Source organism: Seriola aureovittata, chromosome 23 (assembly GCF_021018895.1).
Source record: "Seriola aureovittata isolate HTS-2021-v1 ecotype China chromosome 23, ASM2101889v1, whole genome shotgun sequence".
Classification (NCBI taxonomy): Eukaryota; Metazoa; Chordata; class Actinopteri; order Carangiformes; family Carangidae; genus Seriola; species Seriola aureovittata.
Genome location: NC_079386.1, coordinates 12478652 through 12550474, shown reverse-complemented (window position 1 = coordinate 12550474; position 71823 = coordinate 12478652). Strand labels below are relative to the sequence as shown.

The 71823-nt window shown below is 42.2% G+C and overlaps 3 protein-coding genes across 4 annotated transcripts in view; 2 read left to right on the top strand and 1 right to left on the bottom strand.

Annotated features, from left to right (window-relative positions):
- The first annotated feature begins 17213 nt into the window (after positions 1-17213).
- Positions 17214-61109, top strand: rbpjb (recombination signal binding protein for immunoglobulin kappa J region b). The gene is made up of 11 exons (XM_056368769.1): positions 17214-17448; positions 41958-41996; positions 49055-49150; positions 52089-52254; positions 52557-52731; positions 53379-53516; positions 53842-53954; positions 54289-54429; positions 54872-55027; positions 55169-55272; positions 56550-61109. The coding sequence occupies exons 1-11, from the start codon at positions 17429-17431 to the stop codon at positions 56872-56874; spliced, it is 1473 nt and encodes a 490-aa protein (XP_056224744.1). The 5' UTR covers positions 17214-17428; the 3' UTR covers positions 56875-61109.
- On the bottom strand, positions 61110-69147 carry cckar (cholecystokinin A receptor). The gene is made up of 5 exons (XM_056368770.1): positions 68755-69147; positions 67836-68087; positions 64549-64810; positions 64127-64254; positions 61110-63568 (listed from the first exon to the last, which is right to left on the bottom strand). Exons 1-5 carry the CDS (start codon positions 68879-68881, stop codon positions 62961-62963), a joined length of 1377 nt encoding a protein of 458 aa, XP_056224745.1. The 5' UTR covers positions 68882-69147; the 3' UTR covers positions 61110-62960.
- A 1465-nt stretch (positions 69148-70612) lies between these two features.
- Positions 70613-71823, top strand: part of tbc1d19 (TBC1 domain family, member 19) — a 17554-nt gene continuing 16343 nt past the window's right edge. For both annotated transcript variants that reach the window (XM_056369403.1, XM_056369402.1), the window contains exons 1-3: positions 70613-70836; positions 71001-71073; positions 71207-71252. In XM_056369403.1, coding sequence (XP_056225378.1) covers positions 70741-70836; positions 71001-71073; positions 71207-71252 — 215 coding nt within the window. In that variant the 5' untranslated portion in view covers positions 70613-70740. The remainder of the gene's footprint in view (positions 70837-71000; positions 71074-71206; positions 71253-71823) is intronic.

The following is a 71823-nucleotide window of genomic DNA, read 5'->3' as shown; positions in this document are numbered from 1 at the left end:
GTGTGTGTGTGCGTGTGTGTGTGTGTGTGTGTGTGTGTGTGTGTGTGTGTGTGTGTGTGTGTGTGTGTGTGTGTGTGTGTGTGTGTGTGTGTGTGTGTGCGTGCGTGAGTGTAACAGGGGAAGTAGATGGAGGGCTTACAGAACGGCTAAGTCAGGAAAACAAGTCTCAGGAAACCCTATACCTCACTCTGGCACCGACACAGACGTTCTTTCTTTCTCTTCCTCTGTCTCACTCTTTCTTTCTGTCTCTCTCTCTCTCTCTGTCTCTCTCTCTCTCTCAGCCTGCCTGTCTTGCTGTACCTCTCACGCCCGTCTCTCTCTCTCTCTCTCTCTCTCTGTACTGGAGAAAAGAGGAGTGAAAGCAACAGCAAGAAGAGCAACAACAAAACTGAAGCAACACTTGACACTCGGTGCTGTTGATATAACAGGAATGACCTTGTGGTGATTTCGAACCTTCTCTCTCACCCTCTCTCACTTTCTCTTTCACAATTCTTCCTGTCTTTGCTGGTTTTCTTTTGGATCTTTTACTGAAGCATGTTTATATTGTTATTTTGAAAAAGAGAAAAATGATAATAATAAACAATAAAAAATAAACTATACAGTATTGGATAAGTGGAAGTGTTTCACCGTTATTGTTGTGCATTGTCAAGCATGTGAAATTTAAATTGAATTTATGGCCCCCTTTCTTGCTTTTTTCTGGAGCTTTCATCTGTTTCGCACTGTCTTCATCAACAGACTGAGTTTGATCCTGAGCAACTACACAACTTAGCATCCATGCTGATTTAAAAGCTGACCTTGACAGTTCTGTCTAAACAGCAGTTTACAACAGAGTCCCAACTCAAGGTCAACTTACACGCTTTCTCTGGAGCTTTCAACCATATCGCACAGTCTTCATTTCCACGACCCGGCAATGCAATGTTGCGCTTCTAATATCAGCTTCTAAGCGAACATGGTGAACTTGTTAGCAAACAGTTTATTTAGTATATTTATTTGTTTATTTCACTCATTGTTACATAGAAACATTGATTGATTGGAAGTCGTGTTTCTGATCACCTGGTGAATTTAAGTCCAATGTCCACTCTCTTTTAGCTCTGTCACTAATTCTTGAGGGAACTATCTGGCGCTTTAGCTGCTAATTGCTATCTCCACCAGCTAGTAGCTAACTATGGCGAGAGTCAACCAAAACAGTAAATTTGTGGGCTGTTAAACCAAAACAATGGGCTGAAAGACACTTATAGTCCTTATAGTTGAGGAGAAGTAGTTGTAACTCTGTGTGTGTTCATCAGCGACCTCTTTCATGTTACACATAATCAATTTCATCCATTGATAGTAAGAAATTTGAATTTTGAAATTTTGATAATAGCAGCTTTAAGTATTGCATGTTATTTTGCATGTGCAACCAAGATGGAGAAATATACGTCTGCTTACTTACTATTTTCAGATGGGCATTCACTTCCTCTGAGTTTTAGCCATCTTCATCTAACAGGTCTTCTTTCTCATTTCATAAAACATGGATCGAGACAAACTCAATACTTGTAACCCAAGCATGAGGATGTGAGGAGACCTGCAGGACTTGCAAATTTATCTGCAATTTGCAAGCGGTGATCATCCATAAAACATGACACTGCCAAAATTTGCAATGCATGTGCACAAAGCGTTCGCTTTTGTGAAACCATATACAGTTCTCTAAAAAGCCTGTAGGGTATTACCTGACGACTCCTTGCACGTTGGATTTTTACTGAATGTTTATGTAATACAGACACATGTCCCTTGTATTCAGGGATTTGATGCTTTTTATGTCTCATTTCTGTGATTCTCATATTCTTTATCTTTTACTCTTTTCCCCTCTGTCGGGCTCTTAGCATCCCATCCTCTTTCTCTTTCTTTTTCCTTCTCTAATTTCCTGCCTCATCTCTTTCTCCCTCCCATCAGTTCAATGAAAGGGTGCTTATATATCACTCTTTCTCTCTTTGTCTCTAACCCTAACCCTCTCTGCCTCTCAAGCACACACACACACACATACACACCCACTCACACACACACGTCTCCTGCCTGCACTCCTTTATCTTATCCCTTTTCCACTATCCCTAAAGCCCTTGTCTCTGTATGTCACCCCCTGTTCCTTTTTCAAAAACACTTTGCACTGCTTTTCCACTCCTTTTATTCCTATTCTTCCCCTCAACTCTGCGTCTCCCCCCTCTTTCCACATCTCTGGACCCCTCACTGCACCTCCCACAACAAACACACCTACTTACAACCCAACCCCAATCATCCCATTTCCCCTTTCCCCATTTGTTTTAGCCATCTCTTTTTCCTTCCCCACTCGTTGTTTCTCTCCTGACACCTCATTCTCTCTGTCTGTCTCTCTCACTGTTCTCCTCCATCTATCATTATCAGCCTCTGTTTCCGTGTCCCTCTCAGTCTCCACCTTATCAGCTTGTCCTCTCTCTGCTCTCCCCCGCAGTCCTTCCCTCTGTTTCCCTCTCCTCTCGTCTCGCTCTATCCTCCCCTTCCCAGCTCTCTCTGTGTCCTCGGTGTGTCTGTGGGGGCAGCGAGTGGTCAGGCCTGCCTGCAGGCATCAACAGCACAGGGCCACTGCCTCGGGCTTGTGTGTGTGTGTGTGTGTGTTTGTGTGTGTGTGTGTGTGTGCGTGTGTGTGTGTGCTTGCGTGTGTGTATGTGTGTGTGTTTGTGTGTGTACTAGGCTGATTGGCACAGTGCCCAGACCCACCTCCTGTGATGAAACTCACTCCTTTTCTTCTTAGCAGTCTGGACTGCTGCCCAGACTGACCCTCACACACACAGACACACACAGACACACACAGACACACACACACACACACACACACAGATACCATGACTGGCACACAGATGTGCAACACTAATACACACACAGATAAGTTTATTGAAAAGACAGAAAGCAGAGCCTCTATACACCCTGTATGCATTTAGATGTGTTGGTCCACCTATAGACATACATTGTGTCTACAGTGTGTGTGTGTGGTGTGTGTGTGTGTGTGTGTCTGTGTGTCTGAGAGTTCTCTTGGCAGCCACTATGTGTATGCATGCCACACACAATGGGCCTCACTTCCACTAACTCCCATTTGACAAATTGATGTGTATATCATTCAATTTAGGATGTTTGCATTAGATTAAATCATATACACACTAAACTGTTCTCCTTTACAATAAAGGAAAATTCCACCCTCAAAATAAATAACAACCTTCTGTGAAGCTCAGTGGTTTCCAGGTGGCGCTTTCTGATAAAGTAACCCGATTCAATTACTTTAACCTTTTTTTTCACTTATTTGTCTTAAAAGCTTGAGCTCAAAATGTGAACCTGAACCTTTACAATGGTTAACTTAAGCTTTAATATATGATCTCCTACATTTCCCAGGATGCCTTGGAAAACCTAAAGAGAATGAGCAGAGGAAAAGCAGGTACAGGAGGAGAAGTAAAAGCAGATTTTTAGCTTAAAGATTCCCGCTTTTGTGGCCACATTGGATTCTGTTATAGTGCGGGTTCTTTCTGCTAAAATAAATATATTTCTGCCTAAATTATTGTTGTTTTGATATGCTGCTGTTTGAAAATGATTATGCAGGGGAGTGAGAAAAGACCTCAGACTTAACATTCGATTTCATTCTTGCATTTCTGTTTTCTCTAACATATTTTTTCATTTAATTTTTTACATCAAGAAAATGTTTTTTGTGTGCACCAAAAAGATGTGTTTTGCAAAACTCAAACAACTCGTAGGTCATATGACCAATGTGACAGTTTTGAGGAACAGAATAGTTTATTTATAGCTAGTAAGTGTTCATCCAGAGATCAGCCTACACCTGCTGTCACTTTGCTCTGTATCAAAACATAAAGTGATATCACAGTTAGGTTAAATTTGTCATTCAAAGTTGCAGCATCAGCGTCACATTTATTTTGCTCCTCTTTATTCAACAGTTTGGCTGGATCACTCTCTATTTTGTTCTATTTTCTGCAAAATGTTACTATGAAATAATGAATCTAAATTTTAAGAAATATTTTTAATGCTGGGGAGGGCAACCGCAGTCAACCTCCCCACCTCAGTAATTTCCATACAGTCCCTTTGCATGTAGGAAAATCTTTCCATCAAACCTCATTTTAACTGAACTAGAAATATTGTGATGTGAGGTGACGTATTGTGAAGTGACGTTATCTGTTGATGTAGGAAATTTACTTCACCAGACTAATAACAAATTTTACTTTGATATAAATGTTTTTGACAACTTTAAAGTGTGTAGGGAGAGCATTTTCCCCTCATCATCCATGTAGAAGGCAACAGGAACTGGTACAGCGATGAGTTTAAACTGGAATCAGGGGAGGAGCAGTTGGTGTTTTTATCAGTCCTCTGGCACATCTTGCACAGTCGTGTCACTCTTTCCATGTCATGGTCAACTAGCGTGTGGCTGCTGGCCTCCACACTCCCATATCTGCTCCTTGAGGCCTTTGAGCCAGACTCTAAAATGTGAAAAGCGGCGTTATTTATTCTCGCTGTCTGTTGCGGTCTTGCTGTCGCTTTCTCTCTTTCTATTACTTTTTCCTTGTGTCCCCATCTTTTAATGACTCTTTTACCCTTTTAATGACTCCCCACTCATTTATAACTCCTTACAGTAATAGATAGAGGAGTAATAGATTGATAGAAAGACTACCACAACTTGTCCCAGATCCTTTCCCCAGATGTAATGCAAACGACAGCCTGCGCCAGGCCACTAGCAAACCCCGGCTGCTTGTTCCCTGACACTTGGATGCCAGCTCCTCTGTGGTTTCAGCCAATGAGCTCACCCCTCTTGAAAATAACAGCAGTGACATCATCGTTTTGGCCCATCGCAGCTCCCACCCAGTCAGGAGTCAGAGGTAACCCGCAGCGAAGGGAGGAAGAGGCTAAAAATGAATGGAAAGAATAAGAGAAAGGGGGGGAAAAGACGGGGAGATGGTTTTTATTTAAAGGTAATAAGCTTGGTTTATAGGCAGAAGAAGGGGGAGGAGAGGGTGAGGCCGGATTGAGTACAGACAACGGAGGCGCATATATAAATAGATACACATTTTTCTGTTGGCCTCAAATGATGTTTTGACTCACCCCTCGTCTGCGTCTACCAACTTTTAACTTTTGGAGAGGTTTTGTTTCTAGATCAGTGAGGTTTCTTCTTGCCTGTCTCCCCACCCACCCTTCCTTTTTCCCCTCGAGGTCATCAGCTGACAAACCAGCTGCTGTTCATAACACGTTGATCTCCTGACCTTTCAACTTTGACCTTTCACAGAAGCAACCTCCCCCTCCAAACACACAGACACACTTTCCATTTAATGGCCAGTAAACCTCATTCAGACCACCTGACGCACATTCAGGACGCGTGCACACAAGAAAAAGTCGCCTAACAAGCTTACATGCCACTTATGTACTGACTGATGTTCAGTGTTTTTCTCTCTGATTTCATTCCATCATTCATTCATTCATTCAGAGGTGGACGGGCGGGTCACCAAACACATTAGACTTTACCAGGGGAGGCTGCGGTTCGTTTCCTGTTTCCAACAGACAGTCAGCGCGACCACAATCGTTCCCTAACCTTAACCAAGTGTTTATTACTTGAAGCTCCCCCAACCTTGATGATCTTTGCCAATTTGTTTCTGTGCCTAAACCTAACCAAACCTTAACCATAATGTTGTCACATCATTAACCAGATTTATTTTTTTCATTAACTGTGATTTGTGACAGTTTCAGGAAGCCCTGCTGATGGTTGGGTCAGATCATAAAATATTTTGCCCCAGATTGCATGGACAAATTACGCATTAATTAAGTAATTAAGGGAGAAAAGGACATTTTTTTCTTTGGATTTATTACCAAGTTTAGATTAAAAGAAGGTGACTTTACACAAAATTGTATCATCTGCATAAAAATTATAGATAAGAACAGACCAGAGGAGGCCTCTTAAGAAATCAGATACCAGCAAGTACAGGGTGGCGTCTATTCAATGAGGTAGTTTTAAAAATGAGCTATTTGTAAGTTTTGCTATTGCTACATAGCCAGCGTTAGCATTAACAACTGTTTACTTACCCATTCTAGAGGAGCTATCTTCAGTGGGGAAAGCAACGCCAATGTTGACTCTTGTCTCTATCACATCTCTTCTGCTACTGAAGTTAGCATGCTAACCAGCTAGCCCAGGCCCAGCTCGGTAGCGACTCACTGTAGCCTCCAATCTGCCCTGAAGATGCAGGGCTGCTCACAGGGCATATTATAACCTCTTGTCTCGTAAACGCAACAATAAGCTCTTATCAAGCGCTTCGGAAAGAAACCACGTTTGGCGGCAGAGAATACTTTCCTTTAAACCAGTTTACATTTAGGAAACTGCAGTGTTAAGACCAAATGAGCAAAGAATGTAAAGAAGACGAGCATGATCAACTGTATCAAATGATTTCCACTGTATTGTATTTCATCATAATGTATTTCATTGTGTCATTTAGAACGTGTGGTGACAGAGATAGTGATACCCCCTTAACTTTTATCACAGAAGCTACTGGGTAAAACCTGGAAACAAATCAAATCACAGTCTCACCTAATTGGGGAAGGTACGTTAAAATATTCGATCATATTGCAGGCTTGACTAAGAAAGAAGAAGGGGACAGTATTCAGTGCTGGTGCGGCTTGTGAGGATTTTTCCAGACATCCGCTGTCGTGTTTCAAATCGCCAGCTCTGCGGTCACAACCTCACTTCATTAACCTTGAGAGGGTTAATGTCAACCTCTCCTCTCAGTGATGTCATGCTCGGTGATGGGGCTTGAGAGGGGCAGGGGGCCTCAGGGGGGATTTGTATGTATGTGTGTGCGGAGTTGGTGGTAGAAAGGAGGAGAGGGGGACGGAGGGGTGGGGTGGGGATCCTATTTGTTTGTTTTGCCCTCCAGACGTGTCCGAGAGCAGATTAAGGGATTTAGCTTGGGGGGGTTGGTGGCACAGGGGGGACTTAAACTCCTCACCCATCTACATGCCTGGTTGATGAGTGCACACACAAACAGTGAGGAGGTCAAAGGAATCAAGAAGTTTTCTTTTGTTTAAGATAAAAGCAAAGGCAGCGAGGGACGGACGGATGGGTGGATGGTTGGGTTAGGCTAGGTTAGGTTAGGTTAGAGAAAATGATGAGGGGATGGTGGAGGGGAAAAGCAGACAGGAAGTCATGTGCTTACACAGTGATACCTCTTCCAGCCGTCTGATCTTCTCTTGTTTTAGTGCTAATCCCAATGCTAAGCACCAACAGAATTAGGGACCCAAAATCTTGTAGCTTTGCCAGCTCTAGCACGCAATGGCTTTCCTAGGGAACAGGAGCTTCTCTGTTTTCAAGTGCAAACACACTTTTCTTTATCACTACACTGTTCTACAGTGCTAGGACATTTAATCATTGTATTTCTTATGACATGATTTGAACTGCTGATGTATTTAGTTTTTTTTCTTTTAAGTGTACATCAAAGTAAGACTGTTGTGGAAATTACATTATCTCATGTGATGTACCTTCCTGGAATATTTTAATTTAATGGAAATTTAGATTTATTTTCAACTACCTTTTTTTTCACCATTATATTGATCTGAGAAAACAGCTGCTCAGTTTATAAAATAGGGTGCACGGTTATAGACTATCCATTAGTAATAAAGTAGTGCTAAAAACTAAACCTCCATCACTTCCTTTAGCTTCTCTTCTGAACTAACACGACATGCACCACCTCCGCCACCCCTTTCTAACACCGGCCTGCCACGCGCACATGTGTGTGTGTGTATGCAATTTTGGTGGGGTTAAGGAGGAAGGAGGTGGGGTCGGGGTGGGTGCAAACCACAAACAAACGAATGAACGCCAAGCTCAAATTCAACCGCAGGTCGGCGAGGCTGCGCCCAGGGCCTACCGTGGTGTGGCTCTTTTGTAATGTATATGAAGTTCACCCAGGGCCTTTTCATCTGACAGGCCATTGTTAAGGGAGGCTAGCAGGCGTTCCACTCCCCTCTTAACCCCACCCACCCGACACGGGAGCAGGTTGGCTTGCAATTGTTTTATGGAAATGCACGCGGGCCTGGCCGGGTGTCTGCCAGGCGAGGACAGGGGGGGGGCGGGGGGGTATTCTGTGTCTGTGTAGATGTGTGTATGATTGTGTGCGTGTGTATGTTTGTGTGTGTGTGTGTAGGTGGGGGTGGAGGGGGTGGGAGGAGGTGGGGTGGGGTGGGGGGGTGGATATGACGCCGACCCCAGCGAATGCCCCTGACCCTGAGCAGATGGCGAGGCAGGGTCTCTCCGCTGAGCCAGAATTAATAGCGTGTGCCATGTCACATTGTCTGAGATGGGCCTGCCTAAACTCCCCCTCCCCCTCCTCACCCCCTCACTCCTCCACATCTATCCTGATTTTTGCACCCCCCCCCTCCCATCTCTCTCCTAACCCACCTTCCCTCTAATGCTTCTTCACCATCTCTCGGCTTCTTCCCCTTCTTTCTTCCCCCCCCTCATTCTCTTACCTCCCATACATCACGTCACTTGTCCCCCCCTCCTCCCGCTACATCGACAATATCCTCCAGCTTCCCCACAGAGTGCTTACTCTTCCAGGCACTCGTTTGCTCATTCATTCACTCATTCACTCATTCATTTATTCACGTGCACCTCATTCATCCCTCTTTTTAACAGACACTCATTCACAGGTTTGCCCACTCGCCGAGGCTTTATTGGAGGACAATTAAGGCACCTGCGTTTCTAAAGCTCCCCCGCTGAATGCCTGCCACCCCATTTCCTCACCCGTCTGTTCACACTACTACTGCTGTTCACTCGCTCACTTGTTCTTGTATCCGGCCGCGCTCACTCGCTCACGTACAGAGCTGCTGGCTCAGCCCAATCACTCTGTGTCACTCAGACACGTAAATGCAGATAAATCTGAAAACACATCCTTATTTTCGCAGTTTTTGTCTTCCTTTTACAACCACTGAATCTGACCTTTGAAAAAAAAAAAAAAAAACTCCCCAGAGCAGATAAATGTCAAAATCCTGGGATTTACGATTGTCATGTGATGAATAACTGAGAACCTTTTCTTTCTGGTGCACCCGCTTCCAAAGCATTTCCTTAAAATCGATGAAAAGCCGTTTGGCGGGAGTGGTGCAAAAGTGCAGGTGCAGGCTCAAGTGGCCTGCACATGGCCAAAAATGAGATTTGCAATTTCAGTGTGTACCGCACACAAATCACTACTTTTTTTTTTTTTTTTACATATAAAGACAAACCTTTATCTGCATTTGTTGAAACATTTCCTGTCATTACCCGCTACCATCCTGTTCTCAATGTGATTATATTCTAATACAAATACACACACCGTAGGAAGATTTGGACCAAAAAAATATGAACCTTAGGTCCACCTGCTAACATTTCTTTTTTTTTTTTAAGCTTTCAACATCATCACATGGCTTTCATTAGAGGAAAGAGTTTGCTTGGTTGTCATGGTGACAGTAGTGCAAACTGCTACGTCCAAGGTCAAGAATGAACTTTCATTCTCAGCATAGGAAAGATTTACAACATACTATACTATATTATTGAGGAAAAAAATTTAATTTAAAGACAGAGAGAAAATAAAATAAAATGTGGATGTAGATCAACAGAGTGTAGCTGAAACTTGTGAAAAAAATTTGAAGAGACAAATCAATAAACAAGATTAAGAGGCTACAGCCATGCTAGCAGCTGTGGGAGGCTATATCTAAGCACAGCTTTGCTTAGAGCTAAATGCTAACATCATCGTCATCGTCAGTGCTATCATGCTTCACAGCAATCCCTCCATTTGAGTGATATGTCTCCAAGTTGTGGAGACATTTCACTTAAAATGTCAATTTCATGGTGGCGCTAGAGGAAAAGCCAGAGGATAATCAAAGTCAGTGGGATTTAACCTCTGGGGACTATGAACATCTGCGCAAAATCTTGTCCAAATCTATTGAGATGTTTCAGTGTGGACCACCTGACTGAGCCAAAGCTCTTCAAGTATTCCAGCTCCGTGTGTGAGTGTGGATGTCCACTATCTAATCTGTGGGTGTGGATCCATCACAAATATTTGCAGGTCCTCCCTCTCTCTCCCTCTCTCTCCTTCTCTCTCCCTCTTTTCTCCCCTGGAGCGGCAGGGTGGCTGCCAGGAATGGGACGGAGGGTCAGGGGTATGTTCACCTCCCTTGCTGCCTCACCAACCACCCTCCTCTTCCTAATCACCAGTCCTCTTCCTGCCCCCTTACGCCCCTCGCTGACCCCCACCTCCTTTGCCTCTATCAGCCCCCAGACAGACAGCCTGGGAGATGGTGCAGGAGGAGTGGTGGGGGGCGGTGCAGAAGGTCACGGCCTCAGCGGTGCAGTCACTTGGCCAGAGAGCGTGTGTGTGTGTGTGTGTGAGACAGTGTGTGTGCATTCTCCATGTGTGGGCGTGTGTGTGTGTGTGTGTGTGTGTGTGCGTGTACGTGTGTATGTTGCACTGTAACACCTCTTCCCCTTCGTGGGTGTCAGAGTATTTTTCTTATTTTTGCGGACGATGCAGGAGCTGCAAAATGTTTCATAGTGTGTGTCTGTGTGTAAATATATGCATGTGTGTGTGTGTGCAGAGAGGGAGAGAGTGTGGGCGTTAAGGAGGCAAAGGTCAAGGTTTGAGAGGTTCACTTGGCTGAGGCTTGTTCCCTCCAAACCCCCACTAGCCAAATATGCTGTGGTTAACAAAGTGAAGCTGTCTATCTAAACACTATCTCCTAAACAATTGCAATAGAAATTCAGTCAAGTCGCATAAATATACAATATATCATGTTTTACAAGTTCACAAGAGCATGAGGTGCAGGAAAAGTGAGAGCAAACTTACATGAATATTAGTTTAATAATCAAAGAAGCAATTATTATTTTTCCTTTTGCCTGAAACAGTTCATTGGAGATATCCTCAAGCAACAAATATGCAATTCTTTGGGTTTCGGTAGAGCTGGCCAAAGTACTTTGTACCCGCTAATAACTGTCCATCAATCTTTTTGTCATGATATAATACAGCCTGTCACTCACTCTTGTTAAAAAAACATTAATATTTTGTATTGTAACTTTATCTAGGCTGCTTCTGCTATGAGCCTTCACCAAGCTTTGGCTTTAGAAGTCTTAACTGACAAGGGCGGCAAGCCAAGCTAAACGAGTTATGCTCTTAGTTTACTGGATGTGAATATCCCAGAAGGGTTTTCACAAAGTGGAGAGCTTTACTTTTGTTGGAAGGTTCCATTGTTATGACATTTTTGACCCTGTTCCTGATTAGTCTCCTAAGGGTTTGAAGTTTGGAGGAGTTTTAACTTTTTTTTTTTTTTCTGGGACAAAACCTCTCTGAATACACTGGCTCCCGGCCTAGCCAACCGCGATACCGAATCTTTAGGCTAAGAAGATGATGTTTCAACCACATCCTGACAACAAACAAAATAACTTGTGTTGAGGTTAGAGGATTCTTGTATTCTATACCCCTTCTACCTTCCATAAATCATGCTTTTGGTTCGTGCATGGACAAAAAGGGGGTCAAGATGAAACTTTGTTTTGGGGCGGCATGCGTCGACTAAAATTTTCCAAAGTGGAACGTGGATGTCACTCACAGTAACACGTATCCACTGAGGCTCTCCAGAAGTGAAAGTGACTGGATGCATCAGAGCTGAGTCACCAAAGAAAGCACTGGATGGAGTGAAGAAGAAGACAAATCAACTCAGATTTCCTCTCTGCATGTTTTATGATCAACTTGCCTCGTTTGTATCGCTCTCACTTGTCTCATGTTATTAAACTTTGCGAAATGATCATATAACACATGGATTTTGATCATTTGAGCTTTCCGGCTATTTTTCTAAACACTGATTCATCCAGGGAGGGTTCGATGAGTGTAGATGTATTACAACACCTTGTCAGAAAGAACAGTTACTATTTTTGAGTTCCTGTGCCTGTCATCTCTTTACTTAACACTTGAGAAACAGGGATTTATGCTCAATACAACACTTAAGGGACTCTCAGTGGTAGTTGCTGAGCGATTGGAGAGCATTACACATTTGATTTCCTCACTAACGTTCTCCTATCTGGACTGAGAATTGGAACCTGGAACCTTCAAGAAGCCTGTTTGGCTGTTCTTGCAGGTTCCTATTGCTCCTAATTCCTAATAGAGTAAACTGTTTGGCTTTGCTATGTTTTTTAGGACACTGTTTTAAAGTAAGAGTTTGTTTGTTTGCGGTCTTCAGAGAGTGAAACAATATCACTCTCATGTCTGTGCGTCATATGCAGAGCTGGAGATGGGATGTGATTAGCTTAACTTAGCACAAAGACTGGAAGCAGGAGGAAACAGCTAGTGTGGCTTTGTTTAAAGTTCTTTAAAAAATGCATAAGGCTTTCCCACATGAATCTTAAAAGCTCATAAATTAATACGTTGTATTCTTGTTAGGTTAATCCGAACATAAATGGTAATGTGAAAATGACAGTTTGTGGTGTTAGAGGGAGCTACATGCTTTAGGCTAACCATTTTTTTTGACCAAGCTAATACTGTCACCGTTAGCGAGCACAGGTTTTTGTAGGGGTGTTCATATGCATGATGGCATCAAACCTGGCAACCCCACTGTGACACCCAGCAGCAATAAGACCCCACATTGAATAGATTAACTAATGAGATCATATGTAAGTCATTAAGATTGAGATGTGAATTTTGGAGAGAGCCAAGGTTAGCCATTCTAAGTCTCTGCATTATGTTCTCTTAGGGCTTCTGTTGAACTGTGTAGACATTACGCTTCTTCAGTAAAATGTTATTATACAATGTGTTTCATATACAGCGAGTCACAATACATGGTTGGATGCCCTCAAATCTGGGATTTCACTTTATTTAAGCCCACTGATATATTTCAGTTCCAAAATTTCCCCCCAGACAATGTCACATGTTTTTCAGGGGACATTTTCCAAGCATAAATACAGGCGTTAGGCTGCTATTATAATTTCCATAACATAATCCATCTGACACATTTTCAGATCAACTCTGTTTTTTTAATCAAAGTAAAATACCCTGAGGCAAAAGTTGATTCAAAAAGATGGCGACAAGAAGCAGAGCCAAGTCCGCCCAGACGGGGACTCGTATAACTTTTTATGAAAAGGCTTCCCTCTAGTGAAAAGGAGAATGAAATCTGCCGTGCGCAATCCTCAGCAGAATGATTTGAAAAGTGCTATGGTTGCAGAGCTGACATCTCTCCTCGAGTAACAGAAGAAACATGCTGGATTTTGATTTTTCTATCTATCTGTGCTTGTTGTTTCTGCTGATAACCATCACAGTAATGGATTTATGGGCCCTTGTAGCCGTGTCATGCTTGTGAAAGCCCATAATCTAGCTCTATTACAACAATATGAAAGGCTGTAAAAAAAGACTTGCTGTTGATTGATTGCTCTTCATTATAAATTGGGGCTGTTATCAGTTATCAGATGTACTGAGCAGATCATAAAGGCTTTCACTAAACCATAAAGTGCCAGATTTTTTTTTCTAAAGGTAGATGCTACAAAGCCACTGGAGTATAAGTCAATCATATCATATTGCTTATTTTCCAATGTCATACGCAGGCTATGTCAGAGCTGCCAAATAGCGTGCCTGTGCAGTTCTCACCCCACATACGTTTGGCAGCTTGAACTTGCTGTGAACCTTACAGCACCAGGAAAGGGGAAACGTCTCTTCCCTCATGCCTCTGTTTCAAAAGACTCAGCTTCGAAAACAGACGTTTTAGTTCCCTTGACGGTCTGCAAACTTATCACCCTGTCATTTTTATTTATTTTTTTATTTTTTGTCAAAGCAGTGAGGCCCTGTGATGTCTCTGGGACCTAATTGTAATGGCAGTCATCTGATAAAAGTGGGAGGCTTTGAACAGAGGGTGAGAGGGGAGTAAAGGTGTGCCCCTCCTGGACTCATCGTCCTCTCCATTTGTCAAACTGTCTGCCCTCATCCACCCCTGGGTTTTCCCATGTGGCCCAACAACAAGACGGATGGATATAATGGACGGATGGACAGAAATGGACGCCCTTCCCTCTGCTGTGAACTCAGACTCACACGAGCCAGAGATGATTAATTTGTGACTTTTAGTCTTGTGATGTTTCTCTGGGGGGAATATGATATTATCAAGTGGCCGTGATTGCTGCTAAGCTTGAAATTTAGGTTTGTTTACTGCAGTAAATGTATAAGCTGCCAAATTCTCGATTTCCCGTCTCTGTCTGGCACCCAGCCAATTATTCGTGTACACATCTATCAGCTTGTCTGTCTGCTCAACAGTCTAACATTTGACCCAGTGTCTCTCGACCCACCTTGCTCTGTCTGTCACTGGTTCTCAATCTGACTGTACTTCAGTGCGCCTGCTCATTTCAGGAAGTTTCACCACACTCCGGCTGTATCGAATGACTTCGTGTCAAAGAGCTGCTAATCAGGAAGCTTGAGCTGCACTTCCTTAATTGGCTCACTTTCTCCCTTGTTCTGTTTTCACTCCTCAAATCTGAAGATAAAAATAATTTCCCCCCCACCCCTTTATTTTTATAATAAGTGCTTGAAGTGTTTCATCTTAGCGGGATAAACTGGATGTGAAAACTTGTTAATTTCACAATTTCAGCTTAGCCTTCAAAAGATAGGAATTATGGGAATCTGCAACACCAGTCACAAAGCTGCTTCGTTCAGTGACCCCGTAACGTTTTTACAAATGGACACTGTTTGTATGACAGACAATACATTCAACCCATTGACACACATGTAGTTAACAGTATGTAGGTCAAATCTACATAAAGATAACACAGATGGGGAGGATCTACTGATGAGTGGTGTTTCCACATGGGGACAAGGATCTTTCTTTCTTTCTCTCTATCTCAATCTTTCTTTCCTTCTGAGCCACGAGCTTAAGCAGTCAAGTGAGTGGATTTATAGACCTGAGGCTTATGGCTTAGTCATGATTGCTTGACTTGGCTCTGTCTCTATTAAAATAAATGGTTTTTACCCCTAATGAGAGAGTGCAACACGTGGGAAGATTGAGATTTTTTTTTCTAAAGGAGAAAAATCAAGAGCAAGTGGCAAAAAGAGACATGAAAATGACAAGAAAGGGCTGAAGGAAGCCTTGAATCATGTGTATGTGTGGCCTTTAAAACATGTTTTGTGTTACAACAGCCAAAAAAAGTCAAAGTTCAAATTATCGCTGTTGTTAAATTGGTATTACACCTCCTCTAAATTTAAAAGGTAACATATATTCGAAAAAGGATATGTTAAAAGGATCGGTTATCTTGTTCCTTTTTTAAAGAAAAGTTCTTGCACTTGTGTAGTCTCTCTCTCTCTCTCTCTCTTTTTTTCTTTTTTTTTACTGTGTTCAGCTGTAAAACATTTGAGGAAACTTTATGCTTCCCCATTCAACTCTGAGTGTAACTGGAGGTTCTCCGCTGACTATAAAAAAGAGAGGGAAAGGAAAAATGGTTGAGGGCAGGATGAGGTCCTCGTCTCTGTGTCTTCATACTGCGGGCCATGGGCCAGGCACACTCTCATGCAAAACCTCATCCCTGCAACTCTTTTCTTTCTCCCCCTTTTTTTTTCTTCTTCTTCTGTCTTTCTGGCAGAACAGTGAAGCTCCATAAAAATGAATTATGCATCTGAAAGATATGAAATGTGTAGATTTACACAGTGTACACTGAGGGAGATCGCATCTGCTACTTTCTACAAAGAAACTATTCGGTGTAGTTGTGCTCTGACATTGATAGATCATCTGTTATGGATAGAAGTGGGAAAAATATTATTTCAAGCATTTGAATTTCTTGATTAGTTCTTTGGTCATATTTCTAAAAGTGAACAGAATCGTTTGCTATGTTAGGAAATACTCATATTTGCTTTCTTGTTGAGAATTTGATGTGAAGATTGATACCACTCTCGTGTGTGTATGAATAGGAAGCTGGAGCCAGTAGCCAGCTAGCTTAGCTTAGCACAAACACTGGAAACAGGGGGAAAAACCTAGCATGTCTTAATAATTTCATTTAACTCTCAGCAAGAAAGTGAATAATACTATTTCCAAAAATGTTTAACTATTTTTTACCCATCAGGCCACATATGTCATGAAAAAAATTATACTTGTACTTGAAAATATCAAATGTATTTAAATGCGAAATGTCTGTGTTTTTATTCAGCTACTTTTTCCATACAAAACAACCACAGGCAGATCTCACACACACACACACACACACACACACACACACAAACATCTAACAAATGAGAGCATTGACTTGCCATCAGTGTGGTCTCGGAGGCCTTCACTTTCTCTTTGAAGCTGGAAAAACTCCCACTTGAAGTCAGTTGTAAGGTGAACAAAGATACCAAACACATTTAAATGAAGGCTGTAGAAGACAACAACACACAAGGGGATGGAGACCTACATGAAGGTTTACGGCTCCCTGACCCCTCCCAGACAAACAAGAATGACCTGACCTGTTTGTAGTAGGGATGATATAGCCTAACACAACTTTTGGAGATCCACTCTGGCTGGGGGAGAAACCGATGCGGACGCAAAAAGAAAGGCTAATAAATCTTATGACACTTTTCCAAGTGCAATCATTTGAAATAATAGCTTCCCTTGTACTTTGACTGAGGTTTGGACTGTGAGGAGGGTGGTCATGGGACTCCCCAATGTGATGGCAATGCACTAATCTGCCCTGTATGGCCTATTCACATGTGGACGCACCATTGTTTCCACATTCTAAACAGGAACTGCAACGTTACCCAGGGGAATTGTAAATTTGGTGTGCAGGAACCCTCCATTAATTCCTCTTTTAATTTAAAGTCTGTGTGTCCTTGCAGTCTCATCACATCTCATGCTTGTTACCTATATACTATTGGGAAGTAGTCTGAAATAATGATATTTTGGCTGTTATTACATGCATCTGTAAATGCTAAATACTGCAGAGACGCCATGCGGAGACAGGACGCATACTATTAAATATATGTGAGCCTGGGAAAACCAAGGGTTTCCTCACCACTAGCGTTTTTCCCCCGAACCTATCTGTGCTGTAATTTATTACCCGGTAAACACGTGGGAATAGTATTTCAGCGCCACATGATAAACAACCACTCCACTTCACGCATATCTCGCGATAGGGGACGCTCCCTCTGTGCTCGCCTATTGTGAGAGTTTTCCAACCCTCGCGTGATCTTCGAAGTTTCCCACGCCTGTTGTTGTGGCGTCTGCCCTTTTCGCTCACTCTCTCTCTCTCTGTTGCTGCTACCCGCCGCCTCCCCTTTTTCTCTGTCTTCCTCACCCACCCCCTTTCTCTCCGTCTCCCTCGTCCCTACACCTCCAGTCTGCTTCTGTTGTCTCGGCGGATTGTTGGGCTGTGGGAGAGAAAGGATATCGCGAGTATTGGAGTTTTGGTGAGAGTTTGTGGAAGATGGCGCCTGTTGTGACAGGGTGAGTCTGAGATTCGGGGTTGGCAGTGGGGAGCGGAGTTGAAGAGAATACAAGTTATTGCCATGAAATAGCTTAATTTTAGTCCGTGTGCTTTAGCCTGGGCACACTGCAGTGTTTTTGCCACTGGTCTAGTCGCTAGAAGTGATTTCTTTGTCTCAATGTGTTTGCGTGCGAGTGTTTTTTTCTTTGCCCAGTTAACGTTACTTGCCCGAGCTGACTGTTGCTGCAGTGTTTTGTGAGCTAGCCCCAGCTAAGCGATACTTCACCCTCGGTGGTCTTTTTTTCCCAGACAACGGCGAGCTGTTAGCTAGCAGGCTAGCCAGCGAGCTAAACACAACCACCGAGGCATGTTTTTGAAAACAATTTAATGTTGATATGCCGTCTCTTTCGCTCCGGCTGGCTTGCGCTGAAATCACTCGTATGATTCCTGGTCCTGCGTTTGTTGTCGAAACGTGCTCACCAGTTAGCCGGGCAGCACGTTTACGAATTTGATTCATGACTTAACACAGCTAGCTGTCCGATAATGGACGTCAGCTAGCGATATCTGACTGAAACACGTTGCGGCTTTGTGAGCAAGGCATCCACTCTGCTAGTGTTTTTATTATAATCTTGGCTGCATTTGCTGACGCCGTGAGACAGTTTTCGCTTTGCACGGCGTGCTTGCTGTAAATACTACCACACACAGTGAATAGCGTACACTAAAATAACTGCAGCTCCTTAAGTAACGCTAGACGACTGCGTTGGAAATAGTATTTACTACATAAACAGCGATCTGCCTCTGACCTCTGTAAACAGATGGCTATTAAAAATACCATCCTAACACTGACTATCCATAGATGTGGAGTGCATCTAAGGACAAAATTCACGATAAAGACCCACAGCCATGTGTGCCTAACCCTATCATCACTAAAAGATGATTAAGATCTTTCAGTTTGCCCGAGCCATTGATTTAGTTTCTCATTATCAGTCTCAACGCAATGACCATGACTTTTGCTGCTGTAAAGAACTTGACATTATCTCCCTCGATGGTCTCTAAATATCAGCTGTTTAAATACCAAGACTTGAAAAGCACTTTTTTGTCTTTGTCACATTTAAAGTTTTATCTCTGGGATTCTTGCATTTTCTCAGTTTTAAAGACATCATTATGGTTAGTGCACCTCCAGTGATAGCTCCATAGATAATACATGCGTAATAAGAGGCAGTCAAAGCTTTTAATGGGAAACTACTCAATGTTAACATTTTCAAATTGTGCATTGAATTGATTGGTAGACAATGTCAAGGATATATTGCTTCATAAAGTAGATCAGTGTTGTTTTTTCTTTTTGTCAGTCGTGCCGTCAGTAATGTGACCATATTATACAGCATAAACAGGCTATACCCTGGACCAAGTGTTGTGTTCAAAAATCCATTTGCATATTTCTGCTTTGGTCAATCTGTGGAGTAAACCCTGATTAAAATTATTTGCCTACAGATGAGCTAGACACAAACCTATTTTTTGCACTGTTCAGGCAATAATCCCCACAGACAGCTCAGTGGGTGCCAGACATTTGCTGGGCTTGTTGGAGGTGTGTGTGGTGGTAGGAGAAGGGGAGGTGGATTTGGGGGTGGGGGGGGGGGTGGTTTACTGTGCATGTTCATTTGGGGCTTTCCAACAGACCTGAACTGATTTCAGTTGGGAGGGGGAGGGAGGCAGAGGGAGGGAGGCAGGGAGGGAGCAAGTAAGAGGGCAGGCGGGTCAGGTCTGGGTGGCTGGCCACCTGTCCAGATGATATCTCCAGATTCATGTGTGCTTGGCTGTGTGTGTTTTTCGCAAGTGGGGGACAGGGAGTGGGGGTCAGTGTGTGAGAGGAAGATGGGGTGGGTGTGTGCTTGGGCGAGAGAGGTTTAACTGAAAATTAAAGTGCCATACTGGGTCTTTTCTCGCTTATAGCAGGCCATGTACGCATTAACGGTTGAAGCCATCAGAGAGGCTGACCACAGCCCTGTGCCCCCATGTACTGTTTGAATGATTCTCGCTTTACACAGGGTGGGGCTCCTCAACCACAGGCTTGTTAATGGTATTATAACTCTCTTCTAACAACATAACAGAGAGGCTGTAGTTGTATGTCTTGCTATTGAATTGTTGATTGTAGCATATACTGACTTCACTGTCTCAGTCGCTAATGTTGTAGGGTTCAGAATTTTTAGGGTTTTGTCATAGGCTGTATTTTTGATCTGTGTTGTTGTATTGTCTTTCTGCATAAGTTGAATTGCTGCTTGAAAGCTATCTATCAACAAACAGTACAAGATCATCAGGTGAACATCTTAAATTTCTGATTGATACAGGAAGTGTAGCATTGCAGGTTGTAGTTACTAATTAATCCGAACATTTACAGTGAACTTTTGGTTTTACGAAGCACTGCACTTCAAAGCATAGATCCTTTCATTCAGTGTGCAACTCTTGTAATTGCCAAAGAGCTGGTGCTTCTCAGCTTGGACTGCAAAACACATGACAGCTATGACACACAATACAAAATCTATATTTTAAGTATCAAATGCTGACTCCCTGCAGGTTTGAAAGATGGTTTGTGCGAAGACTTGTAGTTTGCTCCTTCATGAAGAAGAGCGGCTGTGGTCAGCTTGAGTTTGTGTTTACAGTGGATTTCATGGCCATTAATAAAGTGGTCTTTGTTAAGGTTTTCTTGCAACATCTCAAGTACATCTGGTCACATGGGAGAATGTTCTTTTAAGCTAAACATACATTACAGTATTACAAAATCTTTGAGTAGTGAGAAGAACACAGTGATATAGAACTTGGACTGAAACTGCTATTTTCCTTATTGGTGAATTTCTCCATTAATTGCTTAGTTTGTCACATTCAGGCTGCTTGTTTTGTCCATCTCCAGAGATCAGCATATGTTCCAGCATTTTGTTTGAAAAATGTCGATGTATGATTAATCACTTATTAAAATAGCTGCTGATTAATTTTCCCTCAGTCGTCTAGTCGTCTCGGCTCTAGATGAGACAATTTAGTTGCTGTACACCGGTTCATTTTTGGATGCATTCTCAACATGTGTGAGGGAAACCCCCTATTGCTTACCACAGTACACAAATCTCTCTCTATTGCCATAGCATCATCAGAATATTGTAGGTTGCCACAATAACGCAAATTGGCAAAAACATCACTGTCACTGTCCTTCATTTAAATGAGAAACAAAAAAAAGGCAGTGTAGCCTTCATAATTTTCCCTCCTTGCTAGCGAGGAAAATGATTGTGATAGCTCAAAGAGCAGCACTGTTCACCTGAGATGATAAAAGCATGAATCACTTATTTCAACACTACCCTGCCTTTGCTGTGCCCCTAAGGGACAGGATTCCATTTAGCTCAACCCCCTCCATCCCTCTGCCAAACAAATATATATATATATATGAAAATGAGGAACGATGGAGTCTTTCAGGCCAAAAGCCAAGCGTCTCTGTGCTGGTGTAATGATACTACTGAGCCTTTGTTTGAGACACAGACCTTGTGTTCTTGTATTCGTTAGTATGAGTGTGTGGTTTGAGCTCTGCGTCTGTGTTGTTGCTGATCGTGTGTGTGTGTGTGTTGTGTGTGTGTGTGTGTGTGTGTGTGTGTGTGTGTGTGTGTGGGTGTGTGTGTGTGTGGTGTGTGTGTGTGTGGGTGGGTGGTGTGGGTGGGTGGGTGTGGAGGAGAGTGTGTGTGTGTGTGGGTGTGGAGGAGAGTGAGTGTACCTAGACATAAAAGTTGATCTGTGTGTTTATGTGTGTGTGTGCGTGTGTGTACGTGCTTGTGTGTGCATCTACTCCCCAGGGTCCTCTCCTCTTCCCTGCTTCCCTTTATGAAAGGAGAGGTTCAGAGAGAGCAGCAGATGTCGAAGCCCTGACCTTTATGGTGGCAAAAGCTTAGGCTAGAGTTAAAAGACATGCCGAGTTGCCCCACCCCCCGACCCTCAAAGCAGCCGCCCCATGTCCACACACACACACTTATACACACAGTCTGCTACCTTAGCTGCAGCACTGATGGATAGGTTAACGATGGAGATGATACAAGCTACCTGATCTGTGTGTCACCTCAGGATCCTGCAGCCTCCAAAGCTGCCCTATATCCACCCAGAGCTGTGAAAATCTTCAAAGTGTGTGGCGTGTGGGGGTTACAAGCCAGGGGGGAGCTGTACAGAAGTCACAGGCAAAGCACCAAAGCGAATGTGCCCCCGCCAGACATCTTTAGGGGGATTTATTCTCATTCGTACAGTAGCCTATTGTTTTGGAAGTTCATGCATATCCATTACTTCACATGACTGAAATATCCCCCGAAGCCTATAGTTTCATTCAGGGTTCAGATTCAACTTGTTTGGTCGAGCGATGATGGGCCTCTTAAAGCAACACACGCCCTAGTTGACTCAGTGTCTTCATTCTCTTGTTTCCCTCTTCAGCCTGTTTGTGTCTATCTGTCTCAGGGGAACAACCACAGGAGACACCCAGGGGGATAGAAATGCACATTTTTGCGTAATTTGGCTTGGATTGGCGCCAGCTTTGCACTCCTTATTCTTGGTCGTCAGCCACGTGCTCAAGTGTGCAGATACCAACGTAGTATGTCCCTGTACTTTTACTTTCCTCCTGCTCATTCATAGCAAGCAGCTCTCTTTATTGATGATGCATTTTAGTGACCTTTCTCATGTAGAGGCGATGTTGGGGGTGTGGGGGTGTGTTACCTAATTTCTCCCAGCCTGGGGCCTGATAAGGGGGTGAGATGTCTCATACAACAGCCGCGACAAGGGGCCATTTATTTACTTGTGCAAGGCTTGGAATGCATTAGTCTGATGTCATACTTTTTTAATCTCTGGCTTTTCAAAAAAAACTAGCTGCTGTTTGCCTCGGAGAGGATGGGACGGAACATTCTGATGTAAATCTAAAGCCAGTGTGGTTTTGAAAACAGCCTTGGCGTCATGTTTGATAGAGGCCCAAGTCCTCTTGGTGTTGTTGTTGGCATCGGCTGCACCGCTTAGCTAAGACAGGCGAGCGGACGGGAGAGACAGAAAGCTAACACGAGACAAATGCGACAGGCGGAGGAAATGCGTACCTCTCCGCTGACTCTTGTTTTGGAGCGGCTCGTTGTCTTTCTCGCATTCACTCTCCTCTTCCAAGAGAATTTCCTCAGCCCCAGTGTTCGCCTTTCCCTGCCCCTGTTCCTTTGCTGTTTGTAGTGATTACAGCTTCGCCAAGGGAATGGTGGTTTCTACTGTGTCAGCAGTTTTTGCCCCCGCTGTCCCTCCACATTCAGGATGTTTCATTCAGAAAACATGAGCTGATTCCTCCTGTCTGACTCCTGTTTGCTTTCATTCAACTTCAGTGAGCAAACTCTTACCTACTTCCTATGTTGGAGCAGCTGAAATCAAGAGGAAAAAATATTAAACACAGCACCGTTGACTCTTGTGTGTTTGTTCCACTCTCCCTTTTGTTTGTCTTTATGTAAAAAAAAAAAAATCTCCTCAGGGATCACAGAGGGGGATCTTTATTTTTGAAGTTGTCTTTTTAAATAGCAGACTCATGCCAGGCCTCTGATATACTGCATTAAACTAGAAGAATATGCTGCTCTAAGCTTTAAGGAGAATCCACCAGAGAGCCACGCTTATGAGAAAAGCTTTATTTTCTTATTCTATTGGCCCTGATAATTACCTTGTTATTCTCAGCCGTGGCAGTGAGGGCTCAGAGGCATTGTTCATGTGTCTCGTTCTGTCTGTTCTCCGACAGCCATACCGGACTGGTTCATCCATTCAGAGGAAGGTTACAAATATACACAGGATCTCCCGTGTTGGGAAAGCCCCTAACAACGCCACCTCCTACGGCTGTAAGCAACTGCCACTAATACTGTATTAGATAAGAAGGGAGTGGCAGGCAGTAAGCCAGCAGTAACCCATTCCTGAAAGAGATGTTGTTGTAGCCTCGGGACTGTTAGTGGCATCATATAAAGGTTGCTGATAGCCACAGAGCATTATCTCACTCCCATCCTCTGTAGGTAAATGGCTCATGACTCTGCTGTGCTGCTGATGGATCTGTGAGAGGCTTTGGATTGACGTTTTTACAGCGCTATCCTAACTGAGGAGGTTGAGGAATAAGGTTCTGTGATACAGATTCTGTGTAATATTTGTCTTTTCATGCAAATCATTTAGCTTATTTTGGAGCAAAGTTGTATCATTACCCTCCAAACCTGGCAGTGCATGACATTCAGCGTGCGTCTTTCATGTTTTCAAACCCAAACGCTGCATATCTGCTCCTGATTTCTGCAAGCTAGCCTCCAGGGACATCACTGCTGGCATTTGCCCAGGCAAGTGATGGCAGCCCTGCGGATACAAGCAGTAGTACCCCCACCCCCCCACCGCACCCCTTTTTGCAAGAGAGAGAGAGAGAGAGAGAGAACAAGAAGGGCATAAGAAGGAGTTATCAAGTGTCAGGAAGATATTCAAGGAAAAGAACAGAGTGAGGTTCCAGGAAAGGCAAACTGTTATCTCCAAATGTTTCTTTGCATTGTCTGGTTGTTTAACTAAGGCTGCCGGAGAGTTTCACTGAAGAATCCGCCTGGTGGCATTCCTGTGGCTGTTGACGTCAGGAGGTTTTGGCCTTTGCTTAGAATCACAATGAAGTAATAGACATGTGTGTCATTTTGTGGAACAGTCTATTGATTGTGGTTGAGCAAACAATGCTTTTTTTTTTCTTTCTTTTTTTTTTATTTCTCGAAGAGGGGTTTGTTCATGTTGCGGCTGATCATCGTTGCACTTGTGGCTGCAGTTTGATGTTCTCTAGTGTTGCCATCGTTTTGGACACACTGCTGAAGAATGTACGTGAGGTTTCACATGAGCTCATGGAAGGAAACTAACTTGCCTCTTTAAAAATATCCACTGGTTTATCCTAAAAAGTCACCAGCAAAGTTTCTCTATTTATCACCCCACTGGATTTATTAGAAATGGACCTCAAATATTCCAACCTCAACCGTAACTCGCCAAAGTGTCTGGTAGACAAATGAACATGGCTTCGCTTTAATTTACCAGCAGTCAACTAGCGCTCATTATTCACCGAGCTTGCGGGAGAATCTTTGTGTTTCATAGCAAATCAGTGTGTGCTTGGTTAAGATTTACCACCTTAAGGACAGAGTAAACTATTTTGGAAAGATAGGGTGTTTTGAAGAGGAACAAGTAGCAGGAACAACAACAACCTCCTTCCCCATCGTGACAACAACACTGAAACCAGACAGCAGTCTTGAGCTGGCAAAGTCCTTGCTAAACTGCACACATACACTGGAGCGTGCAGCAGTCTCTACATTTGGTTTGGTTTGTTGAGGATCATCTCACAGCATGTGGGCTAAAGGTCGTGTCTCACTCTCCCTCTCTCTGCCCATGCCAGGAATTCTATTTTTTTTTCTCTTGATGCAGCGCAGTCAGTCCTTTGGGTGGTTTTGAGGCAAGGGCAGGGCAAGACAGTGGTTAGTTTGCCTGAGCTGACAGATGTCCAGAGAGACCGGGCTTTATTTTGGACTGTCCCATCTCATAAGAGGCTTGTACACTGGATAGATAGAAACTCATGGCTGTCGAGCTCAAACGATTAGTTAATGAGAAGAAAATTAATTGGCAACTATTTAATTAATTGAAATTTAATTAAAACTAAGTTTATTTTTCAAGCAAAAATACCAAATATCAAATATTTGATGTTTTCAGCTTCTTAAAATCATTTTTGTGGTCTTGCATTCTGGTGAATCAAATATTGTAGTTTTATATTGTTCATTGGACATTTAATCCACTACTTGAGAAAATAATCAACAGATAAATCGACTATGAAAATCATTGTTTGTTCCAGTAGTTGTGGCAACCGCTTCCTGGTTACAGCTTCTTCAACATGACTATGTGCTGAAGACATTTGAAGGTGATGCTTTGAGCTCTGAAAAAACTTGATGTGAAATTTTTTCACTGCTTTTGACATTTCATTGACTTAAACAGCTGATTTATTTATTGAGAAAAGATACAGCAGTTTAATCAATAAGTGGTCATTAGCTGCAGCCATACACTGTTGCATCTGTTGGTAATCATTCTGTTTGTTACACCCACGCTTGTGCCGATATGAGATAATTTTTTTTCTATGTATATTTGTAGTAAGAAGCTGCACTGTTGCCGTACATGAGCGCAGAGCAAGCTTGTGATGCTTTAGCCAAAAAAGCCAATGCACTGGTTATGTTATGGGGGAAAGTTCCTACTTTGTAAACCCTCCCAAAAAAGAAAAAAAACATATTGAGTATTCAACTAACATCATGCTATAAAACACCTGGCTGCTCCGTGGTTGTCATTGGCTTCAGTGAGAAATGCTGACACCTCTGGGTTGTTTTTAGTTTTGGTTAATCAAGACAAAATTACAGGAAGTCTTCTGTTAACTGTGATTAATGGCTGGTGAAGATGAATGAGAATGAAACTCAGTAAGGACGCAACTTGGTGGCATAGTTAGTAATAGGGTTTTTCCGCTAGTCTGTGTTACGCCACGCCAAGCCTTGATAGCGTGTTTCTACTACATCCTCACAGCAGAGAAGAGCCTCGCCAGGCCGCTGTCCTGCTAGCAGGACCAGTCATGGACCAACCGGTGCCCGTCCCCTTCTCTGTCCTCAGTGGCTAAACTGTGCTGTATGGCTGCAACTTGCTAAGTCTCTTTGTGCTTAGCTCCGGCACTTTTGTAGCCTCTGCCTGAATCTTCTGTGGTCTGGAGTTAAGTTTCACTCTGTGTTCCTGTTTCTACATTGAGATATCAGCTTCATTTTACCATTTATTGATTGCTTTAAGTTGTATCAGAGCTGTGTTAAATTACTACTAATACCAGTCCTTTACTGCTGTGACTTTTTCATGCTAAATTTTCACTGGTGAGCTGGTGAATGCTTTTATTGTGAAGAAGTTATAAGAAAGGCAAAGTATAAGCAGAGTTAGCAAGTAAGTTAGCAGGTTAATGTTTTAACTTGCTATACAGTGCAGTGGAAAAGCACTTGCACTGAGCTAGCACAGCTGAACTGATTGTGGACCCTTATGGTATAGCTCAGCACGACACAGTGGAAAAACCCTATAAGACAATCACCTCCCAACAAGCAGACCTGTGATGTCGAGCACCTGCCCCGCTGGAGCTCTCAAACTCCACAAGCGTCAGTGTAGCCCAGCCTGAGTTAGGAAATAGTTCCCATACTAACTTATGTGTATATACTGGTTTTACCATACAGGTGCACCGAACTGTGCCACAAGATTCAGGTGTTTATCAATCTAACACAGTTCAATAAGAATTTGATAGCGAGGGTCTACTACTTGTACACATCCTTAGTCAGAACTGTGTTTCTGCAGCTATATCTTCACGCAGGCTAACACGGCAGCCGTGTGGTTATCGTCTCCTTTGCTAGAACCACTATCTGCTCCCTCACTGAAGGCTGTTCTGCACAAGCTTCAGTAGTGTTTCTGTGGTTGATCTCGGCTCTTTACAATCCTTCCCCCTGGGTTCCCGCTGCAGCATTGAGTCATCAGCTCAGTAGAGAGTGAGAAGGAGGAGAGGGGAGCGGGAAAGGGTGGTTCATTCAGGGTTCAAGGCTCCCTTGCCTCGTCCCCTCTCTTCTCATTCCTGACAGTTTCCCCCGAGCACATGACCTGTCTCAACCCTAAACCCAGCCGTTCTTGTGGGTCTTTGGCTACAGTCACACTTGTCACTTCACTGCAGTTTTTTGATCATGAATGTCTAATTTTGTGAGAGCACATTGCAGGATGTCTTTGCACTTTCTGTTCTCCGTCTCCTGTGGCTGTATTTACTTAAAATGGCTTTGTACAGCTCTTATGTCTTTTTACACTGCTACATTAATGTGAGTGAGCGGGCTTGCAATCACTGCGCTGTTTCCACATTTCCACCAGGTACTTTAGTGTGATTTGTCCTAAAAGGAAATACAGTTGTGGTTGGATTGTGACCGGATTATATATGTTTCCACTCCAATATAAACTAACCACTTCCATTTTTGTGACCTCAGACATGTTTTAACTGCAACCTCACAAGATAGGACAGTAAAAAACATGTTGAATTTAGCATTGACTTATAAGCGAGATTGTGCAAGTAGCAGTAAAGTTTTATGATCCAAAGATCTGTTCAAGGCTTTTGTTTTCTACACAATAGCAACAATATTTTTCCTTGACTTAATTACTAAATTGAAATAGGATATCGAATGAGGTTTCTTACTTGCCAAAGCTGTGGGTGAAGAAAGACAAATTTAAGTGGAAAATTCTATTTCCACATGAACCACACAGTTGTTTTTTTTAGCTATATTTGGTATCTTACTGAGAAGAGGAGATCTTCTTCTGTCCGTCTCTGTAAACCTGCCTGAGGTGTGATAATGCGGTGCTCTACAGCTTTTAACTGTTTCCTCTATGATCTGTCTGCCTGAACAGAGAACAACAAGCCCACTCATGAATTTTCCCTATCAAAACGCTGTATCCTCGACCAGTTTCATTTTTCTCTCTCTGGGTGAAGTGGTTTAACCTTGTGTTCAGTAATACCACGCTCTCTATTGAATTTTTTTTAAATTGAGGCACATCAGTTCAGGGATGACATCTTTGTGGATCCACTGCGACTGGTCAGAAGTCTTAATTTAGGACACTTGTTATCTGAGGACTGAATGGAGCCAGGTGGCAGGCGGTAAAGAGAAAACAGAGTCAGAGCTGCGGGATTCACAAAGGAGACTTCATTAAAGATAGAGCAAGCATCAAGGGGTGTGTGTGTATATGTGTGTGTGTGTGCGCAAGTCCAGGTTGGCTCCACAGCACACACTGGAAACTTCATTACTTCGTGTTCAGGACATATTATATGTGCACAAGTAATGGAGTATGCACTTGCTCAGTATGTTCCAGCCTGTCCGCCAGATTACACTCGTTAATGTGTACAGCAAGTGAGTGTACGTCTAGATGTCTATTTGATTGTGTGCCAGGCCAAGACGAGTTTTAAAAAGTCTGTCCAGAGAGCTCCATATGGAGCATTGATGTTGGAGAGTGCGGTCAAGAGGGACCGAGGTGGAGGGAAGGAAAATGAAAGGAGAGAGAGAGGGAGAGAAAGAGAGAGAGAGAGAGAGAGAGAACGAGGAGGCCTTTTCTTTGGCTTTTCAACCTCTGTCATTAAGCTCTCCCATGTCAAAGACAGATGGAGCTGGTGCCCTGTGTATGTGTGTGTGTATATGTGTATGCAGGCACTTGCAAGTGCAGACTGATGTGACCCACCCAACTCTACACACACACACACACACACACACACACACACACACACACACACACACCATTGAGCCCTGCCCTTGATTCTGCCCCCAGCGGGGCGTCTCAGGGCAGCTACCAGACCTCTGCCATCTGCAGTCAGTCAGCCTTGAGGGTCGGACAACTCATCAGAAGTCAGTTAACTTAGTCAACTGAGGTTCCTCTTTGCAACATTAAACTTTTATTTCTTATAAAAGATCATTTTCTAGCCTTTTGTGATTCTGATCACATCGCCCTTCATTCTTTTGTTTCATCTTGCCCTTGTCTCATTTCAACTTGTAAGCTGGCAGCCAGGGTGGATTAATGTGAGGGGAAATGGCCGAAAGTAGATTTAGGGGAAATGTTCTTAATATACTCATACAGTGACATGTGACTCAGTTTTGTTCCGCGGTTTGCCACGACAACCTCAAAACAGAGAAATCTCAATGTTTCATCACACTTCAGAGTCTTGCAAGGTCAAGTCCACCAATGATAAAGTTTCAAGTTTTGACTGATGAGGTTGACAACATGTAACAATAACAGTGTGGTACAAAGTCAAGGTATTACTATTGCTCACTTTTGAAGCAGGAAAGATTATTAACAAGGTTCCACTAAAGGCACACTGAAAGATTGAGGCTGGATGATTAACTGTTAATCATTAATCATGAGTGCTTTTTAAATGTAGGTTGGAGTCAATTTGTGCATCAGGAGCTACCACTGTTACTATTATTATCTACTATTATGTGTTTTTATCATATGTAAATCATATTTTCTTTTTGACAAGTCCTCTGTTTCTTCACATCCATATTCTCTCTCTCTTGTGGCCAGTTGTGGATGGTTCATAGAAACTTTGCTAACCGGCAGGACTGTGAGAATATTCGTAGTGACCCTGCCCTCACCACTCTTGACTGCCTGCAGCGATTGTTGGCGTGCATGGTGGCACATGCCAGGCAGCGGTGCCAAGCACAGAGCGAGCCTCCAACTCCAGCCACGTCTCTCCGTTTTCTTGCTTGCTGTCTTGAAGGCTTTCTGTCCATTCCTTGTCCTCTATTTACGTCTTTCTCATTGTCCTTCTCGCCTACACACACACACACACACACACACCCCCCAACACTTGTCCAGGGTCGACTTAGGATACGAGTTTATTGCCCAAACTTGGCTGCCTTCACTCGTGACAGTTTTTTCTCAATGATTAAATATGTGCTTGAAAGATGTGTGCGTGATACCCATGCTGCAGGCCACACACAGCATGGCACAGTGCTGCGGAGGAAGTGAGTGTGTATTAAAGGAAAAGGCCTGATGTTTGTGCTTGGTGTGTGTATATATGTGTGTGTGTGTTGGGGCTGTGACATCAGTATGCAGGTATTTTTCAATAGGCTGCCAGGGCTAATGTAGCCAGCAGGCTCAAATTTCCAAATTTCTCCCACTTAGCCTGAAGTCCCCTTCACACAAACACATTCACTTGCTTGGTGAGACATGTTTTTTTTTCCACCCATTTTTCTCTGTCTGGTCTTGAAAGTTTTGAAAACACGTCACACACAGGTAACTCTCAAGGAGCACAATGTCTCAATCTGGGCATGCTTTTGTCTTTCATATCATGCTGATTTTTTGGCACGGCTTCACTGAGTAAGGCCTGAAGGCATGCCCTTTAACAGGTTAACCTGGCAACACCAGCACATGAATTCACTTCACTTATTATGTCTGGAAAATACCATAAGCTTGTTGACAGATGTCAGTTTATGCTATATGATAGATGGCTCAGTCCTCTTGTTCTCACACATTAACATGAACCTCTCATGCACCTGATTGGATGAATGCACCATTTGCTAGACTGCCATAAGTCTTTGTTTATAAAAAAGTATGGCTGCAACTGATAATTTGCATTATTGATTTATCTGCCAGTTATTTTTTTTTATTTTTATTGGTTTATTGTTTGGTCTGTAAAACGTATAAAAAAACAATGAAAAATGTATATTGTGGCTTCTCAGTCTCCCAAGAAGACATCTTCCATTGTCTTGTGTTGTCTGAAATTCAAAGATATTCATTTTACTATAATGCAAGATAAAGAAAATCAGCAAAGTCTCACACTTACAACCTGTGATTTAGATTTAATCATAAGCAACTTTGGTTTATCTGTTAGTTCAGTGTTATAGCCACTGATGGTACAGTTGTAGACAAATTGCTCCACGTATGTTTAACAGAGAGTAAATAAATTTACCGACGAGTTTTCTCTTGTAATTCTGTGTTTTCAGCTATGGTTAGAGCCGGGTTCATATATTTGGTGTCACTGAGGCGGCCCTTGGCTACAGAGGCCAGTGGAAGCTGCGAGGGAGCATGGTGTTGATAATAAGGTGTACAGCCACTCCGAGGAGTTGTGATATCTGCTATCAGCCCTCAGGCAGGGAAACCAGACACCTTTTTACAGGCCTAATCCCTCATCCCATCCCTCCTCTTTCTCTCACGCTGCTGTTTGTGTGCACTGTCCTGGAGCTCTACTGTATGTGTGTGTGAGAGAGAGAGAGAGAGACGAGTGTGTACGTGTCAAATCCATACACGCAGTCAGATATGTGGCCTCATATTCACACTTAGCCTGTGTCAGAGTACAGATGACCCACCATGGGTGACAGATGTGTGAAAAAGGGTTTAATTAGACACAGATTGACGCTTACGGTTTTCTTGAGATTATAACAAGTGTATTTCAAGCACACTGTGAAAAAGGATCTGCTTTGGACGATCAGAGATAATGACACTGAAGTGGCTTACCTTTTAAAATTAAAGTTAAAATGTATTTTAAAACAAAATAAATGTCATTTCTTGAATTATAGAGTTATATGATCTAAATCGGCACCCATGCTTTTTATAGGCAGAGTTGGCAGATGGAGCTTTTTGCATCTTCTTGAGGACCTAATGAACATATAAGTAATTTCTCCATCAAAAATAAATGATGGTTTTGGTACTGTTGTTTATTGTCAGAACTAGCCTTAGCCCTGTTTGTTTGGTAGTATGATCTGTTTCAGGCCACATTCATATGCACACTGGTGCATGAACACACTGCCTGCTAGTTGACCCCAGAGGTCAACCCCTAACCCTTGACCTTGAGCATATGAATGATGGCGTCTGGCATCTGTGTGTTGTGTTTCAGTCCCCTGGGAATCCCCAGCTCTACAAAGGATAGATATATGTATGTGTGTGTGCATCTGTGTGTGTGTGTCCATGTATGTTTGTCTATCTGCAATCTAGACAAAACATGAAAGTGCTCAGCCAAAGGTGTCACATATTATCATTTCCACAGCATCAGAGTTCAAGTTTGAATTATGCTGCCATAAGGTTTTTGTATGTGAGCTCATTTTGGAGAAACGAATATTTCTGAAATTGCATATTTCACCAGATTCCAGTGAACCATTTACTGTTTTAGCTCTTACTCTACAGTGAAATGTCAGGTTTTTGATCTATCACATGCATTTCCTTTGATCGCTCGCATATTTTGAAATCTAATGGATTATATTTCGCAAATATTACACACCCACTGTGTTCGTTAGAAGTCGATTCTTGAGCAACACAGGAAAGCTCAGTCACTGTACATCAGCTTGGATAAGAGCATCAGCTACAGAAAATGCTTTTATTTAAATTACATTTGTAGTGCAGGCAGTTAGGTTCAACTGTGATCAGTCTCAATTTAAAGAACAATTATTTTAATATCATATACTACATAAGCTTCATGAACTGATGTAGCAGTCACAGGAGGAGCTTCTGTGCCTCTTTCTCAACTTTGCCTCTAAAAATGGAAACATGGCCTGTAGTTTCTATGCTGAAGTTGTCGCTGATGTTACAGTGTCTCCATTCCTGTGAGGGCAGACATTATTTCCTGCACGGTGCCTCTCAGTTCCCATGAAAAGGAGTGGTTCCTGTTGTGTTTTTGTATAGCGTTTGGTATTTAATATAGTGTCTATGGACAGATGAGTTGAGGGATTTATGCTCCTCCATCAGGATGGTGTGGTACTAACACACAGCGGCTCTGTATCATTCTCCGATTTTCCCAGCACCTCCTTTTAAAAATGTCAGAACTATGATAAGCCTTGGCTGCTCTCTGTTTTTCCCTGTGTCTACTCCTGGCAGTGCATGTTGATGGTGAAATAAGCATGAAGGAGGTTGTAGAAAGGCTCATTAATCTCCCTTTTAATTATGCAGGGAAAATTTTAATTTCGCAATATTTCAAAGCTATTCTCAGTCCTCTTGCTCACCACAGTTATCGCTCGCCATCAGTATGAAATGCAGTACTTCTATGGCTCAGTTCCTACTAAGGATGCATATTTTAAGCAGTTTATTAACTTAATTGTTGACCACATCAATGGTCAAACAAAGTATTGGTAATAAAACCATCTGCCCTGCAGAATATGGCCTCGTAAAGTTGATATTGTTAGATAACCAAATCTGATCTGACCATATTGTTGCAACCCTGCTGTACATGTGTTACCACAGCATGCCAAAGTTTGAGAAAAGTTAACTTTGCTCCTGTTGATTTATTAGATTTATCAGACACACGCCGGAGCAACAGAGCAAGTGTTTGTGCACTTTTGCATTAGTGTATGTGTCTTTTCAGTCTGGCACAGTGCTGAGGACATGTCAGGGTGTGTATTTTTGGTCTCTTCTGAGCCTTCGGGTGTTCATGTGTGTTTTTTCCTCAGCACCGTTTGGACTGTCAGTCACAGCTGTCAACCACATCCCCATATGAACGGCAGGCTGCGTTCACACTCCCTCAATCAACCCCCCTCCCCCGTTGCATTCGCCTGTGTTGACGTGTGTTACATGTGTTTGTGTGTTAGCATGTGGAGGTGGGTGGTCGATGCTCTATTCATAGCAACTGCCACCCCTCTCTGTCACCAATACCTCATATGTCATACTAGGTGTCAAAGAACGATGAGAGAACCCACCCTGTTTTCCCGCCACGCTGCATCCGGAGGTTAATTTTATTCATTCTCTAGCATATCATTGCACTGCAGATGCACTCGCAAAATATACTTATTTTTGAATAGACACCTGAGAAGCAACATTTAATGCCCATAAGTATTTATTCCTGGAGCATGGATGTATAAAATAATAAAGTTTGGGTTTCTGCCATAGAGGTGGGTGTGTGAGATTAAACTAGAGGCACAGTTATGAGGAGTAATGTTTTTGTACCAGGTGGTTTTAGAAACTTGACGAACCTTTAAACATGTGCCAACATACAAAGCGAAGGTGGAGTTGGTGTTTAAACTAAAACCGAACATGTTTTTTTTTTTTTTTTTGTCATTGTCAAACGTAGATCTATTGGAAACTAGCTGCTGCCTGATAGCCTGAGTATCCATTTTTGCTTTTGTTCCTATTTTGGAAAGTTGTTGAATTGTTTTGTCAAAATGCCTCTTATAATTCCCTCTGTCCAAAGGTTACATATCCAAATTGCTTGTTGTCGTCCAAACAAGTGTCCAAAATCCAAAGATAATTAGTTTTAGATCATATATAACAAAGGGAAAAACATTTGAGGAGCTAGAACCAGAAATCATTGATTGGAAAATACGTGATTATCACCAGTATCAAAAACAGGGTTCCTGTGCAGATCATTCCAGCACAATAGGAAAAAAAGTGTTTTGAAAAAAGGTTATAAGGCTGCATGCACGTGTGATCTACCCATGAATTGTTGTTGTCATATTGCTGGCTGTTGCTAACATGTGAAAATGCTGGCCAAAATCTCAAGATCAAATAAAGACATGAGGCCTAAATATGGTGCTGAAAAGGAGAATGTTTATTAATGCTGGCAAACTGAAAATGAAAAGCGTCCTCACCCAGTTCCACACACTCTTCTGGACCACTGGATATCTGTGCCTTGCCATCATCCAGCTCTGGTCCAGATTTGATTAATCTTTTTTTTTTTTTTTTTATTCTAAAAGATGCTTGTCAGACTTGAGCATTTGCGGTTGCATGTGTAGTCTGTGAAACAGGCCTGAGGGGAGGTTGGGTGTGGAGTTTTGCTGTGTGTGCGTTTGAGTTGTATATGCTGTTGGTTAGAGGTGTTGGGTTTAATAAGCTACCACAAAAATATGCTCTGTCACCCTGTGGCTGCTCTTGTGCTCAGCCTCTGAGAAATTAAAGTGTCAGTGTAGTGTCAGTCTGCACATTTGTGGACATGTGTGTATGTATGTGTGTGTGTGTGTGTGTACTGCAGCCAATATAATAGGAATTGTATTTTTTAAGGGTTTAGTAGGTACAATTAAAAAGATAAACTAATATTGAAAACATCTTTCATATGGCAAATATCTCCTGAATGATAAGAATCAATATATTTCAATATTAACATATTAATGCCTCATACTTCCAGTAACATTACAAGCATTTCATTTCTCCCTCAGAATATTGTTGTTGGCAGGATGGAGGAGCTTTTATCAATTTTCCCATGACTCTCAGGTTTCAGTTTTGTTCCAAACAGCATCCAGAACAGTTCGGCTGATGAGGGTAAACCACCGCTGTGAGAGTGTGAGCTGACAGCTTGGGTTTGCAAAATGGAAATATCAGCCACGAACTCCTTTACACTGTGAGGCACTGTCTCAGATTAATATGTGCATTCCGGTAAACAAAGAGGTGACATGACGGGAATGACTGTTTTACTTTCACGTTGTTCACGTCCCTCTGAATTTTCTGTTTCTTAAAACTTTGAACCAGTAGTTAACACGCTCGGCGGTTCTGTTGGGACCCTCATTCTGTCAGTCACAAGCCAGCCGAGCTAACAGACGACGCAAAGAAAGGCGCTTGTGCCAGCCACAGTCTTTAAAATTAAATGGAGAAAAATCGCTGACTTCAGACAGTTGCTGTTTAAAATCTTGTCTTTACTGGGAATGTCGAGTTATACTGAGCCTGTCTTTAAAATATGATGGTAATTAAAACAGTTAACTGTTGTTTACACACTATTGTGGTCGCGGTAAGATAATTAATTGTAGCTTTACATAAATTGACATCTATAAGGGATGATATATACAGAATAAATCATCCTCCATTAACCCTTGAACACCTGCCTCATGACATTCACGATGAGATGATGAGATCAGATGATAATTATCATTTTAAAATCATAGTAAAATTGAAAATAAAAACACAGTGGCAGACAAGCTTACTGGTTATTTTTTACTTAAGGCTGCAACTGACAATATCTTTCATTATTGATTAATCTGCTGATTAATTTTCTTGATTAATCATTAAATTTTTTGTCTATGAAATGTCAGAAAATAGCGACAAAACTCTATGAAATGTAAAAGCATCAGATATCCACGTTTGAAGATCTGGAAGCAGCAAATGTTTGTTTTTGCTTGAAAAGGGACCTTCTGCAGATTATTGTTTTGTTGATTGACTACTTGCTTAATTGACTGATCATTGCAGCTGATCCTGCAGGGATCCTGAATTGGTCTGACTGTCTTGCGGTGGCATTATGCCACAGCCTCAGCTTTCCTTATCTTGGCTCAGTTAGCACTTCTCGTAATGGACTGTCCTGCTTTGATATTCACCAAATAGCACATTAACAAGAGTCTCTATTAGAAAATCTCGAGGCCTAAGTGCCAGTCTTTTGCAATGATGGACACATGCATTACACAACAGCCACTATCAGCGCACCTCTGTAAGCCAAATGTGACGTCACTCTCACTTCCCAGTGAAAGCACAGAGTCAGGACATCCTCTTCCACCGCTCACATGTAAATGGAACAACAGTTTGTCCCATCTTCTACCAGCTCACTGGCCTTGGCACACTTTTAATGGCTACACACCATTAGTAAGTGTGCCAGGGTAAGCTAACAGTCAGTTGGCTTAGCAGTTTAATGGGCCTATCAGGTTCCTAATAGGAGATTGCCAAAGTAAAAAAAAAAGAAAAAAGCCCCATTACAGGGTTCATAAACAGACCTGAAAGGGATGAGAAAAGTATGGGAAATTAGTTTTCTAGTTTACAAGTTGTGAATGCAGAGCGGCTGAGGTTTGTGAAGAGGGAGGTGGTTTTGTGTCTGTTTATACTGTCGATCTCTAGAGAACATGAAGAGCGCTGCTGCTGAAATTGCACAATAATGACATTTAGATGTGCTGTAACAACTGGAATGCTTTATCCTGTTGGGTTGATGTGACTGCTATTTGGACGCAGTTGTGTTGATACAGAAATATTTACCAGTAATGCAGTAATTTTTTTATTGTTTTATTGTTTTGGGGTTTTTAAAAAAGGCAGAGAAAGTGAAGAATTCATACAGCCAGCAGTTCATTGTGGTGCATCTGAATGTAAAAAAAGATGAGGGCGAGGGAGATGAGATGATGTTACAGAGTGTGTGCTTCATAGAAAAAGACCAGCATTCCCCCAGAGAAAGTGCATCTGAACTTTAAAATGCTTAATACACATAATCGTTTATGGAAAAATAATGCTTCCCCATATTCTCCTTTTGTGGGTTTAGTGACAGAATTTCAGTCAGTTCAACAGTTTTGCATCATGTAAAAAAAAAAAAGAAAAGGAAAAAAAGTGCAGTTGTATGCAAAGCTAAATGAAGAAGTTTCCAGCTGTGTCATATTATGCTTGTCACAGATACTATGATGAAACATTGCTGTCATGATTGTCACTGTCAAACTAGCAAACTCTTAAAATTTGGTGCCTTTTGTTTCCTCGGGTGATTTTTCTTTTTTTCTTTGTTACAAAACTGCATTTAAATAAATATATTAAAAAAAACATTAGCTCTATATCCTTTCGTCAGTCTATCTGTGTCACTCCACCTATTGAAAATGATAAGAGAGACCTGTTGTGAGCTTAATGCACTTGTGAACCCTGTTGCCGTCTGTCTTATTATAGGGATATTGTCACTTGTTTTCTCGCTGCTGTCGGGCCGCAGTGTCTCTCACCCTCATTGTGTCCAGCGGAATAAGTGATAGTAAGCAGGAGATGAGGAGGAGAAGGAAGGAAGGAGGGAAGGGAGAGTAGTCATAGCGGATGGAGAGCAAATCAGATGAAACTCCTCTTTACACAGAGCTTCCTTTTCCTCCGCCGACCCCCTGGCCTGCATTCAGACTGTCTGTGTTTGCATTAGGTGCAAAGAGACATCAGTTTTAGTAGCTGCAGTTGCCTGTGTTCAGTGCCGCAGTACGCGTCAGAGGTGCAAAAGAAAAAGAGGTGACACATTTTGTTTTCAGGCATGAATTTAATCACGACCCATGTAGCACTTTTGCAGAGATTGAGCTCTCGTTGCTTCAGAAGAAAAATGATTAAAAGGATGAAACAAAGTTAGGCAAAATAATAGAACAAAAATCATAAAGTCATTTAAAAAGCATTGCAAAATGATGTTGAAATACAAAAACAAGTACTCCGGGCTTAGGTTACCTTTGTTTTTAAGTCATTTTGATATTGAATGCAACTTATGACGATTGAAGTAAATCTGAATATAAAACAAAGTAAAAAAAAAAGACTCTCATTAACTATTTCATGAAAAGTTGCATTTCACTGTCAAGTCCCTGAAAAACTGCAGATGCAGCAGTCAGCTTTCTTTTGCCTTTGCAACTCTACCTTTTGCGGTTTCCTGTGTTTGGTCGTCTTCTCTTGTTGGTGTTTTGTATCTACACTGAGTGTGTTTTTAAAGTGAGCTCATGGAGGTGAGAGGAAACGTGGACCGTGGTTTTTCACAGAACTTGCAAACCCACCTCCTTAACACCTCTGACCGCCTCCACCATTCTCTGTACGCAGCACGACTTCACATGAATTTGGACATATGCATGGTTTAAATTCACACACAAACGCATGTATTCTTAGAAAAAGCATCTATCATGCGTGGGAATGGATTTTGCTTTGATTTTATTTTTATATCTTATGATGGATGTTTCAGAATGTTTAAAAAATAGCAAGTAAATGCTGCTGTGACTGATTCATGCTCCTTGTGTGCAGACATGGCTCCTTGTTCTCTGACTCCCCCTATTTCACTTGCCTTTTCTCTCTGTGTATCCACCACTAAATCATCGCACTTCATCTCTGCGTAGATCGCATTCTCCCTCTTCTCCACAACACGCCATCTATTCCTTCTTGCCCCGCCTCGCCTCGCCTTTAATCTCACACTACACTTTTCCCTGCAGTATCCCTTCCTCCATTGCTCCCTGTTTGCAGTGGAGGGAGTGAGGTTTAGAAGGGGAGGAGGAGGGGAGGGAGAAAGAGGGAGAGCCGTCTGGAATCCATTAGCCATTTGAGGCATCAGTGTTTCACTGTGGGAACCTTATTGATTGCCCTCCTTTATAATTATTCCACCTCCACTCCCTCCTTCTGGGTCTTGCACCAATCATGTTTTCAGTTTCACTCGCTTTCTCCTGCCCTTTATTCCCCCTTTGCCTCTTTCTTTTGCTTTTTTGTTTGTTATTTTCATCCCTCAACTTGTGTTTGCGTGCTCCTTTTTTTAATTTCACACTGTGCCTTCCAAAACCTCCAACCAACCGAGTCACACACTGTGTGTTTATTGATGTATTGACATGCAAAGCTACCATATCCTACACAAGGAGAAAATCTTGACTTATTCACACTGTATCCTTCTTGCACACACACACACACACACACACACACACACACACACACACACACACACACACAACCCCTCTATACAATCACCTCTGCATGCTACCTCGTCTTTATCCCAGCCGTGTGTTATGAGCCGTTTGTTACTGTGGTGGTATAATAGACACTGTGACGAACATACAGTACACAAGATTCACGATTTAATGAGTGTCGTGGTTTTAGGGATCGGCGTTGAGTGTGTTTGTGTCACATGAGTTTGAAAAGCGTTAACTCTGCACAGTCCGTACACACATTAAAGAGCATTAAAGGAAATTTCCAGTATTGTTTTAACCTCACTACAAACCTATGTGCACTGAAGTAGCATTGGAGTGATGCTCAGGGAATGTGTCGTCTATGAGCGAGTATTGTCACATAACTGTCACATAATCTCACAATTTGATTTAGAGCTGCAGCAAATACTTTATTAGCAGATTAATCGATAATAAATAATTGTTATTTGAAGCTTTAATGAAATTCGATTTTGATTCCTTGTGTCATAATTTGATTCTTGATTCAAAACGATAAAAAACTGGCACAACTTCCTGGCTCTTCAGGGCACTAGGTGTCAAACATGGATGTTTTACAAGCCATTCGCTCATGTTTTGAATCCACATAACTGGCTTTGAGACTTAAATAGCAAAAGAGCATGTGGGAGTATGACACGTTTTCTCTATTTGAGACTAATAAGACTTTAATTGTGTGGTTCATACTGAGCCGATGGTCATTTACTGAACGGCTCATCACAAACATAAGGTGTGTACTCTTAACACCTGTACTGATGACAGAGAACCTGTAGAAAGGAACAGGCAAAAAGTTGATATTAAATTCACAACTCTCACTAACATTTCACCCTTCTTTTCTCCACTCTTCCGCTTGTATCAGTGACACATCAACATTGTTTTTTTGTTTTTTTTTGTTGCGCTTTAATGAAACGTATAAATTAAATTTCAGCGCTTTGGTCTTGCTTTACCATCCCTTTTTATTGCCCTCTAATAGCTTTTACAGGTATTCTTGTATTACCTTTTGTGGATATTTTGTGTGTTAGTGTGCTTGTGTGTTCAAGGAAGGCAGATCAGACCATATTTCTTGTAACATATTTTACATGTCAGTTTTTTTTTTTACAGACAAAAAAAATAAGTAGTTGACCAGAAAACAGTCATCCTCAGCTGTGACATGTTGCAAGTTTACAGCCTTTCTCTCTACATCTCTAGGCTGTGGTTTCCTTGTTACATACAACGTATGACTAAGAGCTCTCCGCTATGAGTCAACCGCAGTTTACTGATTCATCAGGCTTCCAGCAGGCTGAATTTTTCTGTAAGTTGTCTGTCCACTCTTAGGACAGAATCTTTATGGTAGATGACAGTGTATGGTGCTGTCATGATACTGGAAATTCATCATTAATTGACTGTAATGTCATGAAGTTATGAAGCAGAAAGATCCAGAGTTGAGGGGAGAAGACGTCGCAGAAATGTATTAATTCTTGAAAAGTGAAATGAGCCATTATGCACGTGTCTTCCTCCCTTGCTGTATTAATTAAGCATATTAATTGCCCTTGATATTGCAAGATGTGCCACTTTTTTTTTTTTTGGTCGTCTCACTTTTAGACAAAATGAATCATTTTCCAACATTTTCATTTTGTATATTTTGCCACACTTCACCGTGACTTTGCATACAAATCCCAGTTAATTAGTTTTCTGTTGTGTAAGATTCACACCACCCACTGGTCATTTATAAAGACCGGTGACGTGATGAAATTAGTCATATCTTTTAGAACACGGATGCATTTACCGTGTTATATCCCAGCGATCTGGTTTTCAGAAATGCTGCATGTTGCCTCAGATCAAGTGAAGTTTACCCTCCACTATTACGCACCATTGAACTGGAAGCTGTGTCAGGAAATTATCAAGTCAGATGCACTTGTTCCATTTTTGCAATTCAGATCAGGCACACATGAAGCCTGAAAGCTGTTGCTGTAGTGTCTGCCTGCTACACTTTTAATCGCCTTCCACCTGAATGGATTTACTATCATTTAGTCAAACAGTGAGGTCTCAACCACGTCTACAGTTTATTAGACGTTTAAAGCTGTAAGTTGCAAAAACCTCAATAACCAAGATAAGTGTTTGTAGCTTTCCTCTGAGGCCTCTGTGATCTCAAGGTGTCCAGGCTTTATAGTTGGGTTCATGTGGTTTGTCGTGTACGAGTTGTCGATTCTGCTGTTGCACTTGACTTCCTGAAATATAATATTAATAGTGTCATATTTTAGTGAAATATGAAACAAGAACAGCTGCTGTTTTTTTCTGTTAATGCACAACCTGTTTTGACATGCCGTTGATGGGAATTAATCTGAATAAAGTTCAGTGTCTGTATTCCTGCTGTAACCTGCCTGCGGCCATGAAAACAAGAAAATACACATCCTGTCACTTGCCTCTGCACAGAGTCACTACACACTGTCAGGGCCACAGTGTGTGTGTGTGTGTGTGTGTGTGTGTGTGTGTGTGTGTGTGTGTGTGTGTGTGTGTGTGTGTATGTGTGTGTGTACGTACGTACGTACGTGTTTGTGTTTGTATACGTGCACAGTTGTGTAATGCAGTGTTTACTCTGCGTGTGTTTGTGGTCGATAACCAGCCCACTCATGTTTTCTTCTCACTTTGTGTCTTTGTAGGAAGTTCGGGGAGCGCCCTCAGCCACAGCGCCTAACAAGGTGAGTGTGCGCGCACACACGTCCACACAACATAATCTTCCCTTAAGACCTTGTTTGTTGTCACACTGATATTTGTATGTCTACCTGTGTGTAGTGTAGACACATTCTGGTGAATACAGTAACAACACATCTCCCCTAGTAAATAAATGAGCTCCCTTTTTCAAAACCCTTTAAAAGCAGTTGACTATAATGGGTTAAAAAACGACAAACTCCTCCTTTTATACTTTATAGTATTTAGTTGATATTAATACCTCAAACTGAACATATTCATGTTGATCAAAATACTTTTCAATACAATTTTCACCTCCACCTTCATAATCCGACAGGGATTATGAATTTTCTAGCTGTACACAAGGTGTCTTGAAAGGTTATAATCAGAAAAAGGTGTATTACCTTTCATATTTGGTCAATGGGCACATGGCCTTTGGGGGAAAAAAAAAAAAAAAAAAACCAAAAACATCCAAATATATGCGCAAATCGGAAAGAAACGCAAAGGCATCAACTTCACTCTTGGCCGACCTGTCAGCGTTGAGGAGATCATTTGCGGTGGTGATTTCCAGAAGAGGGTTGATGCAGATTAAGTTAGACATGCATCTGCAAAAACCACAGAGTAAAATAGAGCACCGCATGGCTGCATGTTGTTGCAGCAGCAACGCCGACGACAATGCATGTGTAGTTTTAGTCCTGTGTAAGATCGTCTGTACTTTTAGAGTCGAACAGCTGGTATCTGTTGACCCCTGCCGCATTACATCATATTTGTTATGCTGTTGATTGTTTATTCGTTAGGTCTCTGTGTAGTTGTTCACTCCAGAATCCTCTGAGACGTTGCTTTAATACGTTTGTGTTGAAATAAACCTCCATGTATTGCAATTGTTTGTAGAGAAACATGCCAGAAAGGCAATAATTCACCCTTCCAGAGGACTCGCAGTCTAAACTTGCACTCCGTGTGCACCGCGCTGAGCCTTGCATTCAGCAGAGCTTGGTCGAGCAGCGCTGCAAGTTTTTGATTACTCTGTTCCTCTCAAGTTTGTTCCAAGTCATTTGGAGGAACATTTGGGTGAACAGAGAATGTTGATGGATGTTGTGGCTTGCTTCTGGAGGCTTGTGTGTGTGTGTTTTTATGGGGTAAATGGGTGTGTGTGTGTGTGTGTGTGTGTGTGTGTGTGTGTATGCACTTGTTTGCTTGTTGGTGTTTCTCTTTGTTACTGGGAGCGGGCATGGGTTTGCCCGTGTGTGTGTATGTGCTCGTCTTCTGCGTGTGGCGCTCAGCGGGGAAAATGAGGGGTTGCATATTGCCTGGAACAGCCGAGCTTGGTTTTGGAAAAAGGGGCCCCAGCACCTTTTGATGTGTCCCCCTCTTCATTCATGTGCTGCCAGTGCGCTGGCTTGCACTGGCCCCTCCATTTGTCTGATGGTTTCGATGGCCAGAAATATGACGGACACAAAACACTCTTTGCCCAAGAGCTGAAAGGCACAACTCCTTAACTGTGTGTGTCTTTGTACCCATGTGTATCGTGGTGTTTTGTTCTTTGTGTTTTTCTCCATAGATCTGCCTCAGTGTCCTCATGTCTGCATGTTCACTCACACCCACCCACTTGTCCCGCTTCCTGCAGCAACAACAGCCCCACGGTTTTCTGTCATGCAGCAGCACAGACGACTAAAATGGTGCGCCGTCCTGCAGGGGCTTTTTAGGGCAGCTAAAGCTCCGGGTCCTGCAGGGCCGCCCTGTCAGGAAGGCTACTCGACTGGAAATACAATACGTGACACACATACACTGGAAACGAGCGCACACAGACACGCACTCGCGTGTACACACACACACACACATCTCAGATTCAGACAGATACACATGCACAAATCTACACACAAACCGACACAACACATGAGCATACAGGCTGGATAAGCTGCCTCTTCTGTTCGGGGAGCCGCCCCTTCAAGGGCTTATTCTCCCAAACAACGGAGGAAGGGCCAGCTCTGCAGAATCCATCGCCTCAGATGGAAATGCTCTATAGAAACTGTTTTTTGGTTATCTGCTTCTTTCTCAAAAACTCTTAAATTCAGACAGAGATAAAACCCCAATGACAATTGATTTGGCCCAGGCTATTGTTTGGTCTGATATCACATGCTTGCATTAAAATTTTCTTGTTCTTGAATTATTTTGTTTTGCATGTTTTCTCTTTTATCTTATTAATATGAAGCGTGCGATTGGTTCAAAAGTGCACCTTCGGTCTCAAATCAACTTAATCTGCCATTCAGCTTTCATTGTATAGACTTTCTAAACGTTTGTTTTTTTTACCTCATTGGTTGTTGATGCTGCAGGCTATTAGACAACCCACACCTTTGCCACTGTGACAGAATGTGCTAGATTTTGTTTTGTACTCTTTTCAAATAGTAAGATATCAGAGCTGAGATCTAGTAAACGTTGCTGCAAGATTGCAAGATCCTGTTGTTTTGGACAACTTCCTAACAGTATTTTAGAGGCTCACAGGGGATTTCTGGAGGTCAGATGTCAAACATTGAACCGGCACTTGTCTGTTGGTCACTTCATAAATGGAGAAAACCTTTTTGAAGGAGGCTGAGCAGCCTGAAGTGGCCTTAGGTAAATGTCTTAACCCAAGCCCTGACACAACGGATGTGTGTAATCTACCTTTTGTGATGCACAAAGGCGCACACTAATTGCAGTCTGATCATCTTAATTGAGCTATTTCGCAGTACACGTGTGTATTAGCATGCCTCGCCACTCTGTGTGTGTGTGTGAGTGTTTGTGTGTGTGTGTGTCTGTGTGTGTGTCTGTGTGTACACAGGGGGTCTTGTGACGGCTCCACTCTGCTGTAGACGCTGTGGCAGATGTACAGGACAGATGCCTGTCTGCTCCGCTGCATCTGTAGCCTGGCTTAACCTAGCCCCTCCTCTCTCTCTCTCTCTCTCTCTCTCTCTCTCTCTCTCTCTCACACACACACTCAGCCGACCCCCGTCGTGCCTGCAGTCGAATATGTCTCTTTTTGTAAATCTGTCTGGCACATTTTTGTCTCACTTGTCAAGTATTTCATTTTGGTTTTCTCTGTTATTCTTTGTTTTCTCTCTTCTTTCTCTCTATCTGTACCTCTGTCATCCCTTCTTCTTCTTCTCCTCCTCTTCTTTGCTTGATGCTCATTAGCAAAATTTCTCAATTGAAATAAAGCACAACAGAGCTGAACCTGCCACTTACATAAAGTTCTCATATCATTTGCTTCTTGTCTATCACTTTGTCTGACTCAGTTCCTTTTCTCTTTTATTACCTGCGTGTTGCATATACGGCCTGAATAAGCATCTTGTTAGTAAACAGCCACCATCTACAACACAAATCTGCTTGGATTGCAGTAGCTGCTAAACCGCTAGTTGTTTTTTTTTTCCTGCTCTGATGCATGGCTGCGTTGTCATCGCTCATCTCTGGTTGCATGCTACTTTTAATATTACATGTGGATGTGGCTTTGTGTGTGTGTGTGTGCGTGTCTTGTTCCGTTAAGATTGAAATGGCCATAACCCTCACTTCCTGCCTCTGATGAAATCAAATGAAATAAGTATTGATTTTCCAGCTTGTATTATTTTGTTAAACACCCTCTAGATATATCCGTATTTTGAGTGTTTCAACTTTATCCTATCCTTTTTTATGTTATATGCATATTTGGATTCTCTTTTATGAGCATGTTTATATGCATATGTACGTGTCTGAATTTCTTTCAGCTTGTGTGTCTGCACGCATAGGAAGTTCAGCTGTGCACTGGTCACTGTCTCTCTCACTTCTCCTTCCCGTCTTCAGCGCTCAGGAAGAGATGTAATCTCTATCTGAGAGTTTGCGTGTTCCTGTGTTTCAGTTTGTGTAAGAGATGAGTGATTAGTCAGACGCCCCTGTTATACCCGTCTCTGATCCCTGCTATTATTATGGGTGTCATTGGGTGTGTTATTGCCATTAAGTCATGTTTGGGTAATTGTTTTCCCCCTGTTTTGCATATGTTTTTAATCTCTTGAAATCTTGATTTCTCCCTGATTTTCCCCATCGCTCTTAGATCTGGTGGGAAAAAAAATAAAATCCCCACTGTATGACATCGTTGCACCTAAATACTGTGTCTACTTCATCAAATATTTACTTTTATTTTTACACTTATTAAATATTCAAACCCCAAAAGCCATGATTTTTAGGGCTGCATCAGATGGAAAGATTTTACATGTCTTGTGCATCATGTTATACACATTTCCCCAAAATGCAGCTGGACATATTTGGTATCTTTGTAAACCTTGGGTTCCCCACTAGAATTTAAAATACAATCCTGTGGGTTTGAACAATGCTTGGCTGCACAACACACATTTGTAAAGAAGGACCCACCACTGGGGTTATGTTATTCATTGGATCACAGGCCATTTGATTATTGCCACATGTCGGGGGCATCTTGGTTATCTTCTCAGAGGTTCTTTTAGTGAACTGTGGTGACTATCAGAACCCCTGTGAGTGATGTACGTCTGTCGTGAGAGGGAATGGTCTTTCCCCGATTCAGCGGCCGTGGGACGGTTTTTGCTGAGCTCTGTGACAGTGTTAACCACAAGCTGTCGCACGTAACCTTGTGACACGATTGACTCTGGTGTCATAAAGGAACTGTGAGGAAATGTATTTGAATATTTACTTGTGGTTTTGATCTGAATGTAAAACGGTATCGATCATGAAGCCAGTGGCGTGTGGCTGATTCATCTTTCAACTTCTTTGGGGGGAATTGGTGAACGTCAACAACGTTTGCAAGATGGTGTTGAAATGGGAATGTTAGCAAAAGTGTTGTTTTCACAGCAGCAGCAGTTTAGTTACTTGGTGGTAAATGGATATATATCACGATTTTGGAAATATAGCATTGATATGAATTACAACAGCAATTTTTCTCATTATTGGTTAACCCTCCACTCACTGTCTTCATTTCATTTTGTGCTTGTTTTGTTCGATCAGCTGTCTGAAACCCAAAGATGTTCAGCTTACTGTCACAAAAGTCAAAGAAAAGCATCGACTCCTCATAACTGGGAATCTGGGGCTATGTAACATTTTTCACATTGGTTAAGATGTACACCAAACAACCATAAATCCCCAGTTTGATTGATGCCAGGGGCCTTAATTGATCATAATACCTCTGTTTCTACATGTTTCCTGTCTGTATCCCTACTGTTGCTTTCTCATAAGACGGAGATGTTGGAAAGATGATCACAGTAGTTGCTGATTAACTTTTTTTTTTTGTCAATGCTAATATGAATATACGGATACTGACCATGAACCATGAATAAGAAAGCTTGTGTGTGTGCGTGCGTGCTGGATGTTGCTTTATCTGTGATGTCACCTGTAAGACCAGCAGGTCATAGGCGCCGTCAGAGATGCCCTGCTGGCCTGCCATCAGCAGGTTTGCACTGTGTGTTCTCAATTTTATCAATGAGAGCAATCAGCTCAGGAGTTTCCCTTGGCTTAGAGTGTGTGTGTGTGTGTGTGTGTGTGTGTGTGTGTGTGTGTGCGTGTGTGTGTGTGTGTGTGTGTGTGTGTGTGTGTATTGTTCACTTAAGCCCCAGAGAAAGGTTATGTCAATTACTGTAAACAAAAGAAAAACAAGTGAATTAAGCATCCATCAAATATATCAGAAATGTTTTCATCAAACCGCTGCTTTTAAACGAATTTGGCTGAAGTTGCTTTCACCCCTTTCCCTGGCTTGATATAATTTTCTCCATGTGGTGGTTAGATGGTATCAGATTGCATCGGATCAGTTAAATGGCCTCAAATGTTTGGAATTCGAGGATCGTACCTCCATCATGTTCAGTTACAGCTGCTGCCCGTCAGTAATGTAGCAAACACTGAATAAACAACAGAGCATAATTTGCTGTTGCTCTGAGACCTTAATATTCAGAAAAATAATCGTCTCATCACACAGTGAAGTGAGAAATAAAACATTTCCCAGTCCATTATGAAATGGATGAACCGCAAACCCTCTCAGCTACCCCCCCCTTCCTCCTCTGTGCCCCCCCCCTCTCCCACAGACACACACACTGTGAGGGGCCCCTTGCTTTTCATAACAAAGGCCCTGTCTAACCCGAGCGTGCGGACCAGTATTGCGTGGCAGAGTGGAAAGCTGTGTGTGTGTGTGTGTGTGTGTGTGTGTGTGTGTGTGTGTGTGGGAAGCCCTCTGAGCACCCTGGCGTGTCAGGTGTCACCGACATCTGTGCGTGTGCGCAGACTCGGTCGGACTGTGTTAATGTCCGCGAATGTGATGTCTCTTAATTGTGCATCTAAAGCCTGATCTTTGACCCCCGTGCTTCTCAGCTCAGCGTTATCTCCACCGCTCTCCCAAAATATTAAAATACATTTTGGCTTGTTTGTGTAAAGGAGGTGGGGAGTTGTAGGGGAGGCGGGAGGGTTTGGCGGAGTTGACAGAAGTAATTGGAGCGCGGACCTTGCAACATTTTGACACGAGATGAGGAATCTTTGCTGGTGAGCTCAGCTCAGTTGTTTTTGTTTTTTCAGCTCTGGTGTTTTCTTTTCTCTTTTTCTTTCTTTACCTCCCTCTCCCAACCCCTTCTCCTTCTCTGCCTCTCTGTCTCTCCTCTTCTCCCTCGTGTTCCTTTCCCTTGCTCCTCGCTGTCCCTATGAGCCGGTCATTAACGGTTCAGCCCACCCCCACCTCAAATGGACCCAGCTGGGGGAGAACATAGCTTTTTGGCTAGCAAGCCATGCAAGTTCTGAGGCTTTCCAGAGGTCATTGCAACTGACTGTACTGTGTTTGTGTGTATGTGTCTGTGTTTGTGTGTATGTGTCTGTGTTTGTGTGTATGTGTGTGTGTGTGTGTTTCTAAATGTTTTCATTCCATACTGAACACTTTTTTTTCTTTTTCTATCCATCTACACTGAAGTGTTGCCTTTTAAAAACCGTCAGGACGATCCGACCCCAGAGGTTTCAACACACACCCAGTATCACTTCACCTCATCTGCTGGATAATAAAGTGACCTGTTAATGAACCTGTGTCTCTCTCTCTCTTTCTGTCTCCCCTTTTTCCATCTCGCAGAGAAGCGATGAGGAATTACCTGAAGGAGCGAGGCGACCAAACTGTCATGATCCTGCACGCAAAAGTTGCACAGAAATCCTATGGCAATGAGAAAAGGTGAGTTGAATATAAACAGCTCCATTTATCAAGGTTTCTCCAGACTCTGCTAATCCTCGGAGGTTCATAGATGGGAAATCCCACAGTTTTATAAGTATCTGAACTCCCTGGATCACTGTCCCATCTGAGATGAACACTGCACAGACTGATTTCTTATCGGTCTTAAAGGAATAGCTCAACGTTTTGGGAAGTAAAATATTTGCTTTCTTGCTTAGAGTTGGAGAAGAAGATTGATACCACTCATTTCTGTGGGGTAAATAGACTGCAGCTGGTTAGCTTAGCTTAGCATAACTGATTTTTTTGTGCAAATTAAACAAATTTGAGACATTGTTATGTTATGTGCCTGACTTGTTCTTGGCCCTGAGCAGGCTGGTAGTTTCCACCTGTTTTACAGTCTTAACGCTAAGCTAAACTAACCAGATGCACATACATTGACATGGAGGGTGTGTGATGTACTACTGTGTGTATTAAGTGCAGCTCTGTCGCTGTGCATATCTTTTGATTGTGCTCTGCCGCAGGGACTGCAGATGAAAATTAGCTTTTCCCATTTAACTGACAAAATGTTCCTATTATTCTATTCCTTTAAGGTAAAATAAAATGAGGCTTTTTATTATCTAATTTTGACCATTGTCGTGTCTCGCTCCGATTTGGATTCTTTGTTGTTTTAACCAAAGTAGAAGTTCAACATCACACGTAATAAAATGTTGATACAATACGACGTTTAATAAGTTTGCCCTCGTCTTCCTTCACCTTTGAGAAGTTGACTCATTCATTGCAAGGATTTATGGACAGGTTAGTGAGTCAATGAAAAACACACATTCCAGTGTGGGTATCTTGACCCTTCTGACCTCCCATATCATAAGAGGTAAGAGGAGGAAACGAGCGGCGACCCTCGTGTATGAGGCCAGGTTCAGGTGAAGGCTGCAGGGAGTGGGGAAATAGCAGCGATGGGAATATGGGAGATAAATGGCTCCAGGGGCAAAGTCCTGGTGAAACCATGGAGAATTCAGTTGTACAGGTTGAAGGACGAGAGGATACAGGTCTCTGAAGTGAACCTGTTGTTTTGCTTTGCTGCAATTTCCATGCGATGACTATAACAGGTTCCACAGTTCAAAGATGAGTGAAGGGTTATCACTGGCTGTCGCAACCTCTTCTCTTTTCCTCCATCTCTCTCTTCTGCTCTTTTGAACCCTGTCACTCGTCTTTTCTTCCGCAAACCCCTTCCTGTAACTCTGCTCATCTTTCTACCTCTCACTCTCCAAACTTTTTATAGCCCCCCCACACACACACACACACACACACACACCCCCACCCCCACCCCCCACCTCTCGCTCATTTTGCAACTCTCTTCTGCTCTGTGTTTTCTTGGCCGAGCCGCAGCGCTGCTTGCGATCTCATCAGGGCCCGTCTCTTGGTAAATCAGCTGTTGCAAGCCAACTCACAGACACCTCAGAGACTTGGAGCAAAACGGGAGAAGAAAGACGGAGGGGAGAGAGGCTGAGACTGATATGAATTCCTCAGATAATTTTTTTGCTGTCTTGTGCAGTTAAAGTGACAGCAGTGAGAGGGAGCCCCGTTCAAACACTCGAGTCACATACGCGTGCTTATACAGGATCAGCTCTCAGGGTCGCCGGTTTGTGAGTTGCTCAATGACATGCCAATGCAGGGCTTAAATTTAGGTAAGTATCTGTAGCCAACAGACCATCCAGCCGCACCACAGACAAGTGTCAGAATGAGACTGCTGAGCAAGTCCCAAAGGGATTTCTGCGAGCGTGTTAGTGTTTCAACATCCTTTGGCCTGTAAAACCCCCGCAGAGTTCGTGTGTGCGTGTGCCTGTGTGCGTGTGCCTGTGTGTGTGTGTGTGTGTGTGTGTGTGTGTGTGTGTGTGTGTGCCTGTGCCTGTGTGTTTGTCTGTCTCGCACCTTTGATTACTTCAGTCTTATAATAACAGCAGGACCCAAGAAAGTGGGCGCATGAAGAATGCAAATGTGCCATCTCCCTCCCTTTCTTTTTTTCTTTTCTTCTTTTTTTTTTTTTTCTAGCTGCCTTGTTCTGTCTGTGCTGTTTATAGGAGGTGAAAGTAGACAAACACCCACAGAGACAGACACTAGTGTTGCGAAATGGGTCGCTTTCCAGTTCCACACTGACGCACATCGATTTATTTGAAGTGCGCTTGTTCACTGATGAGTTGATTTTCACTTTTAACAAGACTGAAGTTGTCATTTCTGTTTCTGGAGTTCTTGTCTTGACATTAGAGACAGAAGCATTTCAAGGGAGAGTGAGAGTCATTGTTAAATGGAAATAAAAAAGTTGCCTTTCACTTTTGAAGTGCTAGTTTATATTTCTCAGCGTATCATTTCCACGCTGGACTGATCACGGTGACATCTGTTAAATTAGGCTTGACAGCTTGAGGAAAGAGGGTTTAGCTGAATTGTAATGAACAGTAAGTGGATAAAAGTGTCTGGCTCTTGTTGAAGCTTGGAACAGCTCTGCCCTCTTCTGGTGTATATGACGAGATGCACGTTGTTCAGTCTGTGCTATTTAAAGAGGTGTTAAGCCTGTTTTTTGTATTCGTCAAATACAGTGGTTTTGTTTTCTCTCCTCCATTTACTGACCAAGAATTTTATTTTCTAGTTAGATAACAAATAATGTATTTTATCCCAAGACCATAAAACCTTCTGAGCATGTTTGCCTGTCATGCAGATGTTTTTTTTTTCTTTTTCAGCTAGGCAAATGGATTAAAAACATATTTATATTTACAGTAATGGCTGAAAGATTATTTACAGGAACAAATGAGGTCACAAACATTTGGTATCTCATGTGGCACCTACTTAGCTCAGGTGGCTCTACTCGAAATGCATAAAACTGCTGGCCTCATTATTACTGAAGGTAAAGAGTGTGGCTTTCAGGGATTTGAATATCTGTCCCTGTGTCCAGGTTCTTCTGCCCTCCCCCCTGCGTTTACCTGATGGGCAGCGGATGGAAGAAAAAGAAGGAACAGATGGAGCGAGACGGCTGCTCCGAGCAGGAGTCGCAGCCTTGTGCCTTCATCGGCATCGGCAACAGCGACCAAGAAATGCAACAACTTAACTTAGAGGGAAAGGTACAACACACGCACGCACACACACACACACACACACACACACACACACACACACACACTCACTTTCACTCCTGTTATTTACCTTCCTTCACACAGAAACTTACTAGCTACACACCCTGCCTCCAGGTACTTCATGCTAATAATACAGGAAGTCTCTCATATGCCTGCAGTGTGTTTCAAGGTTAATAATTCCATCTATTTTCTGTCAATGGTGACAAACATGTAACATGTTTACAAAGCTGCTATTTCTTGACTCTCATCATATATCTCTGTTTTGCTTTTTCTCTGTCATGTCCTCCCAGAATTATTGCACAGCCAAAACCTTGTACATATCCGACTCCGACAAGAGAAAGCACTTCATGTTGTCTGTCAAGATGTTCTACGGCAACAGCGCTGATATCGGTGTCTTCCTCAGCAAGAGGATCAAAGTCATCTCCAAGCCCTCCAAAAAGAAACAGTCCCTCAAAAACGCTGACTGTGAGTTTGTTTTCCCACACATTTTTATCATCTTGTTTTGGAGACATACTGCAAGTCCTGGAGAGCGGAGTTTCTTTCGGAGAGAGCCCCGACCAAAATGGCGACATAGTTTTGAAACACATCCCAACGCAGACACTTTATCCTAAAGGAAAACCAACATAGAAAGAGCAAAGGATTAAAAGAGGGAAAAAAATGCGAACAGAAAACTGTTAAGAATGGATTTAAAAGGTATAAAAGCACAAAAGTTTTATAAAAATCTAATCGGATCTTATATTTATAATAATTTGAATTTCAGTCAGAAAGTTTTTGGATATTGCTGATGTATTCACTTATTTCACTTATTTTTTTTATCTTCTATGCTTGTCATTTCTCTAGTTTTATTAGTTTTTTAAATGGACACCAACTCTTTTTCTTTGAAAGGTGCTGGATAAATAGATCAGTAGTATTATTACTTCCAGCCACTAAAGGGCAGTGTAGCTGCATTTGAGTGTCTGTTAGTTCACATGTAGCACACATATACTGCGCCCGTCACCTCTAATTTCTCACTTGTTATCGCAGTGCTAACACAGCTGACCTGCAAGCGGCATGTCAGCCATGTTTGGGTCATTATGTAAATCTGTCAGTGTCTCGCTCATGTTTGTCCACAGTGTGCATTGCATCAGGGACCAAAGTGGCACTGTTCAACCGGCTGCGGTCCCAAACGGTCAGCACACGCTATTTACACGTGGAGGGTGGCAACTTTCACGCCAGTTCCCAGCAGTGGGGCGCCTTCTACATCCACCTGTGTAAGTTTTATCCACAAGCACAAACACTAAACAAAAATTTAAAAAAAGGAAAATGATTGAATGTATTTAGAGAAGCTTCAAATCATTAAAGAGGTTCAACATGAGTAAAGTGTTGACAATCTGATGACAGCTTGTCACTTCAATCTCTCTCTGTCTCTGTTTAATGTAAATATAAATCCCGGCTGTACGTAGTAATTACACAGCTGATTCATCACAGACAAAGAGAGTGATTGATTGACTGAATGTGGGTTTGAGTGTATGGAAACAGTTGTTGGGCGGCTCGCTGCAGCACTGACTTCTTCTCTCCTGCATCGTGTGTCTCCAGTGGATGACGAGGAGTCAGAAGGAGAAGAGTTCACTGTGAGAGACGGTTACATCCACTACGGCCAGACGGTCAAGCTGGTTTGCTCTGTCACCGGCATGGCCCTGCCCAGACTGGTAAACCAAACACGAAGATTACTAAACATTACAGCAGCAGCTAAAGGAATAAGATAAAGCTAAAAGTCTAATAGTCATTAGTTGTTAGAGATTTGATTAAGCAACTACTCAGTTTTCATCTTGCCTTTCTGTCTTGTCTTCATTCCCTCCTTTCCTTCCAACTAATGTGACTTTCTTTTTTCTCCTCCTTCGATTTCTTCCTTGTCGTGTACACTTGTCCTTAATTTCCCCCTGGCCTTCCTCTTGCCTGTTTTTTTTCATACTTCCCTACACACTCTTTCCATTCCTCCATCTACCTTCGCTAATAGCTGATTTATTGCTCTTTCCCTTTCAGATCATCCGCAAGGTGGACAAGCAGACGGCGTTGCTGGACGCAGACGACCCCGTCTCTCAGCTCCACAAGTGTGCCTTCTACCTGAAGGACACAGAACGCATGTACCTGTGCCTTTCCCAAGAAAGGATCATCCAGTTTCAAGTCAGTATCTCACCCACACACACTCTACACACTCTCACATCTGCCATCTCTTTTACTCAATTCGGGGTCGAGGTCATTACTTCCTCAGATCGAGTCGATCTCAGACAGATGATTGAAGATGATTGCTTCAGCATGCTGAAGTAGACAGTGATCTCTGTGAAAGTGAATTTGAGCTCAATTCCTTCATTTATCCTTTGTCTTTATTATTCTGTATGCGGATGTTTTAAGATAGTGAGCCGTTTTTTCTTTTCTTTGAACAGTGTGTGGTCCACTCTCCTCCAGCGTTTTTTCTTTACTTATTTAGACCTCTGTAAAGTCAAAAGAGTGACACTTGATTGCAGTCCTGAAAAAGTAATCTTGATTGTGGTGCAATTGTTGGTGGTTATCTCGGCCCCTCATGTGCAATGTAGGTCATATGTAATCATTTCCCCTCTTCTGCTAGGCCACTCCATGCCCAAAGGAACCAAACAAGGAGATGATCAACGACGGCGCCTCCTGGACAATCATCAGCACAGACAAGGCCGAATACACTTTCTACGAGGGCATGGGCCCTGTCCACTCGCCTGTCACCCCTGTGCCTGTGGTAGAGAGCTTACAGGTACGCACAGAGAGACGTGTTAGGATACACAACCCCCAACAACAGCAGACTTGACCCTTTGTTTTAGTTTCGTTGTCCAGTCTGTATCTGTATGTGTGTTTTCTATCAGCATGTTTCCTATATTGTCTTCCTTGTGCGCAGCTAAACGGTGGAGGGGATGTCGCCATGTTGGAGCTGACAGGACAGAACTTCACTCCAAATCTTCGGGTCTGGTTTGGCGATGTCGAGGCTGAGACCATGTACAGGTGCGTCTTTCCTCCTGTTTCATGTTTCCTTCGGGGTATCTACGACTCGGTTCAATTAATTGCGGTGTGTTGTATTTCTGTCCACCCTCTCTCCTGCGTTTAAAGCTCAAAGTGATTTACCAGGGTACTGGAAGGACTTTTTTTTTACCATTTCTTGCGTAAAATGAGATAAATGAGAACATTCATTTTTTACCCCATTACCATACAAATTATCCGTTACAACTAAAATGAGGATTTATTACATCTTACAGGCATAGAGAGCAATGGGCTTTAAGTTTAAGGAATGTAATGGAAATGTGAATAACTTATTGTAATCCAAATTGCTAAAAGCTTTCAAAATGCCCTGCAGACTTAATGCTGTAGACGCTGTGAATGCGTAATGGGCACAGCCGCCCTAATGCATGTAATAAATACTCATCTCAGCGTTAACGATGTAGCTGGTGCTTAATCATATAAGTCGAAATGTATAATCCTCATTCTCCTTCTCGTCTTCAATGTTTTTGAGTGAGTCAAAAACTTTTTAAGAGCTAAGATACTTCAGTGTTTCACTTGTAAAATGTCGTTATCTTGGCTTTTCCTCTGTCATGCTGAGTTTTATAGCCGAATTAAGTTTTATGTGTTTATCAGTACCACCCACCAAGCAGTAAGTCAGAGACAAGGAGGGGAGGACATGAAGGGAGGACACCACAGTGACCAATGACAGTGAAACACTGGGACCTACAGAGATGTTGTGGCCGACGCATGTGTAGACTTATGCCACATATTTCATGTTGTTGTTTTTGTTGGCCTCGCTGACGATGTAGAGATGACAGGAAATGAGACGGAGAGGAATGGGGAATGACTTGCAACAAAGACCCCCCCCCCCCCCCCCCCCCCCCCCCAGCCCTACACAAAGTAGGAGCATTAACGGGCACCATGGTTACAGTTTATGGTTAATGCTTTAATCCTTAGACAACCAGGGTGGCCAGCACTTCACTTGTTCTCCCTGTTTTGCTTCGGGATAAATCTGAACTTTTTTATTTTGATGTTAGAATATATTTCAAATGCTGGATAAACCATTTCTCCATTTATTTTCCAGATAATTTACTGTCACCGTAATATTAATTTTTTTTAAAAAATCACTTATTGCAGCTTTACCTTTTTATAAATAATTGAAGACTCATTCTTCAAGTTGAACACAAAAGGAAGCAAGTGACCCTTGTTTTTCATTTTATATCAAAAGACTCTTTCAAAGTCTGACATCACTCTTGTTTCTTTCTTCACCGAACGCGCCACAGGTGTGCGGAGAGCATGCTGTGCGTGGTGCCCGACATCTCCGCCTTCCGCGAGGGCTGGCGCTGGGTGCGGCAGCCCGTCCAGGTGCCCGTCACGCTGGTGAGGAATGACGGCATCATCTACTCCACCACACTGACCTTCACCTACACGCCGGAGCCGGGGCCGCGGCCACACTGCAGCGCCGCCGGAGCCATCCTGCGGGCCGGAAACTCCAGCCTGCTGAGCAGCAACAGCCAGGAGGCCGGCTCCGGCGTCTACGGCCCCAACAGCACCTCCAACGCAGGAGTCACATCCTCATCCTCCACCGCCGCAGCTGTGGTCTCCTAACGCACACAGGGGGCCACTCATTACAATATGCCTTGAGAGCAAATATACCAGAAGGTATATAAAGACTATGGGAAATAATAAACAAAAACTGACTCACTCTAAAGTGCTGCGTATTAATTTTGGATACAAAGAAGCTGAAATGGAAAAAATCGGTGGGACAAAGGAGCAAACGCAGGGGAAATCTGAAGGAGTGACATCACAACGTTGTCCGCCAACGGGAATAAGCGAAAGTGCTCCTTGACACGCCCCCTCTCCTGTGGTTACTTTAGGGACCTGCCTATCCAGTTCTGGTGTTTGGAATGAGTGAAGTTCCTGCAGGCTCAGAGCACCAGCACCTTTCTACGGCTGTGAGAATGGAAACCACAACAACAATACATCCAACGTGTACAAAAAAAAAAAAAAAAAAAATTGTCTCGAAAGGAAAGTATATTTTTTGCGCTGCCCTGCTCCTCCCCCTCCCCCTTCATTTCCTCCCGCCACTTGTTTTATGATTATTCCTTTTGTGTTTGTGTTATTGTGCATTAATTTGTGGTTTCCTAAAGGGGGCTGGATGTATTGTTGTTGGAGGGAGCGCAAGGATGCAGAGGGACACACATAAAACGTGACGATAACATAGTTTTTATGGACCAAGGATCTTGTATAAGCTTTAGTAAAGGTACATTTTTCTCCATACCTTTTTTGTATTAAACATATAGTACACTTTTGTTACCAAATAGTTTCTATTCTTCCTCTGAGCTTGGGCTTTGTTTTCCCCCTTTGAGGTCCAAAATCCCAACCTGTATGTTATTGCAACCTTACTACAAACGCCTGCTTTTTCAGTCTTTGGATTGAACTTTTGTTTTGATACTCTCACTTTTTCTGTTGGGGAAAAATCTGAAGTCTGGGTTGTTTATTTACACAAGCGAAGGTTGGTTTTTTTTCTCTTTTTTTTTTTTTTCTTTTTTTCTTTTTTTTTTAAATTGGGGAATAACCTCAGAGGGCCTATTTTTTATCATTGGTTTTTATGAAGTCTTTAAAAAGAAAAGCTTTAAGCAACGCCTCTGCCTTGCCTGCAATACTCTATGTGCGCTATGTCTCCTTTGGAAAATATACACATCAGTACATCTCACATGGAGCCATAGCAATGTTTGCAGAATACATCAAAAAAACTAGACTTCCATGGTTACGAAAACAAGTCGGTTTGTCATTTTCAAACTAATGTAATAAGCGTAGTCATTGACTTAAAAGGATAGCCTTAGTACTGTATATTCTTACTGTGTACACAGTCAAACCAGTCACATATCTAATATCCTGTACCTGTCGCTCTATTGGTCACTGTTAACGTATCAGATAACTTAGTGAAACTTGTCTCTTCAAACTGCACGTAGCAAGGTGTCTTCCAGTGTGTGCTGTAGTTCTGGTGGCATTTAACTCCAGTGGTTTTCCAAAAAGACGGACACTTTTCAATTTAATGTGGCCTTACTGATAACTTCAGTTACAAAACAAACAAAAAAAAAATTCTTCACCTTTTTTTCTTATCTGCTGTTTACTCACCTTGGAAGAACCTGTGCGTAGCACAAAAACAAGCTAATGCCTCGCTTCTTATCACAGGAGCTCTGCTGTTTTGAGCTCATTGCTGCGGCTCCAGAACCACCTTGTCGTGCAAAGCAAAGCAGCCTTCTGAAGGATCTCTCAGCCTTCATTTTTGTGGTGTACAAGTACAATAACCCAATTTTTTTATTCTCATGCGGTGCCCGGCACCCTGCTCACTTTTGGTACAATGTCTCACGAGCGCTGTAAGCTCCTTCCAGCCTTCTTTTTTAAAAAAAAAAAAAAAAATCTTCTGTGGTTTATTGTTTTCGCAGAAACAAGCGTGTGTACATTGTAAACTCACTGTCCGAGTAGTTGCACTCATCTGTGTTCATGGCGACCGCGTAAAGGCCTTCTAAATGTGTATTATTGAAGATGTGCATTTCCAAACATAACAGCAATATTGTACAGGTCATTTCATTGTTTTTGTCCGCCTGAGCACTAGTTCACCAGCCAGCAAATATGTGTGCGCGCGTGTGTGTGTGTGTGAGTGAGTGAGACTGTCGTATGTAGTTGCTGTAATGGAATATTGAGTCAGACTCGCTCCATTTCAAACCCGCCCTCCAAAAAAAAACAAAAAAAAAGAAAGAAAACTTGAGATTCATTGGGTTTTTTTTCTGTCTTCCACCGGAATCCAAATGTCTGATAATTGTGGATAAACATTCAGAGGCAATACTTGTGATCTTAGTATTACAGTACAACTGTATACGCTTCCCGGGAATAAGAACAACGATACTGTAACTTGAATGTCTGCTTAATGAAGTATTTCAGAATTTTCTTACAAACAAAACCTTGAAATAGGAACAAAAAAGGATTCGCTTGCACCCCCTACAATGTAAAAAAAAAAAAAAAAAAAGAAGAAAAAAATTAAGTTATGCCCCCCCCGCTACCCCATTTTGCCACCCTTGTCCACCTGTCCGTCATTAATGTTAAATATTTTATATTGTAATATTGATATTTTTTAAATTATTGGTACAAAGTCTCCCCTTGTATTATGTCAAAAAAAGAAAAAGAAAAGTGCATTATTGCCCTTGCTGCCTATGTTGGCCTGGGAGTGTATTTTTTTTTTTTTTTTTTTTATAAAAGAGGCCACTTCCTGTCTGTTCTGGAATCGTGGAGGAGTTGGTGCTGCAGCGGTAGTGTAGCATCAAAACCGAACATTTTTGCGCTTCTTCACACTGAACTCGTGACGAGCTGCAGGCCGACCTGAACCCTTTACTCTGCAGGATGGAGGTCACAAAAATCTTAACTGTAGATTTTTAACTTGAGTGTTTTTTCTATGTCTACTAGCTCTAAATTCAGCGAGTTTTTAACATAGCCTCTGCATTAGCATCACCACAACCCCCCAACCTTCCCCTGCCCCCTCGAGCTTGGTTATTTTTGGGTTTTTGTTTACATGTTGAGTCGCCTCTTTTAGACTAAACAACCCCTGGCTCCTCTTCATCTCCTCATGCGAGTCTGAGCAGAGCAGCTTTGTCACATTTACTCAAGCTAATAAAGGGGGGGTGATGCATGCTTTTTAAAATAAAAAAAATAAAAAAATGTGTCGCCTTGACAATCCGAGCTGGTTTACAGTTTATTTTCCTCTTAAAACGTCTGGAGTTTTAAGAGATTGGGAGGATACAGAATAACTTGATAACATCCCGTACTCATAAAGGGGATGAACTGTCAAAAGGGGTCAAACAAAAAAAAAATGTTACATGCCTTCTTAACCGCACGCTGTATTAACCTGGCGACAAAGCTTTCAGAGAGAGGGAAAAAAAATGCCATCTCATTAGCATTTGCGATGCTTTTACAAAATATCTTAACCGGTTTTCTTTCTCTTTGTGTGTCTGGTCGTAATTGTTTTACTCTTCCAAAAGCAGCTGTTCATCTTCTTTTTCTTTTTTTTTTCTTCTTTTTTTTTTTATAATGAGCTCTGAACAATGTATGTATCCTCTAATATGCCAAATGTCTTTTATAATGTAGTTTTCATGCACTGCTAAACAAAACGGGGCAGAGTGAGAGGCAGCTTTAAACAAATAAAAAAAAAAAAAAGGAGTGTGGAGCCCTTCTCTGTCGCACTCAGCCTTACTTCTCCTTAAGACTATTTGGCTGTTTGCACTACAGAGCGCTAACCTTTCTTTTTCTCTCACACATTTCATCCTCACTCTTTATCGTTCATGTTTCTGTATGTACATTTGGAGTTTTCTCACACACCCCCTCCCCTTCCTTTTTTTTTTTTTTTTGTTGTTGTTTTTAACATGCAGCCTGTTATGCTTAGCTTTGCTACGGTCAGCTCCCTTTTTTTTGTTGTCATCCCCCACCCACCAACCCATCCTCCTCCTCCTCCACTTCTTCCTCTTCTTCTTCATGTCCTTTTCACTATCTTTCACTCTCACTGTATCTGTGTATTATTCTAGTAAATGGTAAGCAGAGGTGTCATTGTGGTAGTATACTCAGTGCTCAAAGGGTTGCTGATGGTAGAAACCTGTGCCGTTTGTAACATTTAGCAATAACGTCAAAACAAAGGGGACGGTTTTTTGATAACATACGTTAGTTTGTTTTTGTACATATTGCAGCTCCAGATCATGCTCAAATCTGTATGTCATTAAAAGAAGAAAAAAAAACGTGAAAAAAACTTGCAATATTGGCATAACAATAAGAAATAAAAAAGTGATATAGAATCTGTTTGTGTATGTTTTTAATTGTCATCAGAAGCTGAAGCATGTTGTTGTTGTTTTTTTACACACTGAAAATGAATAACCTGTCCAGCCATAGTCATCCTTTCTTCCTTCAGGTAAACATCTCCCAGGGGGTGCAGGGTGAAGGCAGGTGGGGCTTTAGGGCATCTACCAAGCCCAAATGGAGCTCTTATCCTTGGGAAGAAGTCCCAGCAGATCCCCCTCCCCTCTGCCTTTCCACCACTTGTCTTGCCTCTAATGCCTTCTGTCCTTCAGATCCACTTTTATTAAAGCCGTTAAAAGCTCCAAGTTGCTCTGCCGCAAGTCTTTGTAAATGCAGTTGCACAGTGGGCATTCGAGGTCTTTATATGGTCAACCAGACATTGGTTACTCATAGATGCGTTGTAGGTTTGTAAGAGAACGCAATACAATTCCCAGTAGCGCTTTTAGATGTACATAAGAAACCAGTAAACTCGCTGGGATTATGTTTTTACATTCAATTATGTGCCCACAAGTCAAAATACGCACGATATCATGCAATCAAACAGAAAACCTAAAAGTAAGAATTTACAGAACAATATTCAGGTCATAGTAACAATGCAACATACTGATACGAAGAAACAAAACAGGAACAAGTTGCTACATTGACGCTGCTATATTTAACGGTATGAATCAGTGGAAATCAGGTGGGTAATGCCGGGAATTCACTCTTTGAAGAAGGGAGGTTACAGGTGGTTAAGGTCCCACAACATGATAAGGCCTCTCCAGTTAGCACACACAGTACAACCCCCCCACCCCCCCACCCTTTAGGCACACAGACACACAAACAGTTGGTCAAGGATGAGACAGAACTGTTTGTGCCCCGGGGGGGGGGGGGCTGTTTTGAGGACGGTTACGTTGCAGCGAGACAGGCAGCTGCTGCTGAAAGTGCCAAAATGAAAGTTCATGCTTGAGCCGTGACAACTGGACAAACTTCATCTGCTGATTATGATGATGTGATATGACTGAAAAACTGCAGAACGAGGCCCTAAAATGGCCCTTGAGGTGACACTGCTTTGGTAACCGGCGTGACCCCTTTAAGAATATCATCTGGGTCAAGCGTTTTCCTTGAAGCACGATATTGGTATGTAACCTAATCTTTAAGGGTCCGTTCAACTGAAATCCAAACAGTAAAACAAATATTATATAATAATAATAATAATAATAATAATAATAATAGAGTATATTTTCTAATTTCCGTTTAGCTTTGTTGCTCCATGCAGATATCTATGTTTATATTTGCCCATGTTCTGAGATATCTGCCTTTTGAGATAACGACAATGAGTCTTTCCAGAAACAGCCTTGTTGTGACCAGTTTTTTTCTTTCTTTTCTTTCTTTGATTTGCACAGGCTGAACCGTCTGGCACTGATTGGAACGAGTGGAGAGACTGCTGCGTCCCTGTATGGCTGCGGTGGAGGCACAATTACAATGTGTTTAAACAGAGTATGAACAGGACGGTAATCTACATCAATTGTTATTCTGCTTTGTGAAATCACTTCCTCTCCATGTCAGACTTGTGGCCCTTCAGGGCTATATATGATCAGGCATCAGTCAGCCACGCCGGACACTGCAGGCTTTTAGGGAAACATCTGGCGCTGTTGATCTGCTGTGACAGCACTGAATGTACACTTCAGCTCCACGGTCATTAACCACTGAGCCCACGTCATGTCACACTCCAAGCTAAAGCAACATAGCCGCTCATAAACTATAAGCACTGCGAGGGCTTTATGTTAAATCAACACACCACAGATTCCTTACAAGTGTTTGCACTCAGGCCTGTGCTCTCACATGCAGACGTACAGGATCAGGCCACTTTAAGTCAGCTCACTCCAGGCTGATGTGCGGATGCCGGTGTAGGTGAAGCGTGTGCTGGCTCCACTTGGAGGGGTATGACCATTCTGCTCAGTGGTCTTGGGCCCTGCTCTTGATCTGCCCGCCTCCCCTTTAGCCGTTCCGCTTCCAGCTGACCTCCCTAAGCCGCCACTTCCTCCACTGCTCGCCCTGAAGCAGCTGCAGCAGCTGAAGGTGGCCAGCATGCCCTGGCGGAAACGCTTGTTCATGAAACAGTAAATGATGGGGTTGACGCAGGCCGAGGTGTAGGACAGTAGGTGGATGAAGGAGATGGGCGCGCCGGTCAGGCGGTGGGCCGAGCGCCGGTCGAAAGCCTGCCACGCGTTGACCACAAAGATGGGAGTCCAGCACAGGAAGAAGAGGAAGACGATGACCAGGAGCATGCGGATCACACGCTTCTTGGCCATCAGGTTGGCTGTAGAGCTGCTGCTGCACACACGGCCCACCATGGGCTTGCTGCTGGAGCTAGGACAGTTGCCTGTACTCATGGTGATGCTCTTCTTTTTAGACGGCTGCACGTAACAGCCGTCACTGTCACCGGGCTTGATGCTGCCAGTGCTGCATTGTCTCTCTGTCAGGGTAGAGAAAATGAAAAAGACTGGAGAGTTAGATGTAATTTCATCAGCAGCATAAAACCGCTGTGACTTTAATAGCTGTGGTGATGTCTGTCACTCAAAACATAGAAATGGAAGACATCCAAAAGCCAGGGATGCTATTTTATTCAAGATAAAAACTTTGGATATCATAAGTCAAACTTAAAGGATAAGTCTGGTGATATTTCATATTTTTGTTATATTGCCAAAAATCCAATAAAAAGACCAAAACCAAAGGTGACTTATTCCTATTTTTTGAGTCACGATGTTGCTCTAAGTGACATGTTCCTTCATTATGATGAACATTGGCACGGTAGTTTATTTTGAATCCATCTCACACACACTGTCCTGCCAGAAATTATGTGGCATCAAATGCGTATTAATCCACAGCTGAAACTAGTCCCCACCAAAGGCACCACTTACACCTGAGTCACATCTGCTAAAAAGTACAGTTCGCCGCAGTTTCAGGAAATTACTCAGCCTGTTTCTTAAAAGTATTTATTTCCATTTCCATTAAGTCCAGTTCATTTTCATACCTCTACTGGATTTCCTGTTGGACAGCTCAAACTTGATGCCCCTGTAGAGCTCCATGGAGATGAGTCCATAGGCTGTCATCATGACGATCCCAGGGATTAGGAAGAGCAGCAACAACAAAGACACATACCTGCAAGGTGCAAATCTTAGGGAGTAAGTCGAGCGTTCATTGTATCTATTTTGAATCAATACAAGAATATTTGACCATTGTGTGCTTTTATTTTGAAGGGTCAGATCTGTGCCAGAAGATTTCCCCAAGTGGTCGTCTCTCACCAGCAGCACCAGACTGAGAAAATCAATACAGGGGCCATCTGAAATTAGCAAACGGGCTACTTTCACTGCCACACAATCTGAGTGCATCGCACTGTGAACACGCCCTGATGGGAAGGTACGACACTCCCTAATGCACTTATTTTCAGCTCACCAGGACTGCTGGATGATGTCGTTGGGCCACACCAGGCGGCACATGTGCCCAGTGCTGTTGTTCATACGAGTAAAAGGCTTAAGGGTGCTGGAAATGGGGTAGGGCAGCATCATGATGAAGGAAGCCACCCAGGTGGCAGTGATGACCTTGGCGGCGTGGGATTTGGTCTGCCATGTTCTGGAGGTCAGCGGGTTGCAAATGGCACTGTAGCGCTCCAAGGAGATGGCCACCAGGTTGAAAGTGGAAACACTTACTGAGACACCTGCACAGATCAGAAAATCAAAAAAAGAACAAACATGACCTTCATGTTTAAGTTTCAGTGTTGGGTTGTGATTGGCTGAGATTTTTTGGAAGCTAATGTAAAATACCTTATAAAATTCAAACATACCTGCAACTCTTATTCTGAAACATTTGAACAATAGACAAATAATAAAAACTGTCAGTTTGAGGAGTATGCTAATTCATGTCCTTACTACTCTCATTAAATATCAAGCTGCAGCCTCTTAGCTTAGCTTAGTGTGAAAAGTATGAAGCTGTAGCCAGCAGCCAGTTAGCTTAGCTTAACCACCACATTGAAAACCACAATGTGTCGTTTGAATTCTTTGATTTTTTTTAATTCAAATTAGACAAACGAGATTTAACATGTCAGCTTTACTTTTGAACCTTTGGACAGAGGCAGGCTAGCTGTTTTTCCCTGTTTCCACTCCTAATACGAAGCTAAGCTAACTGGTTTGTGGCTGCAGCTTTATATTAAACAGAAAGACATGAGAGTGGTATCAATACCAAAATTGAACTATTCCTTAAATTAAGGAACATTTCCCTTCAGCTTGTTTTGGTATTTCTCTCTCTGCCATAAACTTTATGACATCCAGAATGGTCAACATCCTCACAAAATGTCACTGTGTTTACTGTGATGCTTGTGATGCTATGGCACATTCATGCCACATTGAATTTAACTGCTGAGTAGTGACAGAGCACATCCTGCACTGTCACCAGAATACCGTTAGCACACTCAGCAACAATAACAAGAACTATAAATACATTCATATTATTGCTGTGTACAATCCGAGCGCAGCGACACATAAACAGATAAACGCATGGACAAATGAGGTAATAATCTTGGAGGACAGCGCTCTGATCTCACCGAATGGCTAAATGGAGCAACAGGAAGTACGGAGACAAATGAAAATCATATTACCTAGCGGACTTGAAATTGAATGAAAATGAAATATTAGCAAAGGTGCACTGTCTATAATGACTGCACCTTATTACCAAACTCCCAGCACAGGCTTTTTAGAAGAAGAAACCTGACTGAATCATCTCCTTTGAAACTGTTTGTACGGAACATTTGAAAGGTCGAAATAAATCAAATTAAACTATAAAACAAAGTGAAATACAACACACATTGTCACATGTATTGTGTATATAATCAAATTAAAAACATGTTGCAAGGACAATTATCTAGTATTCAGTCTTTAACAACTGAATGAATTGTTTTCTATTCTGACATAAATTACCTACATTGAAATCATCTCTTTGTTTATTTGTTCTTATTAAGGCACTTTAAATCTGCCATAGGCTGTGACCCATACTACTGACTGTTCAAGAAAATGCTGTGCTGGTAAAAACAAAGCAGGTCTGTCCAGTGCCACAAACTCACCTGCTTTCCTCCAATTCAGTTTTCAATTTTGTTTATATAACCCAATGTCAAGGATCACAAACTTGCCTCAAGGGGCAGTTATAGCTACAGTCTGTACAGCATACACCCTCTATCCTTAAACCCTCGATTCGGCTAAGGAAAAACTCCCCAAATGAACCTTTTAATGGGGAAAATGGAATAAACCCGAGGAAGAGCAGTGACTCGAAAACTCAAGTCTGAGACAAAATATTTCCTCTAGGAAACGAAGAGCATGATTGAGCACTTTATGCATAATTTTTTTAAAAGCAGGAAGAAGCTTTAAATGAGTCTATTACTCCACAAGAGGAAAGTCAGTGCTGCCTTGTGAAGGTTTAAAGTTTTCTATTTACGCTATAATTGACCACTGAAATGCTGGGCAGCTAATAATAGTTTGATGGTTATGTTTGTGCTTTTTGTCTTTCTCCTCTCCTGAACTGATTTGATTTAGCTTGTCCCTGTTAATAATCCCGTTTAACTCATGGAAGCAGATCAAATTGTGATGTTCACTCGCATTTACAGGTGCAGTATTTTACATAACCCCTCAAGATATGTTTTAGGATACATAAAAAACTCAATAATACTCAAAAGAGTTCAATTACAAAGTAAAGAATGATTAAAATCGGTTTCAAAACTAGTTGCAATGTCAAAAACTCTGCACAGTGTAGCTCAAACATGAAAGGATCTGTTGAGATCTGTTGAGAGTTCAATTACAAAAATGATTAAAGGTGCATGTCTTTCTTCCTCACTGTAAAGTCCAGACTCTGTTAAGATGCAAAGTTTCAAATTTCCACATCTTGTTCGTGTAAGTCAAATATTGGCGATGTCACAACTTTCTGTTTGTATGTATGTCTTCTACAGACTGTATTTTTAATATCCAGTCGGTCATGTCATTCATACTGTACATATTTATGACATTTAGTTGTGGCTTGATCTTTTACACCATCCAACACTATGACTCAAGACTCAGCTTATACACCCTGTAATTGTTTGTTAATGGGACTTTGAGGATGAAATCTACGTTAAAATAGAACAGGAAACTTAAAACATAAAAATCCTAAATACAGCAGCAGGAAAAAACTGGTTCTGCAAATATTGTTTCAGGTAAATCAGCACTTTATGACGACATGCTTCCTGCGCTGTTTTTAGCTCATTTTGTAGCTCAAGCTCATTAAAGCACCGGGAGCATTTAAACATGCAGGCAAATGAACCTTGCTTGGGACATGGCCTAAGACGACATATAATGCTATTACCAGAGCAATCAAACAAATAATAATCATCCAGCATGGACATAGAGACTTGCATCATTTTGCAGCAGGCATGATGGAAGTATTAGGAGATGGAAATGGATTTGGATTAAAGGCCAACAGGGAAACAGTGAAACGTCTATACATTAAACTCAAGCATATTTGAGGAATCCTTTACTAATAAGGCTATTAGATGAAATTAAATATGACATTGTATCACCTTAATCTAAAGTTTTTTCATGCAATATTTAACAACCACTTCTAGGAACTATAAGGGTCATAAAAGTTCTTACTGTAACTGAGGGTTTAAGACCTGAAAAGGCTAAAGATGTATCACAATCCTAAAAAAATCCTAATCCACTCACCCATGAAGTACATGACCAGCTTGCATATGCCTATACCAAAGATGAAGTCCCTCATGAGGTTGGGGATGAGGGTGAAGGGGATGCAGACCAGGGACACCATCAGGTCGCTGACGGCCAGAGACAGCAGGAAGAGGTTGGTGACGGTCCTCATGCGCCGGTTCCTCACCAGGACAGCGATGATGAGGCTGTTGCCCAGGACGCTGAGGAGGAAGATGAGGCTGTAGAGGACGATCCGCACTGTCTGGTTGATATCTGAGAGGAAGGGGACACAGATTGAGGAGACACGCGTAAACTCAGGGTATGTCATTCTTAAAAGGTGACCCAAATATTTTTTGACTCACCCTTTCCCTCTCTCGTTCCCTCACATGCACTGCCTCTGTATTCATGTACACCTTATGAGCAAATACCACTCTAATAGTCCTAATGTAGGCTATACCTAGGGACTTACATACAGTAGTTTAATACTCAGAATTTGCAGGATAGTGTATTTTATCTCCTAATATCACTATAATAATCCAAAATTGAATTTCTTAGGCTGTTGTATCCTTCTTCTTGGGTTTTATGGGCAGGAATGTGCAAAGTTTGTGCTATTAAACTCTCTAGAGCCATGAAGTGTAAAATTGCAGTTCCATTCACTTGACATTGGCAGAACTAGTGTGCAGTGACAACATATGTGTCATACTAACGCAAAGCAGAATACATTAGCTTTATGGAGGACCTGAGCCATATGCGTAATGCGCGCTGACGCAAAAAAAATGCCCAAAGGAGTCGCTCTTTTGGCACAAATGGCTGCATTTTTATAACATTAAAAATAGCAAATAACTGAATAAAATCGGCAACTATTCGACTATGATATTTCATAGCATTTGATAGTGCAAAAAAACATATCTAAAAATATATATATATAAACTCGCTGTACCTTTAGGTTCGGGTGAGGGATCCTGCTCGCTCTCGCACTCCGAAATATTCTTGATCCCGAAATTGCACAAAATTCTGTTGAGATCAGTTGAATTTAGGAGAATGTCGTGTATTGTAAACGTCTCCATTTCGCTTTCTCTCCTTTAGCCTCAAGTAAAATCAGTCGTATGAACGGCAGTCGTCATGCTCTTGTCAGATGAAAATGTGCCAAAGGACTGAACATATCAAAATTATACATTTACTCTCAGCCGATTTCTTAATTTAAAAAAAGAAAAAAAAGAAGAAATTAGAGAATTAATAATAACAACAGTGTTGTCTACAAGTTCCCGTGCGCTCTCTCAGTCTGGTGCGCTTCGCTCCACTAGTGCTCAGTATTTCCAGCTACTGACCACATGTGGACAGCTCGCATTCTTGAGCGCACAGCCCGCCTTTAGATTCTGTCAGCAGCTCCCTTTTTTTATAAAACACCCGGTCGTAAATCATTGCGGTAATAGAGATGCTGCACAGAGTTAAGTGGGCACTGGATTGGCTGCATTAAGCAGACCCATTCTTCTGGACTCTTTATTAATTTCCTAAATATTTATAATGTCCCGGATCACTTACAAGAGAGGAGGAAATACTGAAGCCAAAATATTCAAGGTGCATGAAGTGGAACTAACATCGTTTCAAATGTTAGGAGCAGTGTTATGTTAAGCATCTTTCTCCATACTTCTCTGCCACGTTTCAAAGCATGGTACTGCCTGCTGTGGCATTTCATGTGAACATGTCAGCAACAATGTGAAAGCTCATTGAATCAAGCTGTAATTGTTCTGATGGCCGGAGAGATACGCTGTCATTAGCGCCCAAGCAACGCCAACTCCAATATGTTCAGAACAAACACTAAATACTGTCCCACTCCCTGAGAGAGCCAAGCAATAATTATTGTCTTGGAATATATGTTTGATGAAGAAAGGCTTGGGAGTGGTGCTGTGTACATTAAAGAAACATAAAAATACTCCAAAAGAACATTGCTGATGTTATCCACTTATGTCAAAAAATATTCATATATTGTCCACAAAAGTCAGATCTGTCTGCATCATGTGATTCGTGAAATGTGCTCAGACCACATGTGCCTATTATCACATAAATCAGCATTTCACGTCTGAACTCATGTGTGCCAATATGTGAATGGAAGAGCTATTCAGACACTTTTTCTTAAATAAGATTTCTTAAAAGCCCTTCATCCAAAACCTGATTTAAATAAAAGGACAAAAGTATTGTCAGCAAAACATACTGGAAGTATCATGAGCAAAAGTAGGCGTATGAAAGAGCACAGCAAAGTAAGATATAGGTTATAATTATACACATTGTTATCACTGATTCATTTATGTGTAAGTAGCATTTTCATTTTGTAGTGGAGCTAATTGTAACTACTTTATATAATGTTGGGTAGTTTAATCTGTAACATCAAATAATCTGACCACATAAACATAATATTACTATTGCTGTCAGGTAAAGGTTGTGGATGGAAAAGTAGGCTACAACATTTCCCTCTTAATGTAGCTGAATAAAAGTAATGGTAATACATAAAGTAAAGCATAAGTGCCATAAAACTGTGCTTAAATACAATAGTTTTGTAAATGTACTTTGTTACATCCTACCACTGAAATTCGTCCCATGTGAATTGTGTTTCAAATGTGATATTATGTGAGAAATTCATGTATTTTCTTGCATTTAACCTCACAAAAAAAAAATCACATATTCTTACCAAAATTACGACCCTCTGATTTTGGTCCCGGAACTCATTTTCAGCTCGGAACCGAAGTATCGGGTCCTTGTTTCCCCTGCACGCTCACTGACCGTCCTCAGTTGCTAAGTAACCTCTGCAGAGGAGGGGCGGGGGTGCAGGTGGTGGTGGCTGCTGCTGCATTGCTGGATGCTGCTAGCGCACAGTGAATGAAACTGTGGTGTTTTAGACGCGAAGGTAAACGAACCCTGAGAAAAGAAGATGGACGAAGGCACCGAGTTATCTCTGACCATCGCCCAGATCGTGCAGCGGCTGAAGGGAAGCCATTTACACTCTCAGATAGAGAGCCAAGCCAAAGTGAGTAGGTTAGCATGTGGCTAACGAGCAGGTTGCTGTAAACCTCAGAGTGTCGCAAACACCTGCATTTGTGCTTCTAGTTCATCTTAATGCGAGAATACAGCAATGTACATACGTATGAAGTGTCCAGTTTTACTCTGCTTCTTTCCCAATGTAATATTTAGGAGTGTTTACATCAACCTGAGATAAAACTAGAGTCTCTCAAAGAGGACGTACGCAGTTTTCTCAAAACATCAGGTGGGTCATATTTTTTTTTTAGCTCCTGCATCACATAAACAGCCACAGCTCAATCCTCACAGTAATAACAGAAGATGTGACTTATTATTGTGGTTTCGTCTGTGGGATGATAATGTGTTTCACTGTTTTACAGGCTGGGAAAAAAAGCTGCAGAATGCAGTGTACAGAGAGCTGCACGTGTAAGTTATATCCTGTCTAAAATTGTGTTACACAGACACACTTGTATACGCACAGTAGTGGCACCTATTAGGTTTCAATTCAGTTATTATTGTTGTAACTGGGCCATAACACACTAGTAAATATTGCAAATGATGCATGAAATTCTCAACATTCAGTTATTGTAGACTGGCATTGTGCACTTAGATCTGTAAATACTCTTAGGAATTTTCCCTGTGCACTTCAGGAAACAATAAGAGAGTAAATGCTCACTTCTTTCATTTATTAAGCATGGAAACACTAATCTGCCTCATTAGTCTGTGAGATGCAGAGGAAATATCTGTCTGTTTTGGCTGTTGACCAAATCTTGAACACGTTAATTCAAAGCACAGACACACATCAGCTCACAACCGTGCTCATGCTTCCTCATGCATGTGGAGGAAATTATTTTGATTGAGCTTCCCCTACAACATCTGGGTTAAGATGTCTAACACATTTAAGCCCCTTCAAATCTTTTATGCGTGTACGTATTTGTGTATGTACACTAAAAGGAAAAAGTATTACGATCCTGATTCATCAAATGTCCACAGAGAT

Bases quoted from the DNA above. Each gene is read 5' to 3' on its own strand.
- cckar (XM_056368770.1), bottom strand. From the start codon at position 68,881: ATGGAGACGTTTACAATACACGACATTCTCCTAAATTCAACTGATCTC. The intron at 68,088-68,754 runs GTACAGCGAGTT...CCTTCCTCTCAG, and splicing joins TCCCTCACCCGAACCTAAAG to ATATCAACCAGACAGTGCGG. The intron at 64,255-64,548 runs GTGAGCTGAAAA...TGCACCTTGCAG, and splicing joins GACATCATCCAGCAGTCCTG to GTATGTGTCTTTGTTGTTGC.
- rbpjb (XM_056368769.1), top strand. From the start codon at position 17,429: ATGGCGCCTGTTGTGACAGG. The intron at 17,449-41,957 runs GTGAGTCTGAGA...GTGTCTTTGTAG, and splicing joins ATGGCGCCTGTTGTGACAGG to GAAGTTCGGGGAGCGCCCTC. The intron at 53,517-53,841 runs GTAAGTTTTATC...GTGTGTCTCCAG, and splicing joins CGCCTTCTACATCCACCTGT to TGGATGACGAGGAGTCAGAA.